The sequence below is a fragment of the Petaurus breviceps genome, unplaced genomic scaffold (assembly GCF_028583685.1).
Source record: "Petaurus breviceps papuanus isolate PSGF00001 unplaced genomic scaffold, PetGlider_PUasm1.0 90564, whole genome shotgun sequence".
NCBI lineage: Eukaryota > Metazoa > Chordata > Mammalia > Diprotodontia > Petauridae > Petaurus > Petaurus breviceps.
The window spans coordinates 1,807,574-1,879,662 of record NW_027187275.1 but is presented as its reverse complement, the minus strand read 5'-3'; positions in this window follow the sequence as shown (position 1 = coordinate 1,879,662).

Sequence of the window (72,089 nt, the reverse complement as noted above, 5' to 3'; positions counted from 1 at the left end):
CTTGGGAAAATGTTGAAGTAGAGTCCTCTATAAATTTATATTCCATAACTTCACTAGGTTTGCAATACTGCTAGGCAATTCTTGTACACCTCTCTATTTAACTCACAATCATACTCTCCACAATGGCCCTTTAAAACCTCTTCATCATTCCTCAAATCTTCCATGGTATCCCTTCCCTTTGCCTTCTCAACTGAGAACCTTGACTTATATTTTACTGAAGAAAAAAAAGAGAGACCATTTTTCAAAGAGCTCCTACTTCTCCCCTCTTTCTTATTCCATGTTACCCAGATGCCTTTGGCCACTATTTGCATATGCCCCCCCCCCCCATGTACTCAGTGATACAGAGACAATGTCCTCTTTGCTGTTTCTTGAACAAGACACTCCATCTCCTGACTCCAAACTCCCAGTGTTTTCACTGGGTGTCTCTTATGGAGAGAATATTCTTTGCTTCTCATTTCCAACTCCAGGCTTCCATGGCTTCCTTCAGGTTCCAGATAAAGTTTTGCCATCTACAGTCACCCTTTTCCAATCCCACTTAATTCTAATGTTTTCTCTCTGTTGGTTGTCTCCAAATAATCCTGTAAATAGAATGCTTATACATAGTTGTTTGCATGTTGTCCCCTCCATGAGTCTGTGAGCTCCTTGAAGGCAGGAATTGGGTTTTTTTTTGCTTTTATTTGTATCCCTAGCACCTAGCATGGTGAATGGCATGTAAGAAGTGTTTAATAAATACTTATTGACTGACTTCATAAAATAGGGATAGGGTTTGGACCCATGATTTAATTAATATAGTCAGATGAGGAAACTCCCTCTGCTAATGAAAGTCAGTTCTGTCTTTGGAACTTAAACTCTCATTTGCTTAGAGAATGAGAGGTAAGTGACTTTCCCAGGTTATCATACCCAGTAAGTGTTAGAGTAAGTAACTGAAAGTTCTCCACACACCTATGATATCCAGAGAAGTGTTGTTGTAAAACTACCAAGCAGAACAACATATTCAATTGAGAGCTCCAGAAATATTTTTTTGGATAATAATGGCAATGAGTTGTTGGATTAATGTATGTTGCTTTTCTTCCCTGCCATAACCATACAGATGATTTTTTTTAATTCAACATACTGGTTGCATGTTTTCTTAATTGAGACTACTTTCTGAACAAAAAGGGGCTTGCGCTCATCAAGAGATTTAAGTTTGAAACTTGTAGGTATATGCAAAACTATTTTTAATAGGGCACACATTATTTTATTTTACTTTTTTTTTAAATAGCATTTTTTTTGAACTAGCAGTGGTTTTGTTGAAAGGAAAAGACCTTTTGTACTACTGTACTTTGGTACCATTTTAAGAAGCATGCATTAGTGAGATTATATAAGAGAATAGGTTTATTTTAGAATCTGCCTGGGGTATCAATTCAGCATAGGTGATTTCTTGTGTTTTAGAGCAAAAGTATCTCATTTCTTTTTTTTTACATTTTGTTGAAGAGTTTGTAAGCACTGCTATCATTTCACAATCCCACTCTCCTGATAGAATTCTTACTTGCACCAAAGAATTATGGTTAAGCAAAACAAACAAACAAAAAACACCTGATATTTTGAATGTGTTTTATAGTACGTGCCTTATTCTGCACCTATAGACCTCTTCAGTGAGAGAAGAAATCCATCTTTTATCACTCCCTTCCAGTCAAGACCCATCATCATATAGATTTAAATTCTGATGGCTTTTACTCTTGCTTTTCTTATTTTTTTAATCAAATACTTTATTAACTTCTAGCTTATATAATTCATTTCTGCAAGATTTTGAGTTATAAATTTTCTCCCTGTTTTTCCTCTACCAACCACCCCAAAATATCCCCTCCTCCAATCTGCTCTCTCCCATATCTTCTCCCATACCCCCTCCGACTTTCCAGTAGGGTGTGGTGGATCTCTATGCACCAGTGCCTGTATGTCTTATTTCCCAGTTACATTTAAAATAATATTGATAATAGTATGTATATATGTATATATATTTTAAACATTTTATTTTAAAACTGTGATTTATAGATTCTTTCCCTTCCTCCCTTGTCACCCACCCTTACTGGGAAGATAAACAATTCAGTATAGGTTGTTCAAATGTAGCCATGCAAAACATTTCAATAGTGGATATATTGCAAAAGACTGACTATATTCCCTTCCCTTCCATCCCACCTCCCACCTGTTCTACTCTCTACTTTGAGCATGTCCCTTTTCAAAAGTGGGTGCTTCCAACTTCCCTCCCCAACCAACCTGCCCGCCCTTCCATTATCTCCCCTCTCATCCCCTTCTCCCCTACTCTCCTGTAGGGTGAGATACCCTATTTAGTGTGTATGTCATTCCCTCCCTAAGTCAAATTCAATGAGAATAAAGTTGACTTATTTACTTTTGCCTTCCTGTTATTCCTCTCCATTGTAACCATTTTCCCTTGCCTCTTCTATATGAGATAGTTTACCCCATTCTGTCTCTCCCCATCTCCTCTCATATTCCTCTCTCATCTCTTAATTTCACCTTTTAAGTATCATCCCTTCCTATTAAATTGGTCCTGTGCCCTCTATCTATGTATACCTGTACACATATATACACATACACTCACATATGTATTCATATGCCCATATACCCTGCTATATAGACATATATATGTATGTACACACACATTTTTATTCCCTTCAACTATTCTCATACTCAGAAAATTTCATAAGTTACAATTGTCATTTTTCTACATAGAGATGTAAATAGTTCAACTCTGATAAGTTCCATATGATTTCTTTTCCCTGTTTACCTTCTCATGCTTCTCTTGCTTCTTCTATCTGAATGTTAAATTTTCTATTCAATTCTGGTGTTTTCATCAAGAATGCTTGAAAGTCCTCTATTCCATTGAATGACATATTTTCCCCTGAAACATGGCACTCAGTTTTGCTGGGTAGGTGATTCTTGCTTCTAATCTGAGCTCCTTTGACCTCTGAAATATCATATTGCAAGACCTTCCATCCCTCAGTGTAGAAGCTGCCAGATCCTGGGTTATCCGGATTGTGTTTCCACAATATTGAAACTGTTTCTTCCTGGCTGCTTGTAATACTTTCCCCTTGATCTGGGAATTCCAGAACCTGGCTATATTATTCCTAGGAGTTTTCTTTTGGGGATCTTTTTCAGGAGGTGATCAGTGGATTCTTTCAACCTCTATTTTGCCCTCTGATTCTAAAACATCAGGGGAATTTCCCTTGAGAATTTCTTGAAGGATGATTTCTAGGTACATTTTTTGATCATGGCTTTCAGGCAGTCCAATAATTTTAAAATTATCTCTCCTGCATCTATTTTCCAGGTCAGTGGTTTTCCCAATGAGATATTTCACCTTTCCTTCTATTTTTTTTCATTTGTTTGGATCTGTTTAATAGTCTCTTGATTTCTCATAAAGTTACTAGCTTTCATTTGCTCCAATCTAATTATGAAGTAATGATTCTCTTCAGTGAGCTTTTGAGATTATTTTTTCATCTGACAAATTCCGCTTTTTAAGGCATTTTTCACTTCATTGCCTCTTTAAGCCTCTTTTGCCATTTGAGTTAGTCTATTTGTAAGGTATTATTTTCTTCAGTCAGGTTGTTGACTCTCATTTCATGATTTTCTTGCATCATTCTCATTTCTCTTCCCAATTTTTCCTCCACTTCTTTTATTTGATTTTCAAAATCCTTCTTAAGGTCCTCTATGGACTGTAACCAGTTTGTATTTTTCTTGGAAAGCTTTTGGTGCAGGGGTTTTGACTTCGCTGTCTTCCCATTCCATGCTTTGATCCTTTATTCCCCCCAAATAGAAGTCAAATGTTGGATTCCTCTGTTTGCTTTGCTTCCCTCTTTTACTTATGTTGCCACTCAATTACTTGACTTTTGGGCTTTTTGCCACAGTAGGATCTGCAACTTGACAGGGGAGCTTCATACCAAATGCTGGAGTTTTCTCAGCTGCCAAAGGTATTAGTTGGGTGCCCTCTCTGAAGCCTCCACACTCTCTGGCAAGCTGGTCACACCCAGGACCTTCACCCTAGACCACAATGCAGATCCAAGCAGGTTAAAGCAAGAGCAATTACCCCTCAGACTGGTTGCTTGGTCCCCCTGCAAACTGCAGATGAGGAGCTGAAGCTGTTGTGTGGCAGTGGCCACATGGCCATGGCTCCTCAGAGGCTTCTTGCCCCGGGGGCAGAGGTCTCCCACACTCCCAACTACTGGATCCCAAAGTTCACACTGCACTGACCTCTTCCTTTGTCTTTAGCATCTATGTGTTGATAATTCTGGAAACTGCCACAGCTTCCAGTGATCTAAAGTCCCTCCCACTGGTGGCTGGTCAGGTCTACCCTGGTGCTAAAACCTCTGGCTCACACTTGCCTGGGGTTGGCTCCCAGAGCACTGTGCTGGCTGCTTGCTGCTGGCCCTGTGGGCTGTCCTCAGTGGGAAGTTAGGTTTTAGTGCTGCAAAGTTTCTTCAGAGTCACCTTTTACATGAATTGGGGACAGTGGAAGCCGGAGTTACACGGAAGTCCTGCTTCTACTCTGCCATCTTGACTCTGCCTCCACTCTTTTTTTTCTTTACTTCATTATGAAAGTAATTTTGTAGATTGACACTTTGCTATGTTTACTTTCCTCTCTATCAATTTATAAATATCTTCCAAGGTTTCTCTTAAATATTCATATTTATTTTTATTACAATGAAAGTCATTATGTTAAGATATTTTTATATTGTTCAGTCATTCTCTACTCAATGGATACCTACTTTGTTTCCAATTTTTTTATTACCAATAAATAACTAGAACAATGCCTCATTTTTACATGTAAGTAATATTTATTAATAATATTACCTTATTAAAATAAGAATCATGTATAATTATTAAAATATTTTTGAACAATAGGGAAGGGAAGGAAATAAGCATTTATATAGTAACATGTACCAGGCACTATGCTAAATACTTTAGAAATGTTATCACATTTGATAATTGTATTATTGATATTATCATTTAATAAAGAAAGGGCACATCCAAGAGAATCCACCTAGAGTATATCAACTTTAGAATTAGGAAGACAAGGATTCAAGACCACCTTTTGCATGTACTAGAGGTGTATCCTGAGCAAATCCTTTTACTATTCAGTGTCCTAGGTATTAAATTGCTGCTTTGCATTAGTGGAGAGATTTTCCACACTAGGATCTCTCTACCCCTATGAAATCAGGGCTAGGACCAACTCCCCTCCCCCCCACACACAAAAGAGATAATTGGGGGGGAAGATGATGGGTCACAATTTGACATGGCTGAACACAGCATTCTTGTGTCACAACATGACACTCAGCAATACAATGAGAAGCATCAAAAATTAATACTTGAGAGCAGAGCAACATCTCTCTAAAAGCAGCTAATCTGAATTATTTAAGGGAGATTTCGATCTAAGAATAATTCCCAGGCATCATTTGCCTTTGGGAATGCTGAAAGCTCAACTTGTAATGGACTTTATAGGTCTATAGGTAGGCTTTGTCTCTGAGTATAATACCCCTTTTTGTCAATCTGTTTTTACAATCATACAATTCATGAATCTTACACTGAGTCCATTTGATCAGGGATTTTGTTACTGAGTTGTTATTTTTTATTTTGCTGTTTTTTTTCTAAAAATTGTTGAACATTTTTTAAAAATTCAGATATGCATGCTCAAAATTAAAGAGAAGAAAATGTCCATGGAATTTCTCCCTAGTAGTATTTTGTGTCCTCCAATGATAAAGAAGATTAGTATATACTTCAATACTATAAATTACAGATTAAATGAATTTCTAATTGATCTGAAGCAACTATATAAAAAACATTTGATCACCTTCATAAGAAACAACATAGTATAATGGTTAGAGTCCTGGGCTTAAAGTCAGGAAGGTCTGGGTTCATGTCTTCCCTTGGGCACTAGCTGTGGGATCCAAGCTAGTTTAACCTCACTGGATCAGTTTTCTCTCTTTAACATAAAGGTCATAATAGGATTGATGTCAGGGTCACATGAAACAGGTATGTAAAATGTTTTGCAAACTTTAATGAGACATATCAATATCATCATTATTTGCAATGAGCACTTAAGGATTATCCTTAGTGAATCCACAAATCTGCTGCTCTGAAATGCTGGTAGCCTGGGAAAAGAAAAAGATGCATAGACCTATATGAAAAAAACAGTGGTGGAGAACAGTAGTAATGGATTAACATTTGAAGTCCTTTTCACCCCATGTGGGAGACAAAGAGTTCTTTTTAGTTGATGAGAGAAGACACAGGAAATAAACAGGAGAAAATTTAACAGCAGCACTCTTGTCTAAGAAGAGCACAGAAACAAAGTCTGAAGAGACAGAGGGGCAAAACAGGAAAGCGTATGTTTACAGAAGGATCTCAGACTTTTTGAGCAGCAGAGCATTAAAAAGAGTAAGTTGAGAGTTTATGTTCCAAAGCAAAGTGTGCTGTACAAAATGTTTTTCTTTTTAGCAAAATACTGCCCTACTTCTGCCTGTTGGAAAATTTTGAAAGTCTAGGTCCCTTTTCCATTTTGGTAATGGAAAATAAGTGCATTCTCCTCTTCTTTAGGTTAGAGCAGACACTCACTAGACATGTTTATATATGTGTGGGTGTATTCCAACATGAATAAATCTAGCTTCATTTAGCTTCACTTTGGAACAAATGAAAAATATAATTTCTGAGAGGTCAATGTTTTGAAAAAAATAGTTTGCTTTCTTTTTGTGTCTCCAAACCTTCAATTTTCCCCAATTCATTTGATGAAATCTGACCAGGGGGATTTTCTCAGAGAACACACCTATCAGAAGGGAAAATGGTGTTATATCTCCCATTTTTGTGTATTTGCAGTGGCTATATCACATGCCTAGAAAACAGTCCCTCTTCAACTTTGCCTCAAAGATTGTTTCTCTTCCATCAAGACACTACTTCAATTGTACCTTCTATAGGAAAGCTTTCCTGCTCCTTTTCCCAACTGCTAGTGCCCTCTCTCTTTAACTAGCTTACATTTCACTGCTTTGTATTTATGCATTTATTTATTATATTCTCTTTATATTTAATCTGCATGTACTTAAATGTGTAATTTTTGTCTTGTTTGACTGAATGTTAACTCCTTGAGAGTAGGGATTGTTTCACTTTTTTTTTTCTTTTTGAAAGGGAAAGGCAGGGCAATTGGGGTTAAGTGACTTGCCTGAGGTCACATGAAGTTTTGTGTTAAGTGTCTGAGGTAGGATTTGAACTCAGGTCCTCCTGACTCTATTCACTGCGCCACCTAGCTGCCCCAAATGTTTCACTCTTTATAAATGAAATCCCAGCATCTAGCACAATACCTGACATGGAGTGGAACTTAGTAAGGACTTGTTTGGTAGAAATGAAGATCGCCCCTGAAACTCTGATTCTTAGGGTAGTGCTCCTCTGAAAAGCTGTTAGATGTGTGCATCAGTCTGAGATTCAGGAGAACAAATAGTGAGGCTGGAAAATTGATCTTGATTCCTAAACAGGGTTCATCAAAAACATTCATTTAGAAGGTCTCACATACCATAAATCATTATTATTCCTTCACAAACTCTTAAAAGTTATTCATTTTTATATTACGTGTATTTTGTTTGTACACAGGTATTGCATGTTGTCTTCACCATTGGGCTGTGAGCTCCTTCAGAGCAGCGACTGATTTTTTACTTTCTTTGTATCCTCAACCCATAGCACAATGCCTGGAATTTAATAAATGTAGGTACTTAATAAATGTCTGTTGACTTGCTTTTGAAAAAGGTCAGAAGGAGACCCAGTGACCATCAAGTTCATTCACTCAGTTGGCTCCCATGATATATTTGGTAGTAAAAAAAGGCAAGGATTGTTGTAGAAATAGAAACTATTCTATTTCTGAGCAAGTACACTAAAGAGAAAAAAGTATACTAAGACTTTGACCATCCATTTGCAAATAGTTTAAACAGCACTACCAAAAGATCACTTTTTTTGAGGATGACACAAGAAAGCTATTTAGGAAGCTGGTACAAAGATTTTCCCTTTGGGAGAATGTCGAATCAACAGATATTAATTGAGTGCTTATGCTCTGCTCATTGCTGGGCTAAATAGAAGTGTAACTCCTGTGGGGTAACCAGGACTTAGTCCCAGGGTGTTGAATTTAGAGGATGTTTAATTTACAGGGGACTGACAGTATTTAGAGTCCTTCAAAAATGTATAAGCAATAGAACTTAGCACCTAATTAGCAAGAATGATTAGTTAAAATAGGAAGCCACAGATGTTAGGCAGGGGTACATTCTTATATTTTCTTCTTATATCAGCATGCCCTAGTCCTGACATCTCTCCCTCCTGACCCCTTGACTACAGAGTGGTATTTTAACCAGCCATTCAAATGAGGAAGGCTATGATTCATACAATTCACTCATTCTTTTTCAGGTTGAATTCCTTAGTCTCCCATACTTTTTTTTTTGCCTTTTTTGGAGGGCAATTGGGATTAAGTAACTTTCTCAAGGTTACATGGCTAGTTATTTTTTGGGTGAGTGTTAAGTGTCTGAGGGCGGAACCCAACTCGGGTCCTCCCGACTCTGGGGCCGGTGCTCTTGCTCACTGTGCCACCTAGCCGCCCCTCTCTCCCATACTTTCTTTACAAGATCCTAGGAAACCTCTTCACCCTGGAAGTTCCCTCTCTCCTTGCACTTCATCTATTGGAAGTGGCCTACAGCACTTTGGTTTCTCCCTCTGTTTATCTATCTTCTCCCAGAACCTCTACTTTAAAGAGGAGACCCAGACCAGCCATGACTTTATTCCCCTCCAGGCCACACTCTTGAGTATACTGGATTGTCTCTACAATACATAGGCACTAGTTACCATTCCTTCCGGCCCCCCCCCACCTACCCACAATTCCTTTCAGCTCCCTTTTATTTGATGTCTTCCCCTATTAAAATGAAAGCTTCTTGGGGGCAGGGGCTAGCTTTCTTTCTGCTATCTTTTGTCTTCCCAGAGCTCAGCACAGTGCTTGACACATAATAAGCTCTTAATAAATGCTTGTTGAAACATCTCTTGCTTCAGGCATAGTTTGTGACACTTGGCTCTAGTTTGAAAAAAAATAAAACTAAAGAACTACTTCTTCTATCACTAGCTACTACAACTAAACATGACTAGTATTACTACTTCTACTACTACTACCACCATCACCACCACCACCACCACTACGATGACAATGACTACAACTACTAATGACAACAACAATAGCTATCATGCATAGAGTGACTATTGTGTGCCAGGCACCATACAGGGGTTTTATAAATATTATCTTATTTGCCCTCCCTACTTGGAAGGTTGGTGCTATTATTATCTCTATTTTAAAGTTGAGGAAATTCAGTGACTTGCTCAGGGTCTCACAGTTAGTCCTAGGCTAGACTTCAACTCAGATTTTCCTGATGCCCGGCCAAGTACTCTGTGTATGTGCTATGGTGCCGACTAACTACTCTAGAACCTCATAGTACATTCAAGTTTGCAAGGCAGCTTATATGCAATATGTGATTTATATCTAGATCTCATTATAATATCCATTTTACAGATGAAGAAACTGGGGCTCAGGTTAAGTGATTAAGTGTCTGAGGCAGGATTCAAACTCAGATCTTTGTGGCTCAAAGACCAGTGCATTTACCAATAAGCTGTACTGCCTCCACAAAATCTTCTCTGACCATGTTAGTCCAGATAACTCTGAATGTCTAGAACATGTACAATTTACCCCCATCTAGGCCCTGGTTATATTGTCTTGTCTCATTCTTTAGCAGGTTTGTACTGTTTCCCTAACTAAATAGCAGCTTTCTCAAGGGGGAAGACCATAGTTTTTTCTTCTTTTTCCACTTCTAGAAATGAAAATGAGTCCCCATACTATAAATTGGAGAAATTATTTTTAATCTTGGTAAGATCACAGTTCCCAAGAACCATGATCTTCTGATCTCTGATCATTTGTCTTTTTATTTCCTAGTTGAACATAAATGGAATGAATCATCCAGCTCTTGACAAAAATTCATTTGTATTCAACCCTAGGATGCCCTTCTACGAGGTGAAAAATCACCCACCCCAAGTTGTCAGCTTTTTGAAGTATAAGTCCTTAGGCAAAAGAGTCCCCGTAGACTTTCCACACAGTGATTAACTACCAGAAGGAGGGCAGATAAGGACAGACTGCTGTTGTCCATCCATATATTCCTGATCCCACAAGCTCTCAACAGTAGGAACAGAGTCCTTAAGGATCAAGGTAAGGTTGTGAGGCTCTTCCAGACACCCCCCAAAAGATTATGTATAATGCTCCTATACAATACAGGACCTGAACCTCCACATTTGTGATTTGAAGGACCTTAAATCTCCCTAGAGCCAGACCCATATTGAACAACGACCTCTTAGAGTGCCTAGAACTCAACCACTCAACGTTCCTTTCAAAGATTAAGGCCTATATATTTTGCCAAGGGCAGATCAGATCCAGAACACTGTGTTCATTTCTGGGCACCACATTTTAGGGGGGCCACGAAAAGCTAGACAGTGTCCAGAGAAGTATAGCCAGAATGATGAAGGGCCTCAAGATCAAGTTGTATGGGGATAAATTGAAGGTACCATGGTACCATAGCCTGGAGAAAGGAAGATTCAAGGCTATTTTCAAGTAATCAAAATGCCAGTATGAGGAAGAGGGATTTGTTTCTTTTCCTCAGAGGTCCTAACTAGGGCTAATGGACAGGAGCTGCAATCCAGTACTATCAGGCTCAATATAAAGGGAAATGCCCTTCTAAAATGATATGACTATCCCAAAGTCAAAAAGTCATCAGGGGGGAGTCTCCTTCTTTGGGGGGGGGTCCCCAAGCAAAGATTGAATGACCCTTTACTAAATACACTGAAGAGAGGATTCTTGTTCAGAAACAAGTTTAGTCGGATGAACTTTTGATACTAATCTGGGATTCTGCAATGGGTCTCTCTCCCCTGCACATGCAGAAACATACATATAGCCAGCTACACACTGAGCCAGATCCTTTGCATGTACAAGTTATTTCTTCGGTGTCACATTGACACTTTTGGTAGCACATAGCATGATGGGATCATAGATTTAGAGATAAAAACACATGGCTCACCCCGCTGCCCTCATTTTTCAGAAATGAGGATAAGTGCCTTGTCCAAGATCATGTGGGCAGTCAATAGCAGGGTCAGAGAACTGGATTCTCTGCCTTTAAATCTACCTTTCTTCCCCCTCCATTCTGCTGTATCTCACGAGCATGAATTCAGTCTATTTAAAATACTCCAACATTTCATCTTCTGTTTGTTAAAGATTCAATCATCATTTGAAAGACCATATATATTTTACTTTAAAATGGCAAGCCCTCTACATCTTTTGCAGGATAAATTTTGACCTAGAAAAATTTAGTTGAATAGTGCTATAATTATATTAAGGAATAAGTGACAGGGACGCTTTTTTTTGGTTTGAGAATCTTGATCTAGAACAGGTTTCTTAGCCTTTTATGTGTCATGGACACCTTGGTCAATTTGATGAAGCCTATGGTTCTCTTAGGGCAGTTAGGTGGTACGGTGGATAGAATGCTAGGCCTAGAGTCAGGAAAACTCTTCTTGAATTCAAATCTGGTCACAGGGTCACATAGCTACTCTGGGCAAGTAACTTACCCCTGTTTGCCTCAGTTCCCTCATCTGTAAAATGAGCTAGAGAAGGAAATGTCAAGAAAACCAAAATGGGGTCATGAAGAGTTAGGACTGAAATGATTTAATAACAACAAATAATCCTCTTATGAGAAGAAAGTTATTAAATGAATAAAAGAAAATATGTAGGACTAAAAGTGCAATGAATATAAACTGAGGCAGAGAGAGGTAGTGAAAATGAAGACTTTTTTTCCCATCTAAATTCATGAATTTCTTTAAATCTATCCACAGATCTCTTGGGTATCAGTGGAGTCCAAGTAAAGAATCCCTGGCCTAGATAAGGTAGTTCTCTCTTTTCTTCAAGAAACCCAGATGAAAATTGTCCAAGTTCAATAAATCTTCTGGTTGCAAAAAGTTAATGTTATAACTCTCTTCTAGATCTTTGATCACCTCTTGTGAATACAGAGGTTCTTTTATGTACTGAAAAATTTTTCAGAAGTGGATCTTTGGAGAAAGAAAATTTGCTGTTAAATTTAATCTGCATTATTGTTTCCTCCATCACTTTATTTGTTTTTTTGGGGGGGGGCAAAGTAGGACAATTGAGGTCAAGTGACTTGCCCAAGGTCACATAGCTAGTTTTTGTGTTAAGTGTCTGAGGCAAGATTTGAACTCAGATCCTCCTGACTCCAGGGCCGGTGCTCTATTCACGGTGCCACCTAGCCACCCCCACTCCATCACTTTCTTAATCTAGATATATTGAAAGAATAAGTCAAGTCTTGATTTGGAGTGTTTACTCATTTCCAAGGTATAGTTGTTCATACTGAAAATTTAACAATTGGCTCAAAAAATATAGGCATTATAGAACCTTGTTAGAGAAGCAATTTACATCTACCTCTACCAAATAAACTACTATTTTAGTCACCAGACAATAAGTCTCCCATAGTCTATTCACACCTATGAGGAGATGATTTGACTTGGCTTGGATTTAAATGCACTCCTATCGCAGAATTCTTGTCTTCCTTCAAGGATTAGGTAAAGCTCCTTGTCTAACGAAGCCTTCATCATTCCAAGCTGTTAGCTCAGAGAACCATTTGTTGTTGTTCAATCATTTCAGTCCTAACTCTTTGTGACCCCATTTGGGTTTTCTTGCCATTTACTTCTCCTGCTTATTTTACAGATGAGGAAAGTGAGGGATAAGTGACTTGCCCAGGGTAGCTGTGTGATTCTGAGGTCAGATTTGAATTCAGGAAGAAGAGTTTTCCTTCTTCAATTCTCCTTTTACTCTAATCATCTGTGTGCATGTTAAATTCTCTCTGAGTGAGTATAAATTCCTTGAAGAAATGGAGAGAATTTTATTATTATTTTCATATTCCTAGCATCTAGCACAGTGTCTAATGTTGGATCAATGATAGGATCAAAGATTTTGAACTGGAAGGGGCATTAAAATCCATACAATCCAACTTTTTAATATTACAGATGAAGTAACTGAGGCAGAGAAAGGTTGTGATTTTCGTAGGGTCACACAGCTAGTCAATATTTAAGGTAAAATTGGATCCAAGGTCTCTCTGGCTCTAACAGCAGTATTATATCCACTAATACCACTTGTTAAAATGTTTTGAGTTGAATTGAATAAAGTGAATATAAAGGAAACAGAATCACTTGCAGAATCTCACCATCGGTTGAGAATCCTCTTTATCAGCCTCTGCCCTGAACATCCTTCATGACACTGGTGAACACCTTTGGCAAACATATGTTTCTTTGTTTTATGCCTCATTCAATGCTGGTACTCAGCAGATTGCCAAACAAAGTTACCTCCATGGTCACATCTGTCAGACTTTAAGATAGCTTTTAGCATAGGTGTGGGAAGCACTTTGTTCAAGGAGAGCCATTAAGGCTACAAACCAGGACATAAAACAAACACAGTTTTCTGTGCCTTCTGGGAATACTCATTGACTTTGGCAGGTGTGACATCCAGGAAGACCCCACGGTCAAATCAAAGCTTTTTACAAACTATCAAACACAATGGCCAACATCCCTGAGAACCCAGAGATGAAATGTCAGCCAATTCATAAGGAAAAAGGTCCTTTGCCATGCTCAGAAGAAAAAAGGGGTGTGAAGAGCAGGGCTAGGAAATAAGGAAATGCTCTTGGGACTCTCTAATGAAGAATAAAATGACATCTTCATCAAATGCCACACATATTTATCGATATGTCTGTGTTTACAGATTACATTCTACTCACAATAACATGGTACAAGACTGAGCATGAAAGGCTGTATAAGGAAACCCTATAAAGGAAGTAAATGCATTTTGACAGACCAGACAATGATAGACTCAGATTTATGCATATTACCCTAAATGAGACCCCAATTTGAATGTTGTAATTATAAAGTTAACCAATCTGAATATCAGCATGGAGGAAAAGGGGAAGGGACACATGAGAGGAAATGCATAGTAGATATTTGTGGCTCTGAATGGGGAAAAGGCAACAATTTAAAAAATGACTTTTTTTTTTGGAGGGGGAAGGCAGGACAATTGGGGTTAAGTAATTTGTCCAAGGTCACACAGCTAGTAAGTGCTAAGTGTCTAAGGTTGGATTTGAACTCAGGTCCTCCTGACTCCAAGTCCACTGCTCTACTCACTGCATCACCTAGCAACCCCTAAAGGATGACTTTAAAAAAAAATAAATCCAATTTCCTAAACAGTTATTCAGTGCCTACTGTGTGCAAAATATTCTGCTATGCTGGCACAGACATAAAGATTAAATAAATCACTTCTTATTGTAATAGGATGTACAAACTAATAGACTGAATATAATACAGAGAAACTGATGGGATCATAGATCTAGAATGAGAAGGAAAGTTAGGAGTCACATGATCCAACCTCTTTCTTTTATAGATAAGTAATTGAGACCCAGAAGGAAAATGATCTGACCAAAGTCACATAGATAATGACCAAGATGGAATTCCACTTTAGGTCTTCTGATCCCAAATCCCATACTTTGCTATTATACCATGCCACAACAATTGAATAGAAAATTAAAGTACATATGAGAAGGACTAAAGTAGTGCATATATGCATATGTGTGTATACATATAGTACAGAGAGACATATACACATAGTATATCTAGAGAGAGAACAAATAAGATCACACATGTAAAGATTTATAAAATTTATAAATACTTATAAAAATTTATAAGTCTCAAAATGATACAAACATATATGATCTCATTTGGTATTCACAACAACCTGGTGAATAGGAGTTCTATTTTTCCTCATTCTATAGGTGAGGAAGGTGAGGCTCAGAGAATTAAGAGATATGCCCATGTCACATGACTAGTTACTGTGGGATAAGGGATTTGAATCCAGGACTGTCCTGGCTCCAAGTATAGTACTCTTTCCGATGTACCATAGCACAAACAAAATGCTGTTCAAGGTCAAAGGAAGATAAGATTATTTTTAAGCAGAGAGAAGGACAAAACTAGAGTAGCAAATCCAAACTGAATCTCAGCATAACAAGAATCAGAAAATTTTAAGAATATCATCAGAGACATATCACCCTGAAAGATGAATACACCAAGGAGATGATGAAAAGGCAAAACAACAAAAAGGGAAGAAATGCTTCCATACAACAGATGACTGGTATGAAAGATAATCTTTGCAAAAAATAGTTTAGCAGAAGAGAGACACTGAGGAAAATATGTATGAAATAAAGAACTATAGAACTCAAACCATCCCGGGCTCATGTCAATATTAGCTGTCATCTGTCATTTTCATAAACATCCGTGTGAATGAGCTACTAAAGCTTGAAGGCATCAATTATGCATCCCAGCCAACACTATAAAAGCATTTTCAAACACCTTGGATCCTCTCATCATAATGAGTCAGGTCCTGGAAAGCCTTCTTGAATAACAACAGACTTGAATAGTTTCCAGTTGGGGAAATTTCTCAAAAGAACTTCAAGTCTCCTGCTCTACCACACAGCTGTGCCCAGTTATATAACCCCAGATCTATCCTAGGTTTCTTTGAATAACAGAAGAATCTTGGGAAGAATATTGGTGTGCCCACCCTCCACATACACTGCTAGTCATTCCTCTTTGAGATTATTTTTCATCTGCTCTGTATATACCTAATTATTTACCTGTTATGTTCTCCATTAGAATCTGAGCTTCTTGAAGGCATTTACCTTAATTGTACCCTGGCACTAAGCATATAACAAGTGCTTAATAAATGTTTATTGACTGACTGAGTGGGGTCAGGAGATATACATTCCAGTTCTAAGTCTGCTACTCATCTACTGGTGATCACATGGCTTTACCTCCCCAAGTCTCAGAATCATAAGTTCATAGAATCCTCTATTTAGAGCTGGAAGGAACTTGAGAGACTATCTAGTCCAAGCTCAACACCTCTCATATGATGAAAACGAGATCCAGAGAATCAGTCAACAAGCTTTTGTTACCTGCAGACACTGTTGGTGATACAAAAATGGGCAAAAAATCGATCCCTGCCCCAATGGGGAGAGACAACATATAATTAGGTCCATGTGAGATATATATATATATATATATATATATATATGCAGAGTAGATGGAGAGCAATTTCAGAGGAGGAGGCATCTAGTCACATGCGCATCATCATTTTACAGATGAAGGAAAGTGACTTGTTCAGAATCATTCATTCGATAAATAGTACAAGATGAAGGTTCAAATATGATGGAGTAGAAAGAGAGTTGACCAGGGGATCTTAATTCAAATCTCAGCCACTTACTGCCTGGGTGACCCGTTAGCCTCAGTCTCTTAACCTATAAAGGGAAGGAATTGGCCTACATGATCTTGAAAATCACTTTTAGCTATAGATCTATGATGCCAAATCCATTCTTCTTTCCCTTATGCCATACTACTCTTTATTTCCTGGAGTTATTTGAATACCTCCAAGGGTATTGGTCAATGAAACACTCAAGGTATTCATCTTTTATTAGTTCTGAATGCCCAATGAGCCCACATCCTCTTCTGATATATGTGCCCTTCATGATGTCTTCTATGCCACTTCTCAAATATAAGTCACTTAAGAATTGGCTGCAGCCTGCTTGTTGCCTCTACATATCTTTCCATTACGTTTCTAGTCACTTATGATTTTAAATCTGAGACAGTGGTCTTCCATGAGTTACAACCATGTAGCATACTCTGGGAAATATTGGTATTAAACAGATGGAGTTTTTAAATAGCGAGCAGCTCTGTGATTTTTTTTTATACCTCAATGGACCTTTCTGGATATTCCCTCCAACAATGCTGAGTGTTATTCATCTGTACCTCATTCTATGGGACTTTATAGACTTCATCTACATCCTCTGGCAAATACTTCAGTTGGTCCAACAACATGCTGTTCTGCTTTCTCTGGAGTGCTTGACATTATTTGTACACCTATGCATGACTGTTCCTCAATTGTCCTCAGTTTTAGCTATATAACAAACTTACTTCCTCATGCCTCTCTTTCATGATATTTTCAGTGGTGCTTCATTTATAAAACTTCTTTGGATTTGCACAAGAATTCCATCCCCTGATAAAGAGAGTCACATCATCTAAAACTCGTGGTCTTATAACTTATAGAAATTCACTTAAAGAACTCTCATAGACATTCACCATTCTCCAATTATTACGCTATATTATGGATGCATATAAGTACAGTATATATATATTCTGAAATTAAATGGATGACTCTGTGACCTAACTATCCTAAAAAACTGAAGTGTTTTGTTTTGTTTTGTTTTGTATTTTAACAAACAAGACTACCAAGATTTTCCTTTAAGGGTTTCTGTTCATTTTAATATTATTTATTACATAACTATTCAAATGTATCTGAGAAAAATAGAAACCATTTTTGTAAGCTGATCTTCTCCTTAAGTCTACCTCTCATAATCCGTTTATATCATTCCCCATTATCTTTTCTTCTACTCTTATCTCTAATAAAGAAGTGGCCTACCCTTCTCCTGAAGACCAAGCTTTCTACCTATACCCTTGATGCCAAACAATCCATACACTCCAGCTAATCACCAGCTTTTTTTTCTAGTCTTCAAGGACTAGCTCCTGGGTCCTTAGTTCTCCTTGAGTTTGTATATTACTTCTAGTGATAAAAACTATAACCAATCCATTTCTGCCTATTAGCAAAATTTTTATATATGTATATATAGTTAGATTAATATACATGTATGTATATACATATATGTGCAGAGTACAGTTTTAAGCTCTAATAGTATAAGAAATCTTATGTATGCATATATACACACAAATATGTATATATGTGTATATAAACACATATGTATATATACATATACGTAATATTGTATCAGTTTTCTTCTCAACCTTAATCTTAAACTTCTTTAATATTAATTCTTGTTACTTCACAAGTAGTTTCATTAACAAGAAACTGTGATGTCACAATTGTGTCATGAGGGCAGCTGGAGGCATCTGAATAACACAACCTTAGATTTCCAGCCATTCAGCAGCAATTGAAGAAGAAATCTGATAAAAGTACAGAGCAGTTTCATAGGGCTGCCAGGAACATATGGTGTTTCTTAAAGTTTCCCGAAAGCAGCCAGAGTTCTGCTAGGGTGATTAAGGAGAGTAAAAAGATGAAGGCAAAATGTGAGTGTGAAGTCACCCTTTTATCTTGTGAACTTTTTCTCTATCATCCCATCTGCCTCCCCTAAATCTCACTTAGATGTGTTGAAACTCTCTTCCTAGGCCTAATTTATTTTCCAAATTTGGGAAACAAGGTTATGTCCCTTCAAGAAATGAAACAGACTGTTCTCACTCACACCAGTCAAATAGGATACTCACCTATTAATGCATATTTTATTTCTAAGAAAATTTGCATAAAAACATGGATTGTAAAAAAAAAGAAGTGTTTTGAGGCAGGAAAAAGAAGCTCCTGCAAAACCCCAAAATTTAGGCAACATGTTGAAGGACTGCCAAGAGATTCCTTTACCACCCACAAGCAACTCTCAATATGAGAAGGCATGGAGGGATTGAGATGATGGACACAACTTGGTGTTGTGCATATTCATAACAGTACAATTTCAGCTTCACCTTAGTATCTAAGAAAGATGAGATATTTTTTTTGAAACTGTGAATGGCTTCCATTGTTCTTTTTACCCATCCTAAGGATCTCTTCCTTTCTGTAAAAGTCTAAAAACTTAGATTAATTTTTTTTTGCTTTAGGGCAGTTGGGGTTAAATGATTTGCCCAAGGTCACATGGATAGTTTTTGTGTTAAGTGTCTGAAGCTGGATTTGAACTCAGGTCCTCCTGACTCCAGGCCCAGTGCTCTGTTCACTGTGCCACCTAGCCACCCCTCAGATTAACTTTTAAAGTAAATTCTATCTGATCCTCTAACTATTTCCAAACTCCCCACTCTCTCCTCTTTCTTCAGGGAACTTAGCAATCAAGTCTTCCCCAACTCTGTTCTTTTACCAATTCATTTCCCCCTTCTATTCAGGACCTTACTTCAAGTCCTCCTTCCTAATTCATAGGATTATTGTGAGCATGAAAGGAGTGCTTTTTAAGCTTTAAAGGTCAAACAAATGAAAACTCTTATTAGGGGATCATAGAATCACTGCATTGTAGGAGGATTCACCAAATAACTACCCCCATCCATTCTGAAATAAGAATTCCCACTGCTTATTGCCAATATGTGATCATCCCATATCTCCTTGAATATCCCCAGTGTCTAGAAGTCCTGAGAGCCCATTATGCTTTTGGATGGATAGATATAATGGCTAGAAAATTTTCTTCATTGTTCTTCATATCTCATAGCCTATTTCCCACCTCTGTGCCTTTGAACTGGCTGGTCTCGAAACCTGAAATGCATTGCTCCCCCTCACCTTTGCCTGTTAGGATGCTTCATTTCCTTCAAAACTCTGCTCCAATACTGCTTTCTATATGAAGCCTTTCCTGGTTCCCCCTTCCCCCGCCCTAGCTGATAAGTCTTCTCCAGCCTTTCTGCTAGTAGAGAGACATGCCACCACTACCAGCAAACTATTTTTTTTAATTTCCAAGTCTTAACTTTAATTTCTATCTTGAAATTTCTTCACTTAGCTTTTTTTCATACAAACCAAACAAGTCCTAATCCTTATTCCAAATGATAAACTTTTAAGTACCACCATTTGCCTATTCTTTTTTAGTTGATAAACTTACCTGATACTTTACTGGACCATTTCTGTGAACTCTCTCTTCTCCTTTAGTCTATACATCAACATAGTTTGTCATCATTCTTCATTCTTTCCTCTTGACCTTTTGTGTCTGAATAAGAAGTGACCTATTTTTATTCTTGACATGGTCAACCCTCTACTTGTACATACACCCCTGTCTCCTTCAGCCAATCATCCTCTTTCTTCCTAATATTTAATAGCTTACTATCTGTTGATCCATTCCCTACTGACTACAAACATAATCAATTATTCCTTATCCTTAAAAACAAAACAATAACAAAGCTTCCATTGACCCTGCCATCTGCTCAAGCTATTATCCTGTCTCTCTCCTCCACTTCATAACCAAATTCCTAGTTAAACAACAAAACAAAACAAAAGCAGGTGTCTATGGTCTTTCCACTTTCTCTTATCTCTTTGACCACTTGCAGTCTAGCTTTTGATTTCACCACTCATTTGAAACTGGCCTCTCCAAAGTCATCAATGAGTTCTTCATTATCAAATCTAGTGTTCTTTCCTCAGTCCTCATCCTGTACCTCTCTGCAGCATTTGAAACTTTTGGCTATCTGGATACTCACCTCTCTCTGTTTTTGCAATCCTGTCTTCTCATAGTTTTGTTCCTATTTGTCTAACCAGTCCTTCATAGAAGCATCACCAACATCCATCTGCTTAGGGCATACTTAATGATGTATCCTTAAGACTGTTTTGGACCCTCTTTTCTTCTGTCCTTAATGATCTTGTCATATGTTTACAGATGCTTCCCAGATCTCCATAGCTAGTTGGAGTTTGTCTCTTGAATTCTAGGACTACGTCACCAGGTGCCCGTAGGACACTTTATCCTCATGGGATATCCAATAGCCAGTCCAAAAATAACCTCTCCTAAGCAGAACTTATGATTTCTTTCTAAACCCAACCCCTTTTTAAAAACATCCTTATTTCTAGGTTCTACCATCCTTTCTGTCATTCAAATTCTCAACCTCAGAGTTACCCTCAAGTCTTTCCTGTGACTCACTCACTATCACCCCTATATCTAATTAAAGAACTTCCACAGCCTCTCTCCCAACTGCTCCCTTCTATTCATTCACATAGCTACTACCTTCACACAACTAGGTCTTTTGCATCGCTCACCTGGCCTATTGTAAAAGCTTCTTAATTGCTTTCTCTATCTCAAGTCCTTTCTCCCCAAATCGCACCACTGCCAAAGTGAATTTCTTCAAGCACGTGTTACTTACTTGGCCCCAGGGCTCCAGAAGATTCTTATTACTTTTAGAATCTTCTTTTTCATCATTTAAAGTCCTTGAAATACTAGGTCCAGACTATCTTCCCAGGCTTATTTCACATTTCCCTTAATGCACTATATATTTCATTCATAGTGACCTTTTTGCTATAACACTTTTTTTGGTATCACAAACACCTAGTTCAGTGCCTGACATACAACTGATGCCTAATAAATACTTGGTTGTTGAATGACTGAAGAGTTATCATCCCTTCTCCACAAATCATCCCACGAATTTTCTTACCCCAAATCTTACCAGTTGTTTTAGGTGCATTCCATCCCTATCTTAGTGGTCTAAAGAATGCGAGATCCATTTTTAAGACAGCCTTGTGAATCAGCTTTTCATTTCCTAAATGCTAGAGGCAAAAAATTCATTTATCCATTTGTGTGCTTCCCAAATGTAGAGGGGCTACCTTTTTGAGTAAAGGATTCAAAAGTGTTTTTCAACCAATCTGCCCTTCTCAGTAACACCTGCTGGTTTCATAGGTAATGAATTGATATTAATTATACATGACCCACTTGCTCCTGCCCGGGAAGTATCCCCTTTGCCCCAAAAGGTGAAAGGCTCTTTCTTATCTGGATATCAAAGTTTTCTGCCCTGCTCATTTTTTCTGGAGTCTACTTCACTCCTTCTGTTTCTGACATGCTCGGTATTCTGTCCCTTTTCCACTCACATTTTGTTCTCTTTCTTGAAGATTAGTCTACTTCAAGTAAAATGACCCTAGTCACATTGGCCAGTTTTATCCTTTTGTGGTCATAACTCCTGATTCTTCTCATGTTTCAGCATGACTAAGCTCCCATTACTCCATCACTAAGACATTTTCAACACATTGTTCCTAGAAATTCTCTTCTCTCCTTCCCTTCTACCTTTCCTAAAGCACATGTAGATTAAGTGATTTTCAATGGTGACATTGCTAGTGTCTAAAGAAGGATTCGAACCCTGGTCATTCTGACTCCAAGTCCAATGCAACTTTTCTATTACATAGTGCTGCCTTGGTGTGTTCCAGCAAAATTTGGACCCAATCATTTTAGAAAATGGTGGTCTCTATAATCTAGTTGTGGTTGACCCTGCCTGGATATGCAGTACAGTTCCAAGTCAGAAGAACTTTAAGCCTCATGTTTTCATTTTGTTAGGTAGTCACATTATTTCCAAGGTTCTGGAGGTTTGGGATTTGTTACATTTTTGCATCCTTCAGTTGCTATCCATCATTGACATATTAAAGGCCTAAACCTTCCAACTAATGTGAAACCACTGTCAGATTTTTTTTACATAATTTACTTAAATTTTATTCCTATAATAAAAGGCCAGTCACACAAAAGATGGAAAGAGTTAATTCAAATCCAAGGTTAACAACTCACATTCCAATCTTTGGTAAGATCATGTCCATTAATTTTAAAATATGGTGCATACTCCCTGCACAGTTGTTTTCTGCATTCAGCAAGACCTTTATCATTTTATTTATTAAATTTACTAGATTTAGTATGTTTGCTAGATTTAATCTTAGATGCAGTGTACAAGCTGGCTGGCTTGTCACAGGAAATAAACAGCATAGTATTTTATAATAGTCCCTCAACAGTTTCTTTTGGGCACATATCAAAATATTTCTTCATATTTTTAAAGTGGAAGTTATGTGTGAAAGTCTATGCATTTAAATTGTTACTGAACTTTAAGAGGGGAGCAAAGAACTAGAATCTTATGGTTCAGTCTTAATATGGAAAACTGCCAACTTAGAACACTTGGGACATTTAAGTAAAAACCAACAATATTGATAACAAAAGATGATTTTCTGAGCAGGTAACTTCAAGAGGCCTTTTCATTTTCTATAGTAGCTAATGGACTGACATCCTTAGGGGATGTTAGGCTCTCAGTCACTTAATGATTTCATCTGGGTCCCATAAATGTGTAGGAAGTGCCCATATCCGGGTTAAATCCCATTATGATGGACATCATTACGATGGAATTTTCCTTATAACAAGAAAAAGCTTCCTATAGCCCAGTCAAGGGCTCACTTATCTTGAATTATTTGAAATAGAAAAATTCTAGTATCATAGAATACTATGCAACAAAAATGGTGACTTATAGTCTGGTTCAATGGCAATTGTCACATAATAATAATAATAGCCATAACAATAATAACAGTAATAAGATTGATATAGTGCTTTAAGCTTTACAAAGTGCATATGACAAAATGGCTATGCTGATTAGATTGAGTATCAACTTGAAGAGCCTTATCATAAAACTTTCTTCATCTTCCTCCTTAGAAAGACCTAATTCATTAAATATTCAGTGCACTCTACAAGAAAAACAACATACTAGACAGCTGAAGAAGTATGAACAAATAAGACCTAGTACCTGGAAGATAGGAAGAAGGCATATAAATGAAACCACTATACATTCTTAGTCCCAACATGGCATGACATTCTCTTTATAGGCATCATTGCCCTTTTCAAAACTTCCATAACTCTTTATTTATATCCAAGTGATAGCACAGAACCACAAAATGGTGAAATTGGGAAAGAGTTCAGAGGTCAATGCAATTCATACTTGGAAAAGATTCCTCTCTACAACATACCCAACAAGTGTTCATCCAACTTTAAAATTTTCAGTGAGAAAAAACACATTCATTCCATTTTGGGATCTAGATCTGCCTCTACAATTCCCACTTATTGGGAGACACAGACAGAAAAGAGAGAGAGGGGGGTGGCTAGGTAGCACAGTGAGTAAAGCGCTGGCCTCAGAGTCAGGAGAACCTGAGTTCGGTTCTGACCTCAGACACTTAACACCCACACACAAACACTAGCTGTGTAACCTTGGGCAAGTTACTTAACCCCAATTGCCCTCCAAAAGGCAAAAAAAATAAAAACAAAAAAAGAGAGAGACAGAAACAGAGAGAGAGAGAATATGAAAATAAGTCAATTGAGTGATATAGTAGATAGACTATAACACTTGGGAGTCAAGGAGACCTGAGTTTAAATCCCAACTCAAATCCATTAACTGTATGACCCTGGGCAAGTCATCTAATCTCTCTGACCTTAGGTTTCCTCACATGTAAAATTAAGATAATGATAACATATTATAGGGTTGTTGTGAAGAACAAATGAGATCTCACACATATACATCCATATTTATATTGCTGTATATGTATATATATAATGTCTTACAAACTTTAAAGCATCATAGAAATGTTAGTTATTTTATTATAAATAATAAAGAAAGTAGGCTATTTTCTGATATGACTTCATTTTGATTAAGTTATGTTGTTTCTTAGTGACTCTTCCTTCCTCTCTAAGCACTTACACACAATCATTTGCATGGTATATCATTGACTTTTACCAAGAATACAGAAGAAGCTCAAATGTTTATGATTTGAAGGCTCCATGCTCTTCTCCTTTTTGAAAGTCATTTTTATACTGCTTAAAAATTTTCAAAGCTCTTTACATGCATTATCTTATTTGAGTCTCATAATAAACCTTCAATGTGGTGGGGGCCACAGGTGTCATTGCATTTTACCAATGAGGAAATGAGATCTCAGAGGTTAAAAAGCTTTCTCATGATCACAGGATCTATGGGTAAGAGTAGGGATTTGAACACATGTCTTCTGACTCTAATTACCAAACAATCAAGACAATATTTGCTTGCTTCCATTCCTGAAACCCTTCTCCATTTTTGCATTGCTTTTTCAAAGGTCACTCAGCAATTACATCAGCCAGTTCTTTCTGTACCCTTGGGTGTAGTTAATTCAGGCGTGGTGACCTTTATTCATTGAGGAAGCCAGGTATTCCCTTGTCATCTTGTCACTTATCTTGGGTTTCAATTCCCTATTAATCAGTTTTATTTTTGCCTTCCAGTCTGTGAAAGAATAAATAAAAGGAAAGAGTCGAATATTTGTTCTCTCCTTTAAAAAATGTATTATAAATTTAACAACTATATTAACTAAAATAAATAAACAATATAAGGATGAAAGATATACATAAGATCATAAACTCCAAGTTATTTGCAACTTGCTAAAGGGACAAAAATTACATAAAAACAAACCTTGAAAGAATAATATTTTATTTCCACTATGGCTCCTGATTCCATTTTTGTCTGCATACTTTGAATTTGTTACTACTATTTTAAAAATATAACAATCAATGTGTATTATTGTGTTTCTGTTTTCTTTCCTTTATATCACTTCATATAAGTCTTTTAATATGTAGCACTCAGCACAAGGAATTTGCTCTTCTGAATCATCTCACTACTTCCCCATTTCAGTATTCTAATCAGTTCCTGAGCCCCCATCAATATATTCTTCGTGTCAGACTAGACAAAATCACACCAATCTAAAATTGCAAGGCATTTATTTAATATAGAACATCAAGTAAAGTAACAAGGAATAAAATCAGGCAACAGATTTTCTTTGCTACTGTAAGGGTTTCCATACCTCCAGGAGATTGACACTTGACTACTCCCTTAATGAATCAATTTCCCTAAAACAGAGAAGGTGTGGCGGCAACCACACTAGCATACCCAGGATGGCTGTTAGCCCAATTCTTAGATCTGCTTTACTAGGAAAGATAGATACTTAAGGGGTCAACAATCTTTTTAAATTACTTGCACTAGTTTAGGGGAAAAGTCAGCACCCTGAACTTCAGAGAAAATACAAACAGAGAAAATATAAGCAGAGAAATAAAGATCAACAAACAGGACTCTGACTGCCTGAATCTACAATATACTTTCCATACATCCCTGGATTGAGAGAGCCTTTACATCTGAGCAATCAGGGAGCTCTGAACATATGGCCACTCAAAATCTTGACCAGGGAATCACCATATCCTTCGCATAAGTGAGCCCTCAAATCAGCAAAATATACATACATGTATATATGTGTGTGTATATATATATATATATATATATATATGGAGAGAGAGAGAGTGTGTATATGCATGTGTGTGTATGTGTGTACACTTCTCAGAGCCAGAAGGCATTACAACCCTTGTGATTCAGTGCCTAATTTGAAATTAGCAAAAGGTGTGAAACCTTTCTACACGGCAAGCCTCCCCTAAGCAAACTTTCTTTAATGGGCTCCACATGAGGCCTATTAATGGGCTGAGAAGATCTTATATCCTATTAACTTTATAGAAGGACCCTTGTAAATATAGTCCTACAACACTAATATTGAATGTCAATCTCCAAAGCTATCTGTGTTTTGGTCACTATTGTTCCTGACACAGCATGAAATGTTATAGATAACTGATATCTTAATGTCCACTGCTAAAGCCTCTAACCAGGGCTCTGGAATTATCAGGTAAAGTTCATGGTGTACCATAAGGCCTCCCTTGTCATTTCCATAGTTGACAAAACCCTACTGCAGGCTTTCCCTTCCCCCATTTGCACCCATTGCTCTCATGCTGTTCAGCTGTGGTCCTCTTCTTTTCTCTCATCTCTCTAAGTATATTGCTTTCTCTTTTCTGTTGGTCCTATCTGCTTTTTCTTCATAAAATGTTATTTTTTTTCCCAATACATACCACCTGACATCTCTTCCTTCTCATGAAATCACAATGCCTAAAACATAGTTTCTGCTCACTAAATACCTATTGAATTGAAGTTGGATGAATTAAAAAAAAAACTAGTGTCTTATTTGATTGCTATAATTTGACATTTTCCACTCTAATAAATGACTCTTCACAGAACCCAAAAATCTCAGAACTGGAAAGGAATCTCAATTTTTTTATATGGACTCTACCATTCATTTTATTAACTTCAAGCTCTGTCTAGAATTTGTTTACTTACAGCATTTATATATTTGGATAACTTTGAATTTTTTAAAATATATTGCTTGATGTTATAGTTATACTATAGAACTCACATGGAGTAACTTAGGATAAGTGGTGCTAATACCCATAAAACATATAAGCAATGACAGATAATTTGTAGTCTCCCACTATCCTGATGCAAATCTGACCTTGTGTTAAGCAGTTAATGATGGCAGCTTCTGATTGGATAGGACTCTTGGCCAACTACTCTTGGCTTATGAGGTACACCTACTCCTGTAGTCACCAATACTTTACTCAACTGCTCATCCAATTTATGGTCCCAATAAAGGAACCCCACCCCCACCCCAAGGGGCAACCAGGTGGTGTAGTGAGTAAGAGCGCGGGCCCCAGAGTCGAGTAATGTCCCAGTTTCTTCAACTGATCTGATGAACTCCAGTCTTTTTTTTTTTCATCATGATTGTCTCTGGATGCTCTTCAGCTTATCAATGCCGTTAATCTGTGGCATGCAGAACTGAGCCTGATTGTCAAGGTATAGTTTATTCTAAGCAGAGAGCAAATCATAAAATCTCTGCCTTTCTTATAGCTGCTTAAGATTCTTTTCGCTTTTAGGGGGTGGGGAATATGGAGCCAAGATGGAGGAGTAAAAGCAGGGATTTACTTGAGATTTCCCCCAAACTTTTCCAAACACCTGTAAAAGTAACTCTAAACAAATTCTAGAGCAGCATAACCCACAAAATGACAGAGCTAAACAAATTTCCAGCCCAAGACAACCTGGAAGATTGACAGTAAAGGTCTATCACATCAGTCTGGGAGAGGAGTGGAGTCCAGTGCAAAATTCTCCAGCACAGACAGGATCCCAGGAAACCTGGAGCAGGCCTCAGAGGACTGAATCACTGACAGTTATGGTAGTTCCCAGACTTCTCAACCAACAAACACCAAAAATAACTTAGAAGATCAGTAGAAAAGATCTCTTGGACCTGGGTGAGAGAGGAGGACAATCTAGCCTCAGCCATGGTCTGACAGCAGTGGTAGCATTGGTAGCAGTAGCAGTTGCTTGTGGAGCTCTTGACCCACAGACAGTTGGGGGATTGAGAAAATGACCAGAGGTGGATTTCAGGGACCTCTTTGTTGGCACTGAGGTAGGATTCTCTTACTTTGCCCTGTGCTTGGATCTGGGTCACAGTCTAAGGTGGTGGTCCTGGGGCAAGGAAGAGTGCTGGCATGGTGAAGCTTGTGGTAGCAGTAGAGAGGGAACCCTCCTCACAGTACCAAGGCAGAAAAGAGTATGTGTGATCTCTCACTGACTAGAGCACAAGCCAGGAGAGGAATAAATACCTCTTTTTGATCATACCACCTGGGAAGAACTGAAAATTTACAGGTCACTAGAAGTATCTCTGAAAATAGGTGCACAAAAACCCTGAAGCTTGGTACAGTACACTTTCCACACTGGAAACAGAACCCTACCTTAACAAAGAGTTAAAAAGACAAGTAACTGGCTGGGAAAATGAGCAAAAGGAAGAAAAAATTTCAGACTATGGAATTTTACTTTGGTGACAAAGAAGATCAAAACATACAACCAGAAGAAACAACAAAGTCCGAGTCCCTACATCCAGAGCCTCCAAGAAAAATATTAATTGGTTTTGGTCCTTTGAAGAGCTCAAAAAGAATTTTGAGTATCAAGTAAGAGAAGTAGAGAAAAATGGGAAGAGAAATGAGAGTGACAAAAGAAAATCATCAAAAACAAGTCAACAGTTTGCTAAAGGAAACCCCAAAATTAGTGAAGAAAATAATACCTTAAAATAGACTAACCCAAATTTCAAAAGAGGTCCAAAAACCCAATGAGGAGAACAATGCCTTAAAAAGCAAAACTGGACAATAGAAAAAAAGGGATCCAAAAGCTAACTGAACAAAATAATTTCTTAAAAATTAGAATGGAACAAATGGGAGCTTATGACTTTATGAGAAATCAAGAAATTATAAAACAGAACCAAAAGAATGAAAAATAGAAGGCAATTTGAAATATCTCACTGGAAAAACAACTGACCTGGAAAATAGATCCAGGAGACACAATTTTAAAATTATTGAACTACCTGAAAGCCAGGATAAAAAAAGAACCTAGACATCATCTTTCAAGAAATTATCAAAGAAAACTGCCCTGGTATTCTAGAACCAGAGGGTAAAATAGAAATTGAAAAAAATCTACTGATCACCTCATTAAAGAGATCCCAAAAGGAAAACTCCTAGGAATATTATAGCCAAATTCAAGAGTTCCCAGGTTAAGGAGAAAATATTGTAAGCAGACAGAAAGAAATAATTCAAGTATTGTTGAAACATAATCAGGATAACACAAAGATTTATAAACTTCTACATTAATGGATCAGAGGGTTTGAAATATGATATTCCAGAGGTCAAAGGGGCTAGAATTAAAACCAAGAATTACCTACCCAATAAAATTGAGTATAACCCTTCAGTGGAAAAAAATAGACATTCAATGAAATAGAAGACTTTCAAGTATTCTTGATGAAAAGACCAGAGCTAAATATAAAATTTGACTTTCAAAGACAAAACTCAAGAGAAGAAGGAAAAGGTAAACAGGAAAGAGAAATTATAAGGGACCTATTGAAGTTGAACTGTTTCCATTGCTACATGGAAAGATGATAGTTGTAACTCATGAGACCTTTCTCAGTAGTAGGGTAGTTGGAGGAAATAAATACATATACATGTATATATACACACATGTATATATACATATATACACACATGTGTATATGTAAACATATATGTATGTACATATACACGTGTGTATGTGTGGATAGATAGATAGATAGATAGATAGAGACAGAGGATACAGGATGAGTTGAAGGGATGGTGTCTAAAAAATAAAATTAACAGGTGAGAGAGGAATGTACTGAGAGTCAGAGAAAGGGAGAGGTAGAATGGGATAAATTATCTCACATAAAAGAGTCAAGAAAAATCTTTTACAATGGAGGGGGAAATGGGGTAGGTGAGAGGAAAGGAGTGAACCTTACTCTCATTGAATTTGGCTTAAGGAGGGAATAACATGCATATTCAGTTGGATGTCAAAATCTATCTTACCCTACAGAAAGTAGGGGGGAAAGGGATAAGTGGGAATGATAGAAGGGAAAGCAAATGGGAGGAAGGGGTAATCAGCAGCAAAGACTTTTGAGGAGGGACAGTGTCAAAGGAGAGAATAAAAAGGGGGAGGGATAGAATGGAGGGGAATATAGTTAGTCTTCTACAACATGATTATTGTGGAAGGGTTTTGCGTGACTACACATGTATAATTTATATTCAATTGCTCGCCTTCTCAATGGGGGGAAGGGAGGAAGGGAGAGAATTTGCAACTCATAGTTTTAAAAATGAATGTTAAAAATTGTTTTTACATGCAACTGGGAAATACAATATACAGGCAAGGGAGTATAGAAATCTATCTTAACCTACAGGAAAATATAAGGGGAAGGAGATAAGTGATCAAAGAGAGGGCAGATTGGGGAAGGGGTAATCAGAATGTACTCCATCTTGCAGTGGGGGAGAGGACTGATGGGGAGGAAATTTGGAACTCAAAATCTTATAGAAGTGAATGTTGAAAACTTAAAATAAATAAATTATTATTTTAAAATTATTGTTGCTTTCTTAGTTGCCACACTATCCAACTGACTCACATTTAGCTTATAGTTCAGTAAAATCTTAAGGTTTTTTTGGTTTGTGTTTTGCAGACAAGCATCTGTCTAACCATACCTTCCTCATCCCATACTTTTAAAGCTCTTTTTCTTTAACAAAGTTTGAAAAATTTTATTCATCCCATTGAATTCTGTCTCATTTCAATCATCTTAATTTTCTAACCTATGAAGATTTTTTTCCTACCCAGCCTGGTATCATCTGAAAATTTGACAACTATGCCATCTATGACCATCTATGAATGCAAAGGACTGACAAAAATGGTAAACAGCACAGGGCTAAGAGTAGACCTCTGTGTCACTACATTGGAGACTTCTTAGCAAGTTGACATTGAATTATGAGGACCTAATTTCCTTTGGTTCTATCCATTTAAAATCACTTGCTTATATAGTATTGAACACCTGTCTTCTTTTTCATAAGAATATGATGATAGTAACAAATGATTTGTGGGAATTTAGGTAAGTGATTTCTAATGAATTCTCCTGATCTACAATAAAATAGTTCTAGAATAACTTTGAATATTATGCCTTGATCATAAAACTGAATCAAAGATCCCTTACATATATTTTATTTTCTAGTCAGACTGAACCACTACTTACTACCTCCCCATCATGTAATGTCCTACTCCCCAGGCTCCATCTGTCAAAATCTGACTTATGTTCTAATGTCCATTTCAAACCAATTCCAGGAATTGATCTCCAAGTCAGGAGTGAATGTTGCCTAATATAATCTCTCAAGGAATTTTTAAAAGGTAAATATCTTGTATTTATGTACTATGTTAAAGTTTATAAAGAACTTTTCAGAGATAGTCAATCAACAATGATTTTTATAAATTCTTACTATGTGCCAGCATCACTCCACTTTGTATCTGCAGCCCTGCCTGGTTTCAGTTCTAGAAAATAAGATATCCCTCCCAGGACACACTCATCATTTCTTAATTTACTACCATGCCGCTAATTCAGGTCTTGAGTAATACTACCTTCCTCAGTCTCCTCTCCACTTTGATTTGAGGTCTGGAGAGTGGAGTACCAAACCCCTCCCAATGCCTTCCTTTATAGAGGGCAGATACTGGACTCTCAGTTTACCCCACTTTGCATCTGTTGTCCTGCCTGGTTTCAGCTCTCAGGAACAAGATGCCCTTGTGTCAGATATCCCTGTTGTCCTTTTCCTACACACACACACAAAGACATACATACCACTTTCCTGTCTCCTTTTGTGTGTTGTTTCCCCTTTAGATTATGAGTGCCTTGAGTATAGAGACTTCCTTTGTATTAACTGTATCCCCAATTTTTAGCACAGTGCCTATCACATAGTAAGCCCTTAATAAGTGTTTATTGGATTGAGTTGTCAGGTACCAAATCCAGGTAAAGACACAGTATCTACCTTCAAAGGACTCATAATCTTATGGGGGAGGCCACATAAAAATTATGCAATACAAGATATAAGCAGAATAGATGATAAGTAAATTCGAAAAGAAGACAACTAACAGTGAGAAAGGAAAAGTTGCAAAGAAAGGAGGTACCATAAAAGACTTCATGCTAAACAGATATTTGAGCTGAGTTTTGAGGAAGCCAGGGAAGTCCAAAGATATTATTACTTCCATTTTACAGATGAAAAACTTAGTAGCAAAGAGGTTAATTGACTTTCCCAAAGTTATATAGACTCTAAACAAGAGGGTCAAGATTGTAACCCAATTCTCCTATCTTCAAATCTTCATTCCCATGTATGTGTGTGCATACACACATACATACACGTATATATACACATATGCATATGCATATCACATACAGGTATATACACATATGCATGTGTGTATGTGTATATACATATGTGTTATACTTATATGTGGAAGTTTCCATATGTTGACTTAATATTCTAAATATTCCTGTTTGTGTCTTATCCCCTCTTAAAGATTGTAAGCTCCTCAATCACAGGGAACATGTCTTAAATATTTTTGTATCTTCCATGAATAACTAGCTAGATGAATGGATGCATAGATGATGGACAGATGACTCAAGATTTGGGATCGAAGGGGTCTTTAAGCTCATTAGAGTTTTCCCTCCCCTGTTCTCTATAAGCAACCCAAGATAATTCCACATTTTTAGTAAAAATAGTACATTCAGAATACAGGAGCTCTTGTATGAAGGATATAATACATATTTGCAGATGGAGAAAGGAATCTTTTTTAGACTAATTTCCAGACTTTCTACAGATGGACAAGTTAACTTTATGGTTATTTTTTAATGATCAGAGGGAAATCCAGGAATATTGTCTCCCATTTAGACCTATTCAGACTAGTTTTGATCAGTCTCCTATCTCCATAATCCTAAACTAAAAAGAGTACAAGATATGAAAGCAAAGGATACAGGTTCAAATACTGGCTCTCGCACTTTCTTCTTGAATAGTTTCACGCAACTTCTTTAATTTTTCTGGAATTCAGTTTCTTCATCTGTAAAATGAGGTCATTGAACTAGATAACTTCTAAAGGCTTTACTTATTTAAAATCCATGATTTTTTATCTTATCCTATTCCTAATTTTTACAGTGGCTGCTAGCAACAAACCAGAAGGATTTGGATCTTAACAAGAGAGAAGTTAGAATGATAGAAGTTAAGTATTTCTGAACAGGAAATTTAAGAACATCCTATGTCCTGTAAAGAATCCTGAGAGTATTGCTATACTGCTACTGGGTCTTATTTTCTTCAACATTCCACTTTCAATATGAATGGCACAATTCTTCTAGACTATTCTTTTTGTACCCAGGGAAGAAAAAAATCAATTCTTTCCCTTTTATTAAAAAATTATGTATAGTGAAATTGTAGTTACAACCTAATCTACATGGTTTGGTGTAGCCTTCTTTGATTTACTCTTCCATTACTAATCTGCTAATGATTAAGCCTCCCAGAAAACAATCTACCACCTAGTCTAAATGACATCAAGGTGTTTGTTTTTAATCTGTCCCAAACCATTCCAGGGAGAGAAGAATTATATTTTAATTTATTTTCTTGTAGTGCATGTGATGGGCTTATGGATTAGCCAAATATGATAATGTTCTTTTACACCAATATCTATTCAGATCAGAAATTACCTGCATACACAGTCTCTGATGGTGGTCAAAAATCATACAAAGAAGTAAGAACAGAGCTCCTTAATATCACACAGCCCTGCTGCTCATCAATGAGGCTTTTTCTGTTCTAATGCTTTTGTCATGGATATGAGAGTCATTATGTAGTTTAGAAAACAGGAGATGAAGTGAAAGGGGGAGATCAGGGACCTGGGATACATTAATATTCCACCAGCGTCAGAGATATTTCCCTCGAGGGGCTCCTACAGGCCACGCTGTTATTACAGTGCCTATCCATTATCTTGTGCTGTACTTGGTATTAAGACAATAATGGAGAGAATAGGATTATGTGCAGATGATAGGAAATGTGAAGGCAATTCAGCAAGATAGGAAATGAATGGAGACATGATTCTTTCATCGAAGCCAGGGATGGTTTAGCATAGGGTAAGAGAGAAGATAAATGAAGCCAAATGAAATCTTTACAGGTTAGTAAGGGTAAAATGAATGTTTTCATATAATCCTATGAGTTTAACCTTCTTGATACAGAATATCACTGCATCTTTCTTTAATATCCATGTATACATGCCTTAGGAGAAAGATCTGTTTTATTCCAAGAAAACATGGCCAAAAAAAAAAATAAACCTTTCTCCCACAGGGAAAGAGGACAGTGCTTATTTGATAGTGATGGCCTTAAGGAACAGGATAACCTTTTAACTTACTCCCATCACTGAGAAATCTGGGTTGTTATTTAAGACTGCTACATGGAAAGCCCAGCCCAGAAACTCTCCCGGCCTGCCTTTTACTAAACAATGCCAGCCAATCAAGGGAGCAATAAATTGTGGGTGAAAGGATAGGAGCTCAATTATGAGAAATGCTCAATCCAGCTTTTCAGTGTTCTGATGCCTTTTGACACATACCTTACACATCCACGCACAAAAAGAGGGGTGGGTACTGATGCACAGATGCATAAACGTACACACTCAGAAAACAGTAAAGATATATTCAGGTGCTTTTGTAAAGATCCTTCCTATGAAATGTTCAAGGCTAAGCTGCCTAGGAGGTTGGCATTAGATGATGCTGATAGCGAACAAAAGACAGACCCAACTTGTGTCATTTATAGATAGGGCATTGACTTCAGTGTTGCTTCCTCTTTTTTTCTTAATTAAAAAGTATCCCCCATCTACTGATAATATGACAGGGTCCCAAAGAGTCCTCTCTGTGTTCACATGCTCTGCTTCTTCTTCAAACAGTGCATTTGATCCTGACTTAAATTAGATAGAAATTCAACCAAACTGAGATCAACGATATAATAACATCCTCTAACCCAAAGAGTTACCAAAGGGAATTGAAGAGAAAATATTAGAAGGCATTCAGGATGTAGATATACTGTGTATGTCTATAAGCTTGTCTGCGGAGCTGGAGGCTTGGGATATCCTAGCTGAATATGAAATGTAGATTAATATATCCTGCATGGAATTGTACTGCAGCCAACACAATTCAGTTTCCTATATTCATTCCTCCTAAACAGGTCCTGGAGCCTGTAAAGAAATTCCCCCTCAAACAAAACCAAGGTTTTGAAGAAAAGGCAAATAGGAGGAACAGGGAGGGAATGGGGGTGAGGCACAGAGAATCATATATTGTGTGAATTCTCTTCCATGCAGGGAGCTGCTGCCTGTATAGGAAAAGGCATATATAAATAGGAAAAGTAATCAGGACCTTGGACAGTGTTTGGACCTCTTTTCCTCACCCCTTCCCACTCCCTCCCCCTCTTCTGGGCTACTTGTCTTTCCTCTGCTGTCCTCTGCTTTCAAAGATGGCTCCATACTGCTCTCTGCTGATGACTTGCAGTTTTCTGCTTGGAAAGCTCAGAGCAGAAGTGATTTGTCACTTAGGCTTTCTCTACAGGTCTGAACAGAGGACCTACCTGAAAGGCTTGTTTTGGAAAAGGTGCTAGTTTCCAGTTCTTGACTGCTCATTCAAGTTTCCTGGCTGTATTTCCTCTCCAAATACTCTGAGTTCTTTTAACCTAGAGAAAGTTAAATTCTGTCATGGCTTGCTTTATCTAGATAGGAGCAATTCTGGGTTTGTTTGTTTTCTAACCTCAATGCTGACTGCTTAAGGAATGCACTCCTAATTGTGGCAGTCATATCATATAGTCCTGGTTCACGGAAAGGAAGTTTGATAGGAGAAAAAGGCATATAAGTAGTAAAGTGAGCAGAGCCTTTTATTCTGACCTTTGAAATTCCATCTCACTCCTTTGACCACTTGCACAGGCAGTATCCCACATCTGGAATATATTCTCTCCTCGTTTGTATCTCAGAATCCCTAACTTCCTTTAAAGCCCAGCTGTAGTGCCATCTGTTACAAGAAATCATTCCTGACCCCTATCCTGGCGGTTAGTTTCCCTAATCTCTAAATTATTTTGTATTACAGATTTTGATCCAGAAGCAACCACTAGAGAACACCTAGTTCAAACCTTTCATTTCATAGAAGAGGAAAGTGGAGTATAGAGAAGAAGTCAAATTAGTTCCCAAAGATCACCAAGTAGTAGGTGGCAAAGGTAGGATTTGAACAGATGACCTCCAACCCCAAAACTCGTTCTCTTTCTTCTACTGTGCCACTCAAAGCCCCACTTTGTAAGTACTTTATATTTGCTTGTTTGTGGGTCATATCTTCCCAATAGAATGCTAAGTTTTCTGAGGCCAGAAACTCTTTCATTTTTGGCTTTATATCCCTTCCTAAGATGATGCTTAATAAAATTTTCTTGAATTGCATTGAATTGAATAGCTACATCAATGGCTTCCACATCAGATGGTAGTGGAAATAGAAGGTATCTAATTTTTCATTAGACTTGAGAATAAACTTCAAGAAAACCATATTTCTATAAGTGGCATCTCATATCCTTTGAGAAAGCAACATGAATGGGAAGGGAAGAATTTCTCTTTTCTAGATAAAGTATGAAGACTAAATTAGGGTAATAATCATATTCTCCTCTCCTAGTTTTTCCTTCCCTCCCTCCTTTCCTTCTCTCTCTCCCTTTCTTTCTTCTATCCTTTGTTTCTTTTCTTCTTTTTTGCCTTTCTTTTTTCTTTTCATGACAACATGTTTTCTCTGAAAATGAAAGTATTTATTTGCATGAGTTCATGGATATAATTAGAAATACTAGTGTGGGGCAGTATGATGATATGACTCAATCTCAGAGAGCATAGGCAACTGTGTGACCCTGGATGACAGATAAGAAGTTGTTATCATGTGAGTCATGATGTCGAACTGCCTCAAAAAATATGTGAATCTATGATCCTGGTCAACATAAACATAAAAGAGGAGATAAGAAAGATCATGCAATCTGATGACTGATATGTGGACATCATCATTTAGCCAAACCCTGATAGATAGCTCTTATGTAATTTTTTTAGATGAATGTAGAATTTGTTTGATCACTAAATACTATTAAGCCTGCACTGAAGGTGAATGAGCTCTAATGTGCTAGTATACATAAGGGCTTTTAAAACTCTAAAGCATTGTTGATTGTTATCATTGCTGCTGCTTCTGTTGTTCTTCCTGCTACTATTAAAAACTCAGACAAATTTAGGGTAACATACTGGTTAGAAAGCTGGCCTCAGACAGAGGAATACCTGAATTCAGGTCCTGCATCTGAGACATAAACTAGCTTAGGACCATTGTCTGGTTATTTTTTCCCTTGGTGCCCCCAGGGAAATATCTTCATCTGTTAAAGGAATTTCCATACTGGAAGGCATTTCCTATGGAATGTAGATGAAATTTATTTTGCTGGGTACTAAGGGGCCAGACCAGGTACATCTGGTTGAAATTGCAAAGAGATGAACTTAGTATTGATGTCTTGGGCAGGGGTCAGAGGGTGGAGTAGCAATTACTAACAATTAGATCTGAACAAAAATGTAATGGGTCGTCTCAGGAGATAGTGGGTCCTTCTTCACTATAGAGAGTTAAGCAAAAACCCAATTGTCACTTGTTCTGGATGCTATAGTGGGGACTACTTTCTAGGTATAGGTTGGATTAGATGGTGTTATAGGAATATAACTTTTTAAGATCTTCCCTGCCCCTAGGCTAAATGCACCTGGAGCCTATGGTTGGAGGCTTGTTTTTCAGGAATGCCCACACCTTGGTGCTTTGTGATTGGGCAGTGGGTCAAGAGGGTTGTTACATTCTCTGCCCCAGAAGAAGGCTATATAATCCCTGATGGGAGGCTTTGTTTTGGGACTCACTTTGAGAAATTGTTCTGTGATTTGACCAGATGAGGATCTGGGCAGCCATTGAGAGCCCCCTGGCTTTGAAAAACCCAGATGTTGATGCTTCCCTCTCTGGTAACTGTGATTTGGTATGGATGTATTGGTTGGACAGTTGGAGGCCTGTCTGCTTGAAATGTTTCTATCTGTATGCTCTGACATTTGGGGTGCTGACCTTTTCCCCCTGAACTAGGTAAATGATGTTTGATTGATTAAAGCAAGATTGTTAACCCATTTTGAGTTGCTTTCCTTTAGAAAAGCATATCTAAGAACCTGTGTTGGCAGCCACCCTGGGGACGCTGGGGTGCTTGCTGCTACAGATGGCCACTCAGATCCCTTCCAACTATAAAAAATTTGCTAATTCTAGAAATTATCTAAAGAAAGCACAGTTATGGACTGGAAATAAACCTATCATCAATAGTCAATAAAGATTAATGTGTCTACCATGTGTCAGGAACTATACTAAGTACTGTGGATGCAAATATGAAAAAGGAAGACAGTCTCTACCCTCAAGAAGCTGAAAATCTCATGGGGAAAGACAACACTCAAAGGAAACCTGAAGAAGTCTAAACAGAAGGAGTGCTTCCAGAGAAGTCAAAGAAGTCCAAATTGAGGTCAGTCAAGTGGGAAATGAGGAGATACCTGAGGAGATGTTAATTCTGTTCCACTCTTTAATTAGAGAAATTTATGACTGTACCTCCCAATCAGAGGTGGAGAATGAGGCATAAATAATAAGGAAGATTGGAGCTTGAAAGATGATGAGATTTTCTGGTGATAAGTCTCCTGGAGAGAGTCCAAAAAAGAGTTCTGTTGAGACATGGAAGAAGTTGAAAAAAAAAAAAAAACAACAAATGACAAAACCCAGAAGGGACAGCAGCTAAACCTATGAAAGCTCACCAATGTACTCAGAATTAATTAAGGTTAATCTTGACTCATTTTAGAAAGTATTTGTTCTGATTTCTTGAAGCTGGGAAAGAGAAAGATAGGTAGAAATCCTTTTATGAACCAATCCTTCCATGCACTTCTCATTTATGTGATAAAATAAAAATATTTGCCTTTTCACTTGTGACTGAAAAATCAATACCTGAATGTGGTAAAACATTGGATTTCCCAGAACTCTTACCCCCTTTCAGAAAATTTTCAGTGATATTGGAAACAAAGTATTGCTGCATCCAGAGTCAATATTCCATAATTAAACTAATTTCAAATTTATTGCTTTGGGTTTCACAAAAAAAAACTGCTTAAAACAGCACCATTGAAATCCTGGGCAGTGAGGTGGCACAGTGAATAGAGTGCCAGGCCTAGAGTCAGGAGTGCTCATCTTCCTGAGTTCAAATCTAGCATCAGACCCTTACTAGCTATGTGAACCTGGGCAAGTCATTTAACCCTGTTTGCCTCAATTCCTCATCTGTAAAATGAGGTAGAGAAAGAAATGGAAAGCCACTCTAGTGTCTTTGCCAAAAAGCAAAAAAAAAATTAAACAAATGGGGTCACAAAGAGTCAGACATGACTGAACAACAAAAATTGAAGTCTCACAAAAGATAACATGGCAGAACAAACTTTAATTTACTATAATCTTGACTTCAAAGTCAACCTATGATATGTTTTTAATTGTGGGGTTCTGAGCAAATCTCCTAACTTTTCTGAACCTGTTTCCTCATATGTAAGGTAGGAGTAGTGATAACATCTACCTCACAGGATTATTGTGCCCATAAAATGAGAGAATGTATAGAAAGTGCTCTGCAAACCTCTAAGGTCTATATAAACAATGAATTAATATTTTTTGAATGGGACTTTCTATTTCATTGACATAGGGATCTCCTAGTGAAAAAAATTTGTGGTGCCAATGTAGATCTGTACTTGCTCTGAAATTTACTATGTTAGAGAGTTATCTGGGGACAGTTAGAGCTTAAGTGATATACCCAGTGCCACAGAGCCAGTGTGTGTTCATTTAAGAACAGTTCTCCATCCTCACAATAACTCTACACCTCTTAGGACTTGTTATTATTATTAATATTATTATTTACTAAACCACTAAATTGTATTCTGGAACAATTGCTTCATGATGGCCAAAGAATTTTTCATTTTTTTCTTTTTCAAGTGAAATATATGCATCTTCTTCCAGAAATCTGTTGTCCATACTGGGAACTGGAATTAAATTGATGGAAAGTCTAGTTTTAATTTGCAATTTCTCAAGTGAAAATATCAGAAACATTGTGAATCTATCATTGAGCCATATTTATTATTCATTATCATTCTGCATGTGGCTTTATGCCAAAGTTCTCTCTTCCCTCTCTCTCTGCCTCATGAGGGATTTTATTTTGAAATCCGGGAACTTCAAGTTGAACCAGCTCAAGCAGGTGGCCATTAGTCAGACCAGAAATGGCATCAACACATTTTTTGGAAAGCAAGGTCAAGGATTTAGACATGGGGTATTATTTTAAAAAATAAAAGGTAGAGACACAGCTGATAAGTGTCCCTTGGATAGGGAACCAGAACATGTGAAAATCATGTAGAAACCCACATTTTTGACATAGTAGATCAGCCACTGGTCCCAAGAAAGCCCAAATTTGAATCCTACCTCAAACTCTCCTAGTTGTTTGATCTGGGCAAGTCACCTAACCTTTCTGTGCCTCAGTTTCCTCATCTATAACATGAGTGAAGGATTGGAGTCTGTGGCTTCTAAGATCTCTTCCAGCTCTAAATTTATGTTCCAGTGATCCTTTCTTGCTTTACCAGATTTTGTGAAACATCATTAAGAGCAATGCCACCAAGTCTCCTTTTTAACTTCCTATATAGAGACATGTATTCGCTACATCTATCTTGTATTCTCTTAAGGTAACAGGGCAATCTGCACTGATCCTGCCAGGTAATATACTTTCCTAAGGGCTAACCCAATTTTGACAAATTCTCTTATCAATGAATAAAGTTTGTGAAACTGTTTTTTCTTGGTTGGGGGGAGTACAGGTGTGATTGGGGTAGAGTTGAAGTTAGTCAAGCAGTCAGGAGAACTGGAGTCCCAGCTTGATCATTATCTGTATACTGTTGATCAAGGCACTTAACCTTTTGATGTCTCAATATTTTCCTCTTTATAACGAGGGGTGGGGGTGGACTAGGATATCTCTGGGGGTCACTTCCAGTTCGGACATGCTCAGGGTCTATGAAAGGAATATTATATTGACGCAGAGCTTTCATGTACCTCCCGGGAGTGAGGGATTGGTATTTCCCATTTCCATTATCATCTGTTTTGGGATGGGGTAGAAGAGCATATTAAAATGATTTCCTCAAAAGTCTGTTTCAGAAGCTGGAATAAAATATTTTAAAAAGAGAGCTTAAGGAGGAAAACAAGTGGCTACCTCAGTTTGGGGAAAACCAGAGTGATTAGCCTACTTCATGGTAGTCTAGGGATTAATAATGACTGCATCAGAGAATGTCTCATCAATAGGTATAATGAACATCCACAAAATACCCATCAAGACATTGCAAATCTCTGTGTGTGAGGAGTTGGAATTGACGTGTAAGTGGAGTTGGGAGTCTGGAGACATTCTACTGAACTGTTTAAGAGTCATTTCTTTCCCAGCCATTTAAAAGTAATCAATGAGATTGGCAAGAGCAAGAGTTGTATTAATTTTCCATTTTGTAAATAAACATTTTCCTGCAAGCCCCACTTACTACCCAGAGAGCTGTATCCTTCAAGCACCATTGTCAATGGCATTTGAAGCAATATCCAGCAGCAGTGGTCTTTAGCACTCTATGCAGTCAACTGAAAGCCACCCCCCCTTTTTTCCCCCAGAATAGGACTTTGCATTGCAGAGAGAAACCTAAGACATACTGTAAAGTGTCATTTGGAAAACAAAGCTTGCAGGATCCGAGGGTGTATACTCTCTGCTCTGGTTAATAATGTTTTTCCCTGCTTTCCTTTTCTCCCCACACAGCTGGCAGATGGAACAGTGCCATTAAGACACTGCCACATCATTGGAATTTATGTTTAAATAAATGGCGAATGGAGCCTATCTAGGGCTGCATTTTCTCAAAAAGAACCACTAAATAATTCTTTCCTTTTAAGAGCAGCTGCATAATCATCTGGAACTGGAGGTTCTTTCCTTGGCTGTGTGGACAGGTCCTTTCCTCACAAGCACAGACACATACTCAATAGGAGGAAGATGAATACATTGTTTTTTGCATTTAACCAAGACCCGCCAAAGAGTGAATTACTGCAAAATTATTCACACCTTCTTGGTTGCTAGAAAGGGACAAAGGGCAAGCATTCTCACAGCACCCAAGTGTGAATTATTATATAGCAAATTTAAGACACAACTTTATTCCACATGACAATTATAAATGTGCCCATATTAAATACTAACTAGGTCCTGGGGCTATGAAGGACAATGCTTTTCCTTGGGGATTTGTAGTGGCAAATGAGAATGGGCTATTTCATAGCTCCATTTTTACCCATGGGGTAAGTGAGTGTCCACTGTGAAATGAGAATGACTCTGAAGGCACACAGTGTAAACACTCTTTTTTATTCATTAAAGTGAATGATGTCACCAGTTAATAGAAAACCTGGCATATGGAAAACTGGTTTTCTATTGATCACAAAGGTTAGATCCCTTCAATGCTTGTTTGGAGGTTAAAAGAAAAAAAAAACACAAAATATTAGATTTGCTCAAAGCTACCTTAGACCTGTCCCTTGCCAAGAGCAAGAGTCTTCATTTTCTTTTCTTGTTACTCTCTTCATTTCTCCTGCTATCTTATCTGTGTTTGTTTGTTTTTTTTTGCTTCTCCCCTCCATTGTGTTTTTACTATTCATCCCCCATGTCTCCCTTTCTTTGCCTGTTGTTTTCTCTTGAAACTGAAAAGAGCTAACTATTGCTTTAAACATTTCCTCACTATCCTTCCTCTGCTGGTTGCTTTTTTATCTTTCCTATCATGTATGTGTGTGCATGTCTGTGTGTGTGTGTGTGTTTAGAGTGTTACTATTTTTACTGACTTACCTTCCCCATTCACTCTAGTTATAACTAACCATCTAAGGAAGTGGCTTCATGTTCTACCAAGTCAGCTTTTCTCCTCAAGACCCAATGATTGACAGCCAGGATTGCTGAGGGTGCTGCTGAGTCAGCAAAAGTACTGCAGAGATGAATAAACTATAAGAATGGCAAAAGCAGAAGTGTGCTGCTAAATGGTACTGGGAAAAGGGGAGCCCAAAATGATTTACTGAACTTTAAAGATGTGAATTGCCTGAAGGCTAGGTTCCTGAAATTTTGGGTTAACATCTCTCCAATTCATTTGAAAGAACTCATTTTGGCGTTTCTTGTATTGTAGTAGTAGCAGCAGTAGCAGCAGCAGCAGCAGCAGCAGAAGTAGTAGTAGTAGCAGCAGCAGCAGCAGCAGTAGTAGTAGTATAACACTATGTGCCAACCACTGTGCTAAGTGCTGTACAATTAGTCTCACTTGATCCTCACAACCCTTTGAGGTAGATGCTATCATTGCACAGATGAGGAAACTGGAACAAATGAAGGTTAAATGATTTGTCCAAGGTCACACAGTTATTAAGTATCTGAACCAGATTTGAACTCAGGTCTTCCTGACTTGGTGATCTATCTACTTCACTACCTGGCTGTCTCATATTACATTTACTTATTATACACATATTATGACCAATTTCAATTTTGCATAAAACTTTCATTTTTCTTTTTCAAAAGAATATTTCATGCATTATATTATTTTAGCTCCACAACAGCCCTTTCAGTATCTTAAAGAGCTAAAAAAACAAAAACAAACAAAAAAGAACTAGCAAAATTAGCTTCAAAGGAAAGTATGTCCTTGTGAGCTCTTCAGTCTGCTCTCATTGTGAGAAATAACACCAGTGAGTCTCAGTCTATCGCTAAGAAGATACAGCTGAACAAGGCTTGAAATTAAATGAACCAAGTCAAACATACGATATGAGAATACTTCTAGGGATGGAGGGAAAATAGCCACCATGTTTCCTCATCCCAGCCACATAGTTCCATACAAGGTTACTCTAATGTCTATCTGTTTGGTGTCACTAAACAAATTTATGGTGTTTTATTTTGAACAGAGCAGAGATTTAAGAAAAACAAGAAAAATGTGAGGAATGGTTCTCTGAAAGAACAGGTGAGTCTTGGAAAGAAACATAGTGTCATTAAAACGGGAACATTCAAAAAAATGCCTATTCATTTTTGAAAAGCTTAATGTTTCCATTAAAGGCTAGTGGGGAAAATAACTAAAACATAAATTATTATATTATATTAATATCTATTAGTTTTAAGAAATCATTAACTATTAGCCAGTTTATACTTTTTCATCCTGAATGCCAATCTCATAGTCTCACAGAATCATAGAATTGAAAGTAGAAAAGTGTCTCATAGGTTATCTGGTCCAAACCACACTTGGAAGCATAAATCATCTTTAAAATACCCATGACAAGTGACTCTCTAGTTTCTCATCAAAATTATGAGATTCACTAGCTTCAGAGGAAGCCTATTCCAGTATATATATATATAACCTTAAGTGTTTACTTATGTAGAAACCAAATCTGCCTTCCTGTTAATTTCTACCAAGAGGATTCATGTCTGCATTCTGGGGGCAAGAACAAATCCAATCCTCTGTGAAATTTGTATCAGTCCAAACAAAATAAAACCACCCTAATTTATGTCCTGAGTCATTCAGTAGGAACCCAGGGTTTCCATCCTTTCATCCCCATGGAGTTTAGAGTATCACTGATAATCAGAATTTTGGAAAATATAAATTCAAGTCTGATTCAGCCACAATTATAAAATAAAAAAAAGTCAGCCAACTTGAATAGCTGATACCCTAAATGACAGTGTTGATATCAACAAACTCTTGACAAGCCAATGCACTGGGCTGAGTCTAAGAACACTCAGGCAAAAAATGCAAGGTCTTATACTTGAGTATAAAAAATAAATGACCTTCAAAAGCCTAAGATAAAGGAAATATGGTTAGGCAACTGTTGTTCTGTAAAAGATTTGCAGGTCATAATGGATTGTAAGCTCAATAAAAATCAGCAGTAGGATATGGCAATCTAAAAGGTACTTAAAAAAAGAGACATAACTTCTAGGTAGACAGTGATTGTATTAGATGGTGAGTTCCTCAGGTATTGGGATTGACTTTTGCCTTTCTTTGTAAACCCAGCACTTAACACAGTGCCTGGCACATAGTCAGTGCTTAATAAATGTTTATTAACTGACTGGATGGTAGTCTTTTTTATAATCCGCTCTCATAATATATGATATAGAGTTTTGTATTTAGTCCTGGCACTGCAGTTTAATAGGGGACATGAAGAAGCTCAAGAATGTTCCAGGAGGGCAAAAAGAATGGTGAAGGACCTTCACACTGCATAAAGGTCACTTGAAATAATGGGGTTATAATGATATAAAGGTCAGTTACAATAATGAGAGTTTCATATCTGTCCTGTGCTGTCTCTCCCCGTAGAATTTTATTTGATGGGATCCTTTCTATCCTTCCTCTGAACTGTTTGAAACTCACTTTCCCAAAATTTAGGACCCCTGACAGACTATGATTAACTTTCTTCTCCTAACAAATTCTGAGAGGGGATATTCACTTCCCCCACCAAGATTCCCTTAATTTCCACTTCAATAACTTCCCTATTATTAAGTATCCAGTTCAGAATAAATTCCCACTCACTGGTTGCTCTACTTTTTGAAGGATAAAATTATCTTTTAGACAAGTTGAGATTTTATTAACTGCTATGTTTTGGGCAGAGACAGATACAGAGAAAACCACAGAGACACAAAAATGGTATATTACCATGACAAAATCATTTCTGTTTCTCTTCTCCATTGTCTTTCACCCAAATGTACTATAATATCTAACCTATTTCTACCCCCATTTACTGTTGGGGATGCATATACAGGTTGAATCAATTTTGATATTCAGTTTTATCCTATGAGGCAAACTCTTTTACCTCATTTTATTTTAATAAGGTTTAATAAAGCTGTAATTCAATCATAGGTTTCATCCCATCATAGCTCACTGATATGTATGAGATTAAATTTTCCTGCGTATTTCAGGGCATATAGTTCATATTGATTATTGTTATAAACTTTTTGCCTTGTTCATGGACATTTGAAGTCACAAAATCATTGATTATACTACTGGCCTTTTCTTGATCTTTTCTACTTTGGACTTACAGATTTCTCAAGTTTTTCCTCTTCTTTCTACACTGTAGTGATTCTAGAGAGATGGAGACAAAGATACTCACTCAATCTGTCTCTCTTACACATACAGACATACATACAGACAGCTAGAAAGAAGAGAGACAGAGAGACACACACACACACACAGACAAAGACAGAGCCAGAGAGAGAGGGGGGGGGGGGGGAGGGGGAGAGAGGAAAAAGGGGGGGGGAGAGAGACAGATAAATTCATCAGTTTTTCCCCTTTTTATCCTTTTTATTTTTAAAATACTTTAAATTAAATTTGAAAGATATCAGGAAAATACACCTTACTAGCCTTTCTAAGGTATACTTCATCTCTGGTCAGAGGACTGTTATTCTTGTATTTTAAGTGGTTGACAGAAATTCATCTTTTCAGCTAACTTTCATTTCCCAAATCAGCTTTTCTCTTCTTGTATGCTTTGTTTTTAATGGGCAGCAGTGATGAAAACACCAAATATGCCCATATTTACTTCATTTTCCTGCCCAACACTGTGTATTCTTCGGCAATGAATTCTATGTTCCTTTAGACTGTATTATTGGAACCAGCAAAAATGAACAGAAATAGGTAGTACCCATACATTTTGACAAATTTCAGAATGTTTCCTTTTATGGCTTGTGTACATATTCAAGGGATACAACAGATTCCTCTAGATTTATTATGAGATCAATGAAGAAATGGTTCAATACACCCTGAACAGAGAATTACCAATCAGCATTACACTTCCCTTCTTCCTCTGGCCCTTGATGAATGATCTCTTATATGGAAGCATAAGTGGATTTATTTCTCTTATTCTTTAGAAAGCATCTACCTTCTCCTTTCTCAGAAAAGTTTGTTCCTTTCTCTTTAGAAAAAGCTCTCATTTGTAAAGCTCCAAGTGTAAAGTATTCTTTCTTCCCTTTCCTTTCTGTGTGAAGTTTTTTCTCGATTTAACCTCCTGCCAAAGGTCAAGTTTACCCTTAGATACTTCAGAATCTCATTCTACATTTTTTTGTCCAAATAAAGCTTCAGTTCCATTTTTAAAAGATTTTTTTTTCTATCAATGAACCTAAAGTGTGAAGAATTCCATGAAACTTGTCACCTGCCTAGCATGAAGTAAGCACTTAATAAATGCTTAATAGAATGACAGATAGGGAGACCAGCCCTCAATTTGAACAAAGATCCACCTAATAATAATTATTTTGCCCACATCTCTCCATTCTATAAACAAATACAGCTTAATAGAACTTTGTCAAATGCTTAGCTGAAATCTGGGTATGTTGTGTCTATAGTGTTTTTCTGATATCAGTCTAATAAGCCTATCCAAAAAAGGAGGAGAGGGAGAGAGAAAGGGAGAGGGGAAGGGAAATAGAGAGAGAAGGAAGGAAGGAAGGAAGGAAGGAAGGAAGGAAGGAAGGAAGGAGGGAGGGAGGGAGGGAGGGAGGGAGGAAGAAATGGAGTTAATCTGGCATGATCACTTTGTAATGAAACCATATTGAATCTTAGTTGTCACCATTCCCTTTTTTTAAAAGGTTTATAAAAGAACTTTTTAATAATGTGTTTTAGAATTTTGCCCAAAATTAAAGTCAAGGTTATTGGTCTACAGTTTAAAGATTTTGCTGTAGTTTTTTTTTTTTTGAGACTGAATTTCCCTACCTTATCCTATCTGAAAACGCAGCAATTACACAAAGGCTAAGCTGATCAACTTGGAAGCTTTGAATTATTTATTCCATTTCTAACCTGGGGCAATTAAACCCTCCTTACACCGCCTGGTGGATCTCTGCTCCCAGGGACTTGCCCACTTAATGGCATCATTTGAGTACAGACACTCAATCAGCATTATTCCTACTAAAGCTCAGACTCAAACCCATCAGCTTCAGCCTCCCCAGGAGCAGAAACTGTAGGAGTGTATCGCTATTGTAAAAGGGAAAACTTGTCCATCTTCTGGCATGTGACACCTAAACTCTGTCTGGCTCAGTTTCCTCAACTATAAAATGGGGGTAATAGCACCTACCCCACAAAATTGTTGAGAGGATCAAATGAGATAAAATTTGTAAAGCACTTAGCATAATGTGTGGTACATAGTATGATTTTAATAAATGTTTCTTCCCTTCTCTTCCTTTATTTCCAATTTGTCAAAGATCATCACCATCCACAGGTTTCTTTCAGTACTCTAAGACTGAGGCAATTCATTGTGAACTTCCTCTGTTCCACTTTCTTCATTTCAAAGCTGCTTGATATGATGATGATGATGATGATGATGATGGGGACGACAATGACAGCATTTATATAGCACCATGTGCCAGGCAATGTGCTAAGTACTTTACAAATATTATATTGTTTGATTTTCCCAAAAACTCTGGGATATAGGCACTATTATTATCCTCACTTTACAGTTGAGAAGAGTGAGGTTAAGTGACTTCCCCAGAGACACACAGCTAGAAAACATCTGAGGCTGGATTTCAACCCAGATCTTCCTAAACTGAGGCCTATTACTCTACCTACTGTACCACATAGCTGCCACACTTCCCACTCTGTACTCTTTTCCCCTAATCTGTGAAAAAATAAATGACCCTTCTCATCCCATATTCCTGTTATTTATTTTTATTCTGTCCTTCTAAATCAAAAAATAAATTTTAGAAGGGAAAAAAAGAAGCAAAGTAAGTTTAGCAATTCTGCTTTCTCTTTTAAAATTTTTATTTTCATTTAATCTACCACAAAGAATCTCTTTATCCTTTCATTATAGTGGATATAGTATTAGACTTGGAGTCAGAAACATCTAGGTACAAGTTCCATCTCTGTCACTTAGTAGTTGTGTGACCATGGGCAAGCCATTTTAAAAAATTTTTGTCTGTTTATAATTTTTAATTAATCTTTTATTTATTTATTTTTAGTTTTCAAATTCATTTCCATAAAGTTTTAAGTTACAAATTTTCTCCCCATCTTTCCCCAACTCCCTACCCCAAGATAGTGAGCCTACTGAATGGCCCTTTCCCCAATCTATTCTTTCTTAGATCCTCACCCATCCCCCCCTAACTTTCTAGGAGGGCAAGATGGGCTTCTATACCCCAGTGCCTGTATATCTTATTTCCTAGTTGCATATAGAAAAACATTTGTTTTTAAAACTTTTTATTTCCAGCTTTTTCCATTCTTTCCTCCTCACTTTCCCCCACTGGGAAGACAAGCAATTCAACATCAGTTGTACATGTGTATGTATGCAAAATGTTTCCATAGTAGTTACATTGTGAAAGAATAACTATATTTCCCTTCAACCTATCCTGCCCCCCACTTGTTCTATTTTCTACTTTGACCCTGTCCCTTTTCAAAAATGTTTGCATCTAACTACCCTCTCCCCCAATCTGCTCTCTATCATCCGCCCTCTTATCCCCTTACCCCCTTACTTTCCTGTAATGTAAGATACCCAATTGAGTGTGCATGTTCCCTCCTTAAGCGAAATTCAGTGAGAGTAAGGTCATTCCCTTTTACCTTCTTGCTCTTTCCCTCCATTGTAACAGTTTTCTCTTGCCTCTTTTGTATGAGACAATTTACTCTATTCTACCTCTCCCTTTCTCCTTTTCCCATTATATTCCTCTATCACCTCAATTTTATTTTTTAGATATCAAACCTTCCTATTCAACTAATCCTGTGCCCTCTATGTATACATGTACATATATATACATGCACTCACACATGTATCTATACACACATACATCCTCCAAGACATGTGTATACATATATACACATACATATATATATATATATATTCTCACAATATATATGTATTCTCACCATATATATTCCCTTCAACTATCCTTATACTGAGAAAAGTCTCATGAGCTACAATTATTGTTTTTCCATGTAGGAATGTAAATCATACAACTTTAATAAGTTTCATATGATTTATTTTTTCTGTTTACCTTCTCATGCTTCTCTTCTTGTATTTGAAAGTCAAATTTTCTGTTTTGTTCTGGTTTTTTCATCAAGAATACTTGAAAGTCCTCTATTTCATTTAATGACCATATTTTGCCCTGAAGCATTATATTCAGTTTTGCTGGGTAGGTGATTCTTGGTTTTAATCCTCACTCCTTTGACCTCCAGAATATCATATTCCAAGCCCTTGTTCCTTAATTAATAAGCTGCTAGATCTTATGTTATCCTGATTGTGTTTCTATAATACTGACATTGTTTCTTCCTGACAGCTTGTAATATTTTCTCCTTGACCTGGGAACTTTGGAATTTGGCTATGATATTCCTAGGAGTTTCTTTTTGGTATCTTTTTTGAGAGGTGATTGGTAAATTCTTTCAATGTCTATTTTGCCCTCTGATTCTAGAATATCAGGGCAATTTTGCTTGAGAATTTCTTGAAGGATGATTTCTAGGTTCTTTTTTTGATCATGATCTTCAGGGAGTACAATAATTTTTAAATTATCTCTCCTGGATCTATTTCCCAGGTCAGTGGTTTTTCCAATGAGATATTTCATATTTGCCTTCTATTTATTCATTTGTTTGGATCTGTTTTGTAGTATCTTGATTTCTCATAAAGTCATTAGCTTCCAGTTGCTCCAAACTAATTTTGAAGGAATTATTCTCTTCAATGAGTTTTTGAAATTCCTTTTCCATCTGACCAATTTTTCTTTTAAGGCATTTTTCCTCATTGGCTTTTTGGGCCTCTTTTGCCATTTGATTTAGTCTATTTTTTAAGGTGTTATTTTCTTCAGTATTGTTGGGGTCTCCTTTAGCAGGCTATTGACTTGCTTTTCATGATTTTCTTGCATCATTCTCATTTCTCTTCCCAATTTTCCCTCTACTTCTCTTCCTTGATTTTCAAAATCCTTCTTGAGCTCCTCCATGGCTTGTAACCAATTCATATTTTCCTTGGAAGTTCTTGATACAGGAGTTTTGACTTTGTTGTCTTCTTCTGGTTCCATGTTTTGATCCTTTTGGTCCCCAAAAGAGGATTTTATGGTCTGATTGTGCTTCCTCTGCTTGCTCATCTTGCCAGCCAATTACTTGACTTTTGGGCTCTTTGCCACAGTAGAACACTGCTTCCAAAGTGGAGAGAGCTGTGTCCCAAATTGTTAGAATTTTTGCAAATGTTGTCAGAGCTATGAGGAGTCACCCTCTCTACAGCCACAACAAGCTCTGGCACACTGGCATTTGTCACCCCAGGACCACCATCCAAGACTGTGACCCAGATCCTAGCAGATCAAAGCAAGAGTGATTACCTTCTGAATGATAACTTGGTCCCCCTATGACCTTCAGGCCAGGAGCTCCAGAGGCAGCCATAGGGCAGCAACTGCAGATGCCAGGCTTCCACCACCTCTTGCCCTGGGGTCAGGTGCCAGACCATGGTCTTCTGTCACCCAGTTCCAACAGAGTTCCCTACTGACCTTTTACTTTCTCTTGAGCATTTATGGGTTTAGAAGTCTGGAAACCACCATAGCTGCCAGTGATTCACTCTCAGGAAGTCTGCTCCAGCCAGTCTGTGCTGCTGGGTGTGGCTGTCCTGGGTCTGGGCCTGAGAAGCTCATGTAGAACTGCTCTGGCCCCACCCCTGTGCAATAGACCCTTCCTGTCAGTCTGCCAGGCTGCCTTCAGCAGGAGATTTGTTTTTCTCTGTCACTTTGTGGGTTCTGTAGCTCTAAAATTTATTTAGAGTCATATTTAACAGGTACTGGGGGTGGTTGGTGTGGGAGCTTATGCAAGTTCCTCCTTTTACTCCATCATCTTGGCTCTGCTCCCCTCCTCAAGACATTTTTTGTGCCTCATTTTTCTCATGTATAAAATCAGAGTTAAAATACCTATAAGGTGTATTTCCAAGGGTTGTTGTGATGGGCAAATGAGATAATACATGCAAAGTCACCAGAAAATTTTAAGGTATTATAGAAATTTCTGTTGATGTTGTTGTTGTTATTAATATTGTTGTTGCTATTATATCTTCCACTTTCTCTCAATCTAGTTTTCTTAATCCTTTTTTGTTACCATTAACATCAAATAATGCTACATTCATGATAAGCTTTCTCTATAACAATATTCCTATATGCTCATTTTAATCTTTTATATGAATGTGTGCTGGTCTTTTATTCTAATTTATGTACATAGGAATCATGATAGGGACTCAACCTGTTCCTTTATCAGTAAAGGAAACTGCCAGTTACTCCCTCTACCAATGGAGGTTGGCATATTATCATTTCAGAAAGTTTTATAGAGCACTGAGAGATTAAGTGACTTGCCCAGGGTCACACAGCCTATATGTGTCAGTGACATGACTTAAACTAATAGAATTATGCCTACCTTTTCTTGAAACCCTTTGAAATCTGTGCTCCTCAGATCTAGAATGCATGTCCAACTATATCTAGCTTTCCTCTCCTCTATGATGGGAACCCTCAAGGTAACCATCATTTATAGTTAGGCAAACTGGTGTTTCAAGTGTTTGGATTTAGAACAAATATCAGAACTAATAATAATAATTGATATTTGCATAACACTTTTTAGTTTACAAAGAACTTTGCTATGCCTCATTTGATCCTCACAACTCTGTGAGGTTGGTGATATTATTACTCCCATTTTACAAATAAGGAAACTGAAGCTGAAGAAGGTTAAATGACTCAACCAGGGTGACACAGCTATTAAGTATCTGAGGAGTACAGGCCTACCACTCTATCCACTGCTCAACCTACTTGCAATTTTCCTTATTACTTCTTCCACACTTTTAAGAGTACATTTATAATTAGAGAAGCACAAAACTTGTCAGCATCTCTGTCTTTGGCAGAGAGGACCTTGAGGATTACAGAATCTCAGAATGGCAAGAGATATTCAAGATTGTCTAGTTCCATCAGTCTCTGAAGCATATTTCCTTCTATAAAATACCCAGACTGACAATCCAGCCTTTGCTCAAAGATTCAAATGGGGGTAATCCATTGGCTCCAAGGAGTTGTCCAATCATTTGAAGTTCCCCATTACTTATTATATCATTAAATTATTATATCATGCCTGGTTTGTGATGTCATATATAAAGATATCTAGGTGAATAGAGTTCTAGACCTGGAGTCAAGAAGACCAGAGTTCAAATTCTGACTCAGACACTTATCAGGTGTGACCCTGAGCAGGACACTCAACTTCTGTCTGCTGCCTCCATGTCCTCATATGAAAAGGAGATAATAATAGTAGCTACATCACAGTGTTGCTATGAAGACTTTGCTTCAGAAACACTTAGTTCTGAATTCCACTCTGATCATGGACAAGTCACTTGGAAAAATGTATAAGATTCTTTGCAGTCCTTAAAGTACTATATAAATGCTCTTGGTGATGATGATGATCCTACTATGTCTTCCTTCTTTCCATTAATATTTTTGTTCCTGATCCTCACACCAAACTGTTTATCATGTTTTCTCTGCCCACTTCCAAGATTTTCTTCCATGAAAGGATCTTCTCATCATATAATGCTACTCCACTATATCTTATTGTTTGTTTTACAAGAAATTGAACAAGTAACATTCCTGCCCTACATACTACCCCAACAAGTGCCTGTGATGTAGAATTTGCCACCCTGTTGGTATCTCTGCTTCCCTTTGTTTACTCCTAATTCTCACTTCCCCAATATCAAACATGCTGCACAACTTGTCATTTCTATTTTCACAACTTCACAACATTCCTCATATTCTACTCTTACTTTCCATCACAAAGGTACTACTCTAGTTCAGATCCTTGTGACCTCTTGGCTGGACTTTTGTAATAGCCTCCTAATTTGTATCTCCACTTCAAATCTCTTCCACTCTCATCTGTCATCCACTTGGTCACTAAAGTGATTTTCTTAAAGTATAAATTCAACCCTGTCAACTACCACCACCCCCACTTGATAAACTCAAGTGTTTTCTTAATACCAACAGGATCAAATATAAAGTCCTCTGTTGGGCATTTAACCCTTTATAACTTGAATACTTCCTATCATTCCAGTCTTCTTACATTTCTGTCTTTTCAGTCACAATTGTTTTCTTTGTTCCTTGAAGACAGTATTCTATTTTCTTTCTCTGTGACTTTGCACTAACTCTACCCAATGCCAGGGATCTTCCCTTCCCTCATCTCTAGCTCTTAGAATACCTGGTTTCCTCTAAGACTCAACTCAAATGTTACCTCCTACAGTAGGTCTTTCCCATATTCCCTCTTTATCCTCATATTTGATAGCACCTTCTTCTCTGAGATGACCTTCTTGTATCTATTCTGTAGAAAGCAATTGGAAAAATGTATTTAGAATGCTTAACACCTTCATAACATTGGTTTTAATGTACAATTTAGGAATAATAAAAATGGATGACAACAGATATCAAAAGTATAACAATAAAAAATTGTATATTAACAAAACATAGGACCTATCACCTCAAGGCAGCCAAAGCAGGATTCACACTCCCTTATCACAAAAGAGAAAGGGTATTTATAGATGTTCTTAAAATTAAAACTTACAGGAAACCTTCTGGGAAAAATAGATACCATTCCATAGGGAAATAGTAAAAGCTGAAAATTGGTATAAGCAAGGACATTTGTCAATTTTAACCAATACTGGTTTGCCTCTAGTTGAAACCTATGAGAAGTTTAAGATAAAGGAGTGTAATCAAAAGGCCCTCCATGAGCAATATTCACATATACTCAGTCACCAATATGTAGACAAAGAAATGTGAAACAAATGACTATCATATATATTTCTTTACAAAAACAGGGGTTTGGTGCTACAAGATTAGATTATTACTATCAGAAAGCAATCCTTAAGGATATCATATTTATTAAGTGATGAATATTTTAAAAAGAAAATGGTATAAACAGTGTTATATCAATGCATCTTCCAAAGATTCAGTACCTTCCAATACCCAGAAGATATTTTCAGATGATCAAAAGTATACAACAAGGGGCAGAGAGGTGGCTCAGCGAATAAGAGCACCGGCTCCAGTGTCGGGATGACTTGGATCAAATCCAGGCTCAGATACTCAGCACCACACCCAGAAATAAATGGCCGTGTAACCTTGAGCAAGTTATTTAACCCTGATTGCTTAAAAAAAAAGTATGCAACAGAAATTCACTAACCTTTATCAGTTAACAAATAAAGAAATCCTTGTACTATAATTACAAACACTGAGAATTCACTAAGTAAGTCATATGGAAACTAGACCATTATCACAATTAAACCTATTGCCTACAGTCATCTACACGTATAAAATGCATTGACTAATAATAATTTTAGAACAATGGTTTTAACAGATCTTACCATAATAAATACTAATAATCTCCAAACTATATGGAATGAAATGATTTCAAAATATGGAGTCTTACAGAAAAAATTAAAACCAGGTGGGAATAGGGTAGACATATCATTTCCATCTTCCCTTCTGTTGCTTTATTTGCCCTAAAAATTTCCCACCTCACCAAATCTGTAGTTGACAAAAAGAAACTGGCACATTATTGCTTTGTTGTGGGTCCAATCATTCTAGAAAGCAATTTGGAAGTATGCTCCAGAGTTTCTAAATTATATATACATTCTGATCCAAAACCTGGGCTATTTCCTAAAGAGATCAAAGAAAGAAGAAAAGAACCAACATGAGCGTAAATATTTATAGCAGCTCTTTTGTGGTAGCAAATAACTGGAAAATAAGATGGCACCCATTGATTATTGAATGGCCGAACAAATTTATGGCACATAAATGTATTAAAATACTACCATAGGGAACAAAAAAGGCTAAGTTTCAGAGAGATTTGGAAAGCCAAGTACAAAGAAAGACACAATGAAGTGGTCAGAACCAGAACAATTTACACAATAACATCGTAGAGACAATCAACTATATATAAAAAAAAAAACAAACCTTAAGAAACTTTGATTATTGCAATGACCAACCACAATTTCAGGGGACTGATACAAATAATTTCCTGAAATAAAAGAGATGAATTCAAAATGCAGAAAGACATATACATATTTTTGAAGTGGTCAATGTGGGAATTTGTTTCTTTTGACTAGACATACTTGTCACCAACGGTTTTTTTGTTTGTTTGTTTGTTTTTTCCCAATCAGGAAAGCATTGGGAGGGTGTAGCAGCAAGCACCCCAAGCGTCCTCAGGGTTTGCAGCTACCACAGGTTCTTGGATCTGCTTTGTTAAAGGAAAGCAACTCAAAATGGGTTAACAAGCTTACTTTAATCAGTCAGACATATATCGTTTACCTTGTTCAGGGGAAAAAGATCAGCACCCCAAACTTCAAAATATACAGACAGAATTATCAAGACATTAACAGATCAAGTAGACAGCTTTCCAAACTTTCCAACCATTACATCCATACCCAGTCAACATCTGGGTTTCCACATCTGGGTTTTTCAAAGCCGGGGGACTCTCAACAACGGCTTCCCAGAATTCAGATCAAATCACAGAACACTTCTCAAAGTGAGTCCCAAAACAAAGCTACACAATCAGGGCTTATATAGCCTTCTCCTGGCTCAGAGAATGTAACAACCTTATTGACCCACTGGCCAATCAAAAAGTATCTACTGAAAAACAAGCCTCCCTCCCCAGGCTTCTGGTGCACTTTAGCCTAGGGGCAGGGAAGATCTTCCAAATTTGCATTCCCATTACAGAGGGGAAGTAAATAAATGCTTATTAATTGAAAAACAATCCAAAAATTCCAAAAAAAAAATTTACCTACAGCCACCTTGGATATAACATAAGTCTTTACTTTATCTTTCTGATGCATATTTGGTACTCTAGATTAATTCTATATTAGACTTCTTTAAACAGCAGATACTTAGATACCATAGTGGATAGAATACTGGTCTTGGAATGAGAAAGATCTGAATTCAAATCTTTCCTTAGACACTTAGTAGATTTGTAACCCTTTGTAAGGTACTTAACCTCTCTCTGCCTCAATTTCTTCATCTGCAAAATGAGAGAGTTAGATTTAGCATCCCCTTTGTTCTCCCCAAGCTCTAAATCTTATGAACTTATCTCCCAATGTACTATGAACTCCAAGAGTGGGAAAGGAGAGAAACAAGTATTTATATCTTGCCTATAAGGTGCCAGACACTATGCTAAGTGCATTTTAACAATCACTTCATTTATTAGTAATTTTACAAATATTATCTCATATAACATAAGGCTCTGTACATAGTAAGTTTCCCATATATGAGTGTTGAATCACTGCTGAATTGAACCTAATAATATGGATAGCTAGCTTTCCTGGAAAGCAAGTCATAGCTGTGAAAGGTGTGTGAGCCTTAATGAGCTACATCATCTTTCCAGGTTTTGAGCTCCTTGGAAAAGAGTTCTACTTAAAAATAAAGCAGCCCTTTGGTGACTACATCTGCTCCTAGCAAGAACTGGGCTCAGGAAGCTTCATTGAGATAGACTATAAAGGCAGCGTCAACACAGACAGCTCAAAAAGTATTATACAATCACAAAGATCATTACTGAAACCCTGAACATGCTTAACATCTTTGTGCCTGTGTGTGCTGCTGTGTACCGACTCTGAGGAATGCCTGGCACCTTCTTCACCCTTAAACCTCAGCAATATCAGTGCTAAAAACTCCTTTTCCTTTTATCTTCATTTTTTTCTTCAAAATTTGCCTGTTCATCTTGTTAACAAAAATTCTATTGTTTGGTATTCTCTTCATTTTTTTTTTTTCAGCTTGATGCCAGGTCTCTAAATAAAAGACATAGCAACCCATCCTCCAATGAAGAATGTTGGAATCCTAATATGAGTGTGGAAAACTGGAAAAAAAAACCTGATTAAACAGAGCTCCCCTCTTCCCCTCCCACCCCCTTTAATGCCCCCTTTGCTTCATTTTATAGGAATTCTTCTTTGGTTTGCTGCCAAGGAAGACGCTTCTTGCTTCAGCATTTGCTTCCTCTGGCTAGAAAGGCCTGTAAACACTCACCCAGTGGTATTTCTCATCTCAAACCCAGACATGTGCAAATCTCTGTGCGTGATAAAAAGGAACACAATATCCACAAAGGTACCAGGCTCCATCTGGCAAAAACCACTGACCGTGAGAATACGAATAATCTGTTGTTGAACTTAAGGGACCTTGTGTTTTCATCTTTCTTTCTCTGCTTCCTTTTCCAATATGGATCTCTTAAGGGGGTTTGGGGAGAGTGAGGAGGAGGGAGAGAAAAGTAAAGGAAAACATCAAAGCCCCAAGGAGAATTTTGCAATGCAGAATGTGGGGAATAATCATTTGGAGTCAGGCTGAGCGGCTGAAGAGCTGATCTTTCCCAGTTCCTCCATCATTAAACAGAAGATTACTTGCCTGGATGGGAGAAGCAAAGGAAAACAGAAAACAAGCTCCTTCCCCCACCTCCTCAAAAAAAAATAAAATAAAAAACCTCACACTGCCTGGGAATTACACCACCTGAGGCTCTCAGGTGAAAAGCTAATGAATGAATCAAGTGAAATACATTATTACATCCTCTAACTGTTTGATTTGAGGGCAAATTTTATTAAATCCCAAACAAGATTACTTCCTGATCCTGAATAGAAGAGTTCAGCGCTCTTACCCCCAGGAAAGGCAAAAAACAAACTCTGGGAAGCTCTGCCTATTTCTGAATGCAGTTTAAACGTCTTAAAACTCTTAGTTTTGGGTGACAAATTTTTCATGACTGGCACAAAGTAAGCACCTGATAAATGCTTCTTGGCTAACTTCTAATGAGGTATCAATCTACACCCTCATGGTCCCACTCACCATCCTTGTAATAAAACCTAGATTTCCCTTACAAGGATGAAGGGGGCTAGGATTCCCCTTGAGAGAGAAAAAAAAAATGTACAAACCTCCCTTGGTTCAGCAATGGTTCTATGCCTTTACACAATGTTTCCAAGAGGCAGCATGGCATAATGGATCTCAAAGACTGCCAAGTATTAGGAACACCTGGATTCAAGGTCTGCCTATGACACCCTAGGTGAGTCATTTAACCTCTCCCAGTCTCAAACAATTCTCTAAGACTAGGAGGTACTGATCTTCATTGGTAGAGAAGCTCCCTAACCAGAAACTCCTTAAAATAAAGAAATCACAGGGAATATACTAACAACAACAAAGATACACAAAGTTGCCTTAATATATATCTTGAGTGATATTTATATTAATCGAAATCACATATAAATAAATGAAAAAAGTATTTGTTGTATTTATCATTTGTCAAGCTCTGTGCTAAGTTCAGAAAAGCAAAGACAGTCCCTGGCCCAAGGAGCTTGCATTCTAGTATGGAGACAACACATTATGAGGAGCAGTGGCCATGAAGGGGAATTTTGGTCCATAAAATTTCAGGGAAGATGAGTAGAACCCTAGTGGAATATGTTGATATACTCTATCCAGTAACAAGACCAAGTTGATTTGATCAAGGTCCTTGGTTATAGACCTAGTGGTTTGGAGGAGAGAGAGAAGGAAAGGGAAGTGGAATGGGAGAGGAGTTGAAAGTCAACTGATGAACAGAGAATATGACTTTTGTTATTTGCAATAAGACCATCCAATATTTCAGAGCATGATCTGTAAGAGCACTCTTACTCTCCCACTTTACTGAGGAGGAAACTCAAGTTCTCAGAAGTTAAATGACTTGTCTAGGATCACACAGTCAATAATGTTGAAGGCAGCCTTTGAGTACAAGTCTTCTGGACTCCGGGTCCAGAGCACTATCAAGAATGCTTTGCTTTATTTAAGAATAGTGGTACAGAATTCCATGGAGCACAGAAAAGTAAATAAATGATAAACACTTTCTGTGGGCCCAACACTGTGTTGGCTGCTACAGGATATATATGAAATTATCCTCTTAGCATATAGTGGAATCAGACGCAGTTAAGAGGAAACCTACATGTGGTGATAACCTATATAGCTTACTATGGTCACTGTTACTAGTGAGTTTGCCTAAATAAGAAGTCTTAGGTGATCTATACATTTCACCTTCATTCCTACTCTACAAGAGAAAGGTTTCTAGTACAGGCTTGTTATGGCCAATCACAAAAATATACACATTAAACAAGAATATTCATACAACAAACATGTATTCTAAGTAATTAACAAAAAATTATTAAATACCTACTATGTGCTGCCAAGTGCTGTGCTGGGGATACAAATACAAAAAAAAAAATGTAAAACAAAATGAAACAATTTGAAATCCCAAGGAGTATCTAAAGCTAAATTTGAACTCAGGTCTTCCTGACTCCAGGCCCAGCACTCTATACGCAGAGCCATCTTTTATTGTTGTTGTTCAGTCATTTCAGTTGTGTCCCACTCCTTGTGACCCGATTTGGTGTTTTCTTTGCAAGGATGTGGCATGATCTGCCATTTCCTTCTCCAGTTCATTTTGCAGATGAAGAAACTGAGGCAAAAAGGACTGAGTGACTTGCCCAGGGTCACATAGCCAGTAAGTGTCTGAGGCTGAATTTGAACTCTAGTCTTCCTGACTGCAGGCCTGGTGCTCTATCCACTGCACTATCTACTAGCCCTAGTTACATTATATTATATATATGTATATATCATATAGATATTATATATAAAATAATATGGTATATTTATATACATAAAATATGTAACATGAATACATATTTATACATAATATCTAGATATTTGTGATCTATACATACATACAAAGAAGAAAACATGTGAACAACTACGAACAAACAAGGTAAATATCATATAAATTTGAGATAATGAATGGAGGGGAGACATTGGCATTAAGTTAGGTTGGGAAAGACTTACTACAGAAAGTGATTTTTTTAGCTGAGATTTGAAGGAAGAAAAGGAAGTCGGAAGGAGGCATTTAGGAAGGAAAGACTTTCATGCATGACGGCACACAGTAAAAAAGTACAAAGCTGTGGGGTGGCGTGTTGATGATACAGACACATACACATAGATACTTGAACATTTTATAGCTAGACTATGCACATAGGTGTGTTTATACATATATTTTTATATGTATGCATACACACATACATATATATATATACACAATACACTTAATAATGTTATATATTATATATATAGGGATAGGAAAAAAGACTTGCTCAGGCAGAGCTTGAACACACGTCTTCCTGGCCTCCAAAACTGATGACAATCTCTCCGCCTCTCTCTCACTCTCATTCGCTCTTGCTTTCTCCCATGTGTGAATATGCATCTTTGTATGGATAGTCTCTTTTGTTGTTCAGTTGTTTCAGCCACGTCTGATTTTTCTAGATTCCAACTGGGGTTTTCTTTACAAATTTACTGGAGTGGTTTGCCATTTTCTTCTCCAGTTCATTTTACACATGAGGAAACTGCAGTAAGCAGGGTAAAATGACTTGCCCAGGGTCACACAACCACTGAGTGTCTGAGGTCAGATTTGACTCCAGGTCTGGGATTCTATCGATTGAGCCACCCAGCTACCCTTGGATAGTTTTTAGGAGAAACTAAAAATACAATATTAAATCCAATTATTAGGGGACAAGGCATGTAAGTGACATAATAGTGAAAAACCCAGATGGCTTCACTTATTCGATGAAAAGAATGCAATTTACATCAAACTGAGTTTGATGGGCAACATGATACAATAGAAAGAGCATTGGCAGCTCTGGAGTCAGAAGATCTGGATTCTAATCCTTGCTCTGTAGTATAGCAACACAGTAACTTATAGTAACTACCTGTGTGACCTTGGGCTTGTCACAGTAACTTTTAAACTCTCAGAGCCTCAGTTTCCTCCAGTGAAGAGGTTGAGCTAGATGGACCTGAAAGTCCTTTATTACTCTTATTGTTTTATTCACTCTCCTAACTTATCAGGAATGAGTTAGAGTGGGACATATATTTATATTCCTCCTACTCATCAATGGATCTATGAACCCATCGATGTGGGTATTCTCTCAAACATTGTAGATCAAAACCTGTCCATGCCTGCCGATTTTATGTGACTTTTGTCCAGGTCCTCCCTTAACATCCTACACAAAAGGACCCCCCCCCCAACATTCTAGGATTCTTCCTTGCTTTCTCCTGATATTGTATATATACCACAGGAGTACACAAGCTTGCCCATCAATCTCTCCCTGCTCTAGTCACACATGATTAATCAAGGTATATATTGATAGTGTCAGGGGTCATTGCTCCCAAACATTTCCATAAACATCATTTAGCCACCCAAAGAGAGAGTAGATTTGGAATTGTCAGTGGAGATGTGTGTGGGGCTTGTGGGGAGGTGAATCACTGAGAACAATACCCCACAGAGGGAAAAGAATCTACTTTGGGCCCATTAATACTATGCCAAAAGAGGACACCAAACATTTTCAAAAAGGTATAAGATCAATGTCAGCTCCAGGCAAGGATTTAGGTAAATTTATTCTTAGTCTCAAAACCTTAACCATGGATTCAGTTCCAGCTCAGAACACGGAGGAGGGAATAAAACAGCTGAACTGGGGGGAGTGAGGAAGAAGAAATTGGATAAGGTTCAGGGTCCAAACATGGCAAATGATGGTAATGGGGAAGATAAAGAAATAGGAAAGGCAAAGAAAGAATGAGCCAGTGCTGGCTGAACAATGCTGAATGATTGCATTATGTGCTATTTGAATGTATGCTACTATCTCTTAATTATTCCTGTCATTCCACTCATTGTTCCCTGACCTTCCCAGAGAACAGAAATAAATAGCCTGGCTACTTGAAGAAGCTGGATTCTGTCCCCTTGTTCCCCAATACAATTGTGCAAAATGCAGATGTCTGATAAGGCAGCTATTCTGAGCATCTGGAGACAAAGGAGACCCATTCCCCAGTAGTGGCTGTCCTTAGGAAAGCTCTTGAATTTACTCCCCTTTTGGCACTTCTCCAGCCATAGTAATGGGAGCTCAGGTGTCATCCTGAGCACCTGATGCTGGAAAAATCAGGTGAACAAATCAGAACCACTCAGTTCTATTTAATCAAGAATACTGATTCCAAGGAGAAAAATGGCACTCAGCAAGGCATAATTAGAGGCACCCCCAATCCTCTTCCACTGAAGTCTGTCCCTGGACTGATAAGATTTTAAAGTCCTGCACAACCTGGCTCCAACCTTCTTTCCAGGCTTACTATACCTTATATGATCTAACCAAATGGGTTTTCTTACTGTAATGGGAATGTAAATTTATGTTGTTGCCATCCTTCTAAGATTATCTTGTGTAAGATCTTCCCTGCCCCAGGCTTAAGTGCACCTGGAGCCTGTGGTGGGAGACTTGTTTTCAAGGAAACACTTTGTGATTGGGCAGTGGGTCAAGAAGGTTGTTACAGACCCTGAGCCAGGAGAAGGCTATATAATCCCTGATGTGAGACTTTGTTTTGGGGCTCACTTTGAGAAGTGTTGTGTGATTTGACCAGATGAGACTCTGGGCAGCTATTTTCAACAGCTTTGAAAAGCGCAGATGTTGACACTTCCCTCTCTGGTAACTGACTAGGTATGAATCTAATGGTTGGATAGTTGGAGGCCTGTCTGCTTGAAATGTTTCTCTGTCTTGTAACTTATGCTTGTAACCTGTCTGTATACTCTGAAGTTCGGGATACTGACTTTTTCTCCTGAACTAGGTAAATGATATGTTTGATTGATTAAAGCAAGATTGTTAACCCATTTTGAGTTGCTTTTCTTTAGAAAAGCAGATCTAAGAGCCTGTGTTGGCAGCCACCCTGAGTATGCTGGGGTGCTTGCTCCTACACTTACTGAATCTCATTATCTTTCCCCTCAAGCCCTCTTGTCTTCTGGAACTTTCCTATTATTGTCAAGGACACTACCACCACCCAAGTCACCCAAGCTCCCAACCTAGGTGCCGCATTGCCTTCTCACTCTCACCTCCCATATGTAATCTATTGTCAAAACATACAAATTCTGTGTTTATAGCATCTCTCACATCTACCCCTTTCTCTTTTCTGATACTCACCACCCTGGTGCAAGCCTTTATACATAGATTATTGCAATCATGGGTCTCCCTTCATCAAGTCTCTTCTCACTCCTATCTACCCTTCACTCAACTGTCAAATTGTTCATCCTAAAGGTCATGTCACCTTCCCTTAGTTGATAAACAAATAAACGAATTAAATAAACTGTGTTGCTTTGCAGGGTAAAATATAAAATCCACTGGTGTTCAAAACACTTCATAGAGTTTAGCCCTCCAGCTTTTCTGGTCTTCTTATACCTTACTCACTCACAGGAACTCTGAAATTCAGTGACACTGGCCTTCATGCTGTTCCACAAAGAAAATACTATAGTACTCAATTCTGTGCATTTTTGCTAGATGCACAGAAGTCTTTCCTTCCTAAACCCTTCCTCCTGGCTTCCTTCGAGTCCCAGCGAAAATTCCACTTTCTATAAGAAATCATTCCCAATCTGCTGTGATATCAATGTCTTCCCTCCATTGATGATCTCAAATTTATACCATCCATATCATTTGTACAAAGTTTTTTGCATGTTTCCTTCTTCATTAGACTTTGAGCTCCTTTAGAACAAAGATTGTCTTTTGCCTTTGTATCTCAAACACTTAACATAGTAGTAGTTCAGGCACATAGTAGGTGCTTAATAAATATATGCTGACTGACTATTCTTCACATAAAATATTCCATATCCCATCTTTGTGCCTTTGCCTTGGCTGTTCCAATGACTAGATGCATGCTTTTTTTTTTTTTACCTCTGCCTCTTAGTATGCCAAATTTCCTTCAACACAATTCAAACACTTCTGATACAGAGCCTTTCTTGATTCTTCCAGCTGCCAGTGTATTTTAAAGGGGATCTTTGATTCCTGACTTTTTAATCTCACCTGATCAAAGCCTGACTCAAGGAATAATAATGTTGAGGAAAGTTCAGGGCCATTTCTCCTAGTTGAAACATTGTTGAGATGACCAAAACCAGTCCCATAAGATGTGAAAATTACTTAGTGCCTTAAACACTCCTTAGATAAGAAGTATCTTAACTTTCCCTGACTCCTTGGCAACATGTAAATCTTCCTTCTCAATTAATCAATTTGTGAACCCTCTAAATGTAGTTCCTTAGGGGATATATGAGATTATGACTCTAACAGGTTGTTCAATGTATATGATTTTGATGGAAATGTGCTGTCTTTTCTTTAACTATTCTAGCCTAAGAGGAATGTACACAATTGCAACACATAAAATAATGATTTCTTTGTCATGACATAATTGTGCCTATGAGTAGGCCTTGTGAGAATCCTAATGGTTATTCAGGTCTTCTCTGAAGCCTGAACCTCTGCTTGACCATAATAATAAAAATTAGGTTTTTTTCCTCTGTAATTTCTGTTGTGGGTAAATGAAGCTTTTGTGCAGAACTTTAGAACCATATCATCCCAGAGACAGACTCCAGTGGAAGAGGATTGAGATGCCTCTAATTATGCTTTGGTGAGTGCCATTTTCTCCTTAGAATATATATTTGGCAGCACATGAACTCAGAGAGAAGATATTTCTCCCATAATAGTGTCTCTACACCTCCCTCCCCCCAGTTATCTTGTATTTATTTTAATTTGTTTCCCTAGTATTTATTTCATCTGTGATACATAGATATGTGTATACCTATCTTTTTGGAGAATGTGAGCTTCAAGGCAGGGGCAATTTCATTTCAAAAGTGATAACATGTAATGTGATTTGTAACCTTAAAATTCTATATGTTAATTTTTATTATTAGTTATTACTATTATCATTATTTTGATCTTTTTATACCTAGAACCCAGCACAGTACTTGGCATAGGGTAGGTGATTAATAAATACTTCTTGATTGATGGATAGGTAAGAACATTTCAAAAGTAAGACATTATTTTCTCCTAACACAAGGATATATTCGATATGGGAATGGGATGCCAAGGCACAATGTTCTGTTAACAAAAGACTTCAGACGAAACTTCATATTTTATCTAAGATATCTACTCAGACACCATAGGGGGTAGGGAGAGAAGTGCAGAGGCTGTCCTAAATCTTAGAGAATTATAGCTAAAAGTGTATTAGACTGGTATCTGATATTCTTTGGAAAAATCCTACAGCTCTCAATAAGAAGATCTGCCCTGAGGTTGGAGTAGAAAATGAGGATTAGAAACTCTATCTCCTACGTAAGTTGGCTCTATCTTATAGAATAAGCAAAGATGTATCTCTCTTGCTCCTTGCAGAATCATTCAGTTCAAAGCAAATCAGTACAGAGAAGTGGAATGACCTAGTTCTTCTAAGAGGTAGTTAAATGAATTTGAAGAATGAGGAGAGGAAGCCTAGCCAGGCAGGGCCAAATTTATTTTTAAAGGGTCTTGGCTAATTTTAAATTTCACACTTCCAAACACCACTGAGATCTGTAGGGCAAACTGGCCAGAAGTAAATTAAAATACTACGAAGTCTTATGGGTTACAATTATTAAACCATACAGCTTGTATGTCCAGGTGTCAAATGATATCAGAGTTAATAGGTTCACCTGGAAAATTCATCCTTCTAACTAATTGCATATTAAAAATTTACGAGGCAGAATTAGGGATTGCCCTTTCAAAACTATGAAATATAGCCCATGAAATCATTGTTCCTTTATCGTTCTCTGTCTCTTCAACATGGGGTACAGTGAAAAGAGTACCAGATTTCATTCAAGTCAAAGGAACTAGGTTTGAATATGAATTCCTGGTGATTTTACCTAAATCTCTTAATCTCTCTATTTCTCAGTTTCTCCAGAAAGAGCATTGTAGGGGCAGCTAGGTGGCACATTGAATATAGCATCGGCCCTGGAGTCAGGAGGACCTGAGTTCAAATCCGACCTCAAACACTTAACATAAAAACTAGCCATGTGACCTTGGGTAAGTCACTTAACCCCAACTGCCCTGCCTTCCCCCCTCCAAAAAGAAAAAAAAAAGATCATTGTAGAAGGGGTTGAGTAACAGACCAGAAATCTGGGAAATCCTGGATTTGAATACTGCCTTAGGCACTTATTAGCTGTGTGACTTTAGGCAAGTCACTTAACTGTCAGTTGCCTCAGGTAAAAAAATGGAGATTCATAATAGCATCTACCTTCAGGGTTGTTGTGAGCACTTTGTAAGCTTTACTATGCTTTATTAATGGCAGCTGGAATTATCTGTGAAATGGGAATAATGATATCTGTGCTACTTATCTCCATGTGCTATTGTAAGAATCAAATGAGCTAATGGATATAAAGAGCACTCACTGTAAGCCAAAAACATTAGGTAAATGTTTACTATTACCATTTTTTATTCCTTTATATCTAATGTTATTTTCCTCTCTCTACTAATTATCCTTCCCTTCTATTCTAATTTTTGTATAATCTTATTATTATGTTGGTGATAGGCAAAATATATAGAATATTAGAGTCACAAAGACTTGAGTCTAAATCTGGCCTGACATACAGCAGTAATGTGACTGTCTGTCTCTCTGTTTATATCTCTGTTTCTCTGTCTCTCTCTCTCTTTCTAATGGATCTTCCTATCTCTTCTAGCCTAGAATAGAAATGTAGCATAGGTGTGATTCCTCTCCTGATCAGCAGGAGAGCTTTGACCTGCTCTATTTCTGACCTGGGTCAGTTTGCCCCTCCATAAACAGTTTAGTGCCCACTCTCACCCCCTCCCTTGCTTCCAACAAACATCTCACAAGGTATCAGAATTAGTGCAGCTACCTGTTTGGCTTCATTGACTGTATCTCAAAACTCCTGAGCTCAGGCAATCCAACAGCCTCATCCTTCCCAGTACCTTGGATCATAAGTGTTCACCACCATGCCTGGCCCTGGCTGATTCTCCATTTATAAATAAGAGGTTTCCTGGTCTGCACAGTGTTTCCATACTAAGAGTACCCCACAGCAATGAAAACACAACAGCAAACACAAGCAAAATGAATAACATCCTAAAGGAGCTCTCTAGGAGTGTGGTTTTTATTTTGCTAGTCTATGCCCTCACCTCATTAGCTTTTGGCTATCAAAGCAGGTGGAGGTAAACTATTTGAGTGCAAACCCCTCAAACCCTATAGTAGTTTCAGTGACCTAATATCTTTCTCCACTGTCAGGTGAGCCTCAAACTTCAGGAAATTTCCCCAACAAGTTTGTTGATTTTAGGACCCTTCTCTCTAGCTACATTCTATTTAAGTTTATGACAGAGAGTACAGATCAAACTAAACCATCCCTGTTACATAGACATCTGCAGTCTCTATATAGGTGGGTATGAGGCTCTTCTTGGCCTATTTTGAAATTCCTTAAAACCATAATGGTGATCAGTGTCTGGGGGGGGGGGTTACTTCCCATGAAATATACAGATTTCTTCAATGAGAGGGACCCTTCCTTTACTCAGCTCCATACTCTCTGTAAACTGTATTCATTCATTCAACAATCATTAAGTCACAATAGCTTGAAATCTTAACCTGTGTTCTGTGATCTTGTTTTGTTTTGAATATTTTGATAGATGTATTTCAAAATAAGTGCTTTCCTTTATAATGCTATGCACTTTATTTTACACATTTACAATAATCCCTAACAAGGGATTCAAAGACTTTACCAGATTTGCAAAAGGGTTGACAACAAAAAATGTCGAGAACTGGACTGGTGATTCATTGATCTAGGAAACTCCCTCTTCCGGAACAAGCAGACCCTTTCCTAGAAACTGAGTCTTAAAGAGTTTATTGGGGCACTGAGTTCAGGTCCCTTGCCCTAGAATCACCCAGCCAGTATGCATTAGAAGCTAGATTTCAACCCAAGTCTTCCAGATTCCAAGGCTGTCTCTCCTCCATCCATGATACCACAATGGCTTTTAAGTGCCTAATAGGTAGTAATAATATTAAACATATAGTGCTTTAAGTTTTGCAAAGTGTCTCATGTACATTATTTTATTTGGTATCCACAGCAACCCTATGATGTAGGTGTATTATTATGCCCAAACCTATGTTTCTTCGCCTTTGCCACTTTCACCCAGCTAACAAGTGTATGCACCTGCCTCCCTCTCTCATGCCTCTTGCTTTGAGTACAGCAATTAAATCAATACTTCCATTGTTTATAGGTTGTCCTCTTATTCCACTCTCTATCTCTATGACAGCTCAGACCTAAATACCCTGCCCTGAGTACCATTACTACTTATGTGTTGTAAGAATCAAATGAGATAACATATGTAAAGTGTTTCTCAAAAATTGAAGTGGCATATAAATGCTAGTCACCATCATCATTACTTAGAATGTAAGCTTCTTGAAGGCAGGAACTCTCTTCCTTCTGTATTTGTATATCTGGATCATCACAGTATGGATCACATAGTACAGTTATTTTATTTCATCTTTTACTCATTTGTTTTACAAATGAAGAACAAGTGGTTACATGAATTATCTAGGGTCATGTATCTAATATGTACCATAGTCAGTGTTCAAATCTGGGTGCTCCTGAATCTGTCTAGAACCCAGGCTCCAAATCTAGCACTCCTTTCATTATGCCACAGTATTGTTGTGCTAAGTGCTAGTTTATACGATCAGAGACCTAAAACAGGAAAAGACCTTAGAAGTCATCTGTCCAGTTCTCTCATCTTACAAATGAGAAAACTGAGGCCCTAGAAAGCCATAGGAACTGTCCAAGGTATTAAGAGGCAAGATTTGAATGCAGGTTCTCTGAACCTGAGTCATGGTGCCTCCCACAAAAGAATTTAGAATCCAGTAGGGGTGATTAGAGATGTCCACAGATAAATAGAAAGGGGAGCTAGGTGGCACAGTGGATAGAGCATCAGCCCAGGAGTCTGAAAATCTTCAAGAGTTCAAATCTGACCTCAGACACTCACTAGATGTGTGACCCTGGACAAGCCACTTAACTCCTTTTTGCCTCAGCTTCCTCATAATTAGAAGATGTGTGAGTGCATACCAGAAGTATAAAGGGCAAGTAGAACAGATGAAGAATCCTCTATTACTCTGCACTTGTAACTAATAATATAACAACAATCCTAAGAGTAGGTATTTTATCCCTAAAGCTAATTAGGCTTCTTTGCCCCTACCACCTTCTACCCAGCTGACATGACATATCCATCAACAATAAGAAGAGTAACAAAAATAACTATCATTATCTAACACTCATATAGTACCTTAATGTTTCCAAAGTGTTTTACAATTATCATCTTATTTTATCCTTATAGAAACCCTATGAGGTAAGTATTATTACTGTATTATTTTACAGATGAGAGACCTGGGAGAAGAAGAGGTTTAATGACTTACCCACAGCTAGCAGATGGATGAAGTTGATTTTGAACTTGGGTCTTCCTGACTCCAGATCACGTGCTCTAGCCACTGAGCTACTCAGCTGTCATCCAATTTGAATGGGGACCGAATTTAGGATGGGGGGCCCAAAGGATAACCTGCCAGTGTCATCAAGATAGGGGTCAGAGGTCACAATGATAGGGATCTGAGATTGACCCCTTATCGTCTCCCATAAATAAAGTATTTGACTGTATCAGGCCCACTGACCTATCATGTCCCCTTGACCAGCATCTATGATAATTTCACACCAAAACAGGGGTCAGAGGTCACAATGATAGGAATCCTAGACTAACTCATTCTTATCCCCCATACTGACAACCATCCAGTTGGGTGTCATTATTGTCAGAGTTCCTACTTCAAAAAAAATACTAATAAAAGAAGAGGCTTCCTAATGAACATTACATCTAAAGATCACACTTGAAAAATTCTCTGATTCAAGACTAAGAACCAATGAAATAAGTCAGGGGTGGGGAACCTGTAGCCTGGAGGCCACATGTGGCCCTCTAGGTCCTCAAGTACAGCCCTTTGACTGAATCCAAACTTCACAGAACAAATCCCCTTAATCAAAGGATTTGTTCTGTAAAACTTGGACTCAGTCTAAAAACTGTGCACAAGGACCTAGAAGGTCACATGTGGCCTTGCAGCAGCAAGTTCCCCAATAGGTTAGGTCCTAAGCTATTGAAAGAGTAATATTCAAGTAGGAAACAGAAATTTTCTCTTTTGGTTTTTGGTCATAAGCTCTACAACTGACTCAGCCTTGGTGACCTTACTGTACATGGTGCTTTCTAGTGCTACTTTTCATAGAAGGTGTTATATTGGTAGCAACAAAGATACTAGAACTAGAAGGAGGCTTATATACATCTCCTTTACTTCATTTTAATTTAATTTTTTTTGGAGAGGGGAAGGTAGGGCACTTGGGGTTAAGTGACTTGCCCAAGGTCACAGGTTAGTTTTGTGTTAAGTGTCTGAGGCCAGATTTGAACTCAGGTCTTCCTGACTCCAGGGCCATTGCTCTATTCACTGTGCCACCTAGCCACCCCAATCTCCTTCACTTTAGAGATGAGAAAGAGCTGAATTCAAGATCAGGAAGACCTCAATTCAAATCTCACTTCTGACCCTGGGCAAATCAAACATTTCTAGGCCTGTTTCCTCCTCTATTAAAAAAAAAAGGGTTGAGCTGTATGAGTTGAAAGATTTCCAAATATATAATCCTAAAGCCAAAAAAGTAACCCAAAGTTATCTCAGTTAGTGAATACATGGTCTCAACTTGGCAAGAAAAGAGACATAGCATTCAAAAGCAACAATAATGGAGAATACAAGCTCATTTGTAAAATGTTATGGATGAGCAGGATAGAAGGAGGAAAAGAGTGCTGAAAATAGACAGATGTTCTGTGTTCAAGTCCTACTTCTGAAGCTTATTATCTGTGTGACCTTAGTCAAATCCCTTGTCCTCCCATTTCCTCATCTATAAAATGAGTATTGGATTCGATGGCCACTGAGATCACCTCTAACACCAGAGCAATGACCCCGTGAAAGAGATTATAAGAAATACCATCTTGAGAAGCCGCTGATGACCATGGGCCTGAAGTATGGCCAGAGAATCATCTAGGCCCTGGCGGAGGGTTCTCTCTCACATGTGAGCCTCTTGAAGGGAGCCCTCAGATTTGAGACAACAATTGTTCCAAACCATAGCTCCTAATGCCCTGACAATGTGCTTCTCTCAGCAGCAAACCTGGGAGTCATAGATTTGGAGAAGGAAGACACCCTAGAGATAATTTAACTTAACCTTCTTATATTACAGATGGGAAT